Consider the following 72,089-nt stretch of genomic DNA (forward strand, 5'->3'; position numbering starts at 1 on the left):
TACCTTCATGCCTCCTAATCTGCTTCTTGCCTTTCACCCATACCATGCAAACACCTGCCTTTTCTCCCATCTTAATTCTGCTCCCTATCCAGTCCTGCCTGTTCACTTCTGTCTGCTGCCGTCTGTCTGTACTGCCTCTTCACTTTGCTGCCTACCTGCTTAGCACCCTGCCTGCTTACTGCCTATTACTTCCTGTTTTAACCCAATCATCTGCCACCAGCCTCTTCCCCTCCCAGTCTGCTGTCTATTTGTTCTCCCGTTTACTCTGCTGCTTGCTAGTTTAGCACTATGTATTCTTCTTATCTATTCCTCCTTGCACATTCCCCACAAGGTCTGCTGCCTTCTTGCCTACCCAATCTGCTGCCTGTCTCTTCCACTCCCTGCTGTCACCTGTTCTACCAACCAGTTTACTGCAGCCTGCCCCTTCCCGCTCCAAGTCTGCTGCCTCCTGCCACCCCCTTTGACTCTATTAGCTGTCTGTTTCTTTCATGTCTGCTGCCTGCCCATTCCTTCCTGCATGCCACACCAAAACTGCACCCTGCCTGCCCCCCCACCTCCAAGCTTGCTGCCTGCGCATATCATCCTTCCTGTTCCTTTCACAGTCTGTTGCTGTCAAACTACTGCCCCTTTAAGTCTGCTTGCACCTGCCTAATCCCTCCAGTCTGCTGCCACCTGCCTTTTCCACCTCCAGTCCACTGCCACCTGTTTGTCCCCCTCCCAAGTCTACAGCCACATGTCCATTTCCCCAGTCTGCTGCTTGCCTGATCACCACCCAGTCTATTGCATTCCCAGTCTAATTCCGTCTTCCTGTTCCCACCAGTATATTCTCTTCCCATCTGTTGCCACCTGCCGTTACCCTACCAAGTCTGCAGCTGCCTGCTATTTCTGCTGCCAGACTACTGTTGCCAGACTGTTTTCCATACATCACTCTGCTGTCTGCTTGTCCCCCTCATATGCTAACTGCCTATTTCCATGCCAATTTTCTCCCCAACTCTACTACTGCCTCTCCCAACCCCCAGTCAGTTCCCACCTGCCTGACATAATTTATCTGTTTTCGCCCCAAGTCTGCTGCCACCTTTGTATTCCTCCTCCCAGTCTGGTGCCTGCCTATAGTCCCACCCTGTATGCTGCCACCCTCATGGTCAATATCTGCTTGCCTTTTCCCACCCTGATTGTTTTACTTCCCTGTCTATTACAGCTTGCCTCTTCCCCATCTTCACTCTGCTTCCTGCATGTGCTGCCTGCATGTTCTCCCCCTTTAGTCAGCCTGCTCTTCTGTCCTCCCTATTTCCTCTTGTCTGCTGCCACCCTTGAGTCTGCTAGCTGCGTGCCTACTCCCAATCTCCTGCCTTCATGCCCCTTGCAATCTGCTTCCTGCCACTTCCTACTTCACAGTATGCTGCGGCCTGCATGTTCTTCCACCTTTACCCTGCTACCTGCTTGTTTTCTCTAGCCTGCCGCATGTCTTTCATTCCTACATGTACCACCCGCTTCCTTGTCTTTTGCAGTCTGCCTATCCTTCACTTGCCTGTTCCCCCTGTTTGCCGTAACCTTTCGTTTCACTAGGTATACTGCAGCCTCACTAACCCCTCACTATTGCCTAAGTTCTTCCTAATGCCACTTAACTGTTCTTGTACGCAGTCTGCTGCTGCCTTCCCCTTCACACTTCCAGTCTGCTGCTACATGCCTGCCTGCTACATATCTGCTTTCTGCCTATTCCTTCCTGCATGTCCCCCCAGTCTGCTGCCTTCATGATCGGCTAATCTTCTGCCTGCCTTTCCCACCATAGTATGCAACCACCTGCCTTTTCTCTAAGCTTCACTATGCTGCTGCTTGCCTATCTCCTCCCTCTCAATTTATTTCTGCCTGACTATTTCTGGCCTGGTCTGTTCACTGAGTGTTCAGTCAGCTACTGCCTTCTTCTTCCCGTCAACTAACACCTGCCTGTTCTTATACCTATGCTATTACCGCCTGCAACCCCTTCTTAGTCTCCTGACACCTACTTATTCTCCTCCTTCACTCTGCTTACTGTCTATTCCTTCCTCCATGTTCACCCCAGTCTGATGCCTTTTTGACTCCAATCAGCTGCATGCCTCTTCACAATGCCACTCTGCTGTCACCAGTATGTTCCTACCCCTTTATTCTACTGCCTGCCTAGTCCTGCCTTTTTGTCCTGTCTGTTCTGCCTACTTCACTCTGCTGCCTGCATGTACTTCCCCCTTTACTCTGCTGTCTGCTTGTTTCCCCTAGTTTACAGCCTGTCTATTCCTTACTGCATGATGTCCCCGCCTAACCAGCCTGCTTATTCCTCAACTGCCTGTTCCCCAGCTAGGTCTATTGCAGCCTGCCTATTCAACCCTCTCTGTTGCCACCTGTCTGTTCTCCTACTCGGTATGCTACCGCCTTCCTGTTCCTCCCCAAATCTACTGCAGCTTGTCTCTTCCTCCTTCCAGTATGCTGCAACCTGCCTATTACCTCACTCATTTTTTCTGCTGCTGCATGCTTATTCCCTCAAGTATGCTACTACCTGCCAACTGCCCCCAAATCTGCTGCTGCCTGCCTACCGCCCCCCATCTTGGTCTATTGCTACAGCCCTATCCTGATTGTTCTACACAGTCTACTGTCACTTGCCCCCCCCCAGTCTGCTGTCGGATTCTTCTTTACTCTGCTAACTGCTTGCCCGCCTACCTCTGCTGCCTGCCTTTTCCTTCATATATACACCCTCTCCACTCTGCTGCCTGTGCAGTCCCATTTCCCCTTCTACCCTGTTGTGTCTTTCGCCCGAGTCTACTGCCACATGCCTTTCCTCTAGCATGCAACCGCTTGCTTAGTCTCCCAGCTCCACTGTGCTGCACGCGTCTGTTTCTCCTTCTATGTGCTGCCTGTCTATTTCTGTATGTTCCGTATGTTCCCCAGTTTGCTGTCTGTCTGCACCCACAACTTTACTGACTGTCTATTCCCTCTATCTGTTTTCCCTCTTGGTCTGCTGCTCTCTGACCAGTCCCCTTCTTAATTGGCTATTACCCCTCACTTACTCTATTTATGCCCATCTGTTCTGGGCAGGGATGATCTCCAAGTGTTCTTCTACTTCTACTATTATTTCCTGCACCTCACCCCCTTGTTTGCTGCCTTCATGGCCCCTAATTTGCTTCCTGCCTTTCCTCTTTACTATGCAAACACATGCCTTGTCTTTCCATTTTACTCTGTTGCCTGCCTCTTTACCCTCCCAGTCCACTCCCTCCTACCTTTTGTTCCCCATCATTCTGCAGCCTCTATATTTCATTCTTCCTGCCCCAACCCTGTCTGCTGCTACCTGTCTATCCCTCACCTGCCTTTTCTTACTTTTGCTGCTGCCTGATTTTACCCCTAACCAGTCTGCTGCTGCATGCATATTCATTCTCCTAGTCTGCAGCTGCCTGCTTATTCCCCTTCAGACTGCTGACGCATGCCTGTTGCAGCCAAGGTTGCTACCACCTGCCTGTTGCACCTAAGTATGCTTTACCCCAGTCTGATATCGCCTGCCTTTTCCCCTTGCTTCACTATGCTGCGCCCTGCCTATTCCTCACTGCATGTTCTCCTCAGTATGCTGCCTGCCAGCCCCCACAACACTGCTGACTGCCTACTTCCAGTTTCAGTTTCTCCTTTTATTTTGCTGCAAACAATAACAAGATATACAAAGGAAGAAGAATAAGAGCATTACATACAGATGCAGTATGGTACAAATTTTATTATAAACCACAAATAGCTCCCTATGAAACTTAAATAATTCAGATTTTTTTGATTATTTTTCTATTTATTTATTTTCAGTTTTAATTAATTGTTGAACATGATTCAGCACTTGATTTATTCGGATCTGGATTATTAGTTTAATAGTGAGCTATTTGGCACATGTGGTTTATAATAAAATTTGTTTTATCTTACTGCATCTATATGTCACTCTCTTTTTCTTCTCCCCTTGTTTATCTTGATGATGTTTTAAGATTAAGCAGCTCATAAATATAGTATATGCACCATTGATTAACAAAGCTTGGGGTTGCTGTGTTTTGGGCTAGCCTTTTTTTCTAATATCTTTCTCTAAAACACTTTCTTGACCTTGTGGGCTCATTTCATACCAATTTATTCTATGTTCTGCTATACAGCATTATTCCTTTCTGCATATTCCCCCTCGAGTCTGCTGGCTGCCTACATATTCCTGTCTTCATTTTGCCCTCCTAGTCTGTTAATGTCTGACTGTTCTCTTTCCATGTCTGATGCCTGCGTCATCCACAGTCTGCTGCCTACATGTTTTCACCCCTGTTTGCTGCTGCCTGCATGTCCTTCCTCATTCTTATTGGCTGCCTGTTCCCCTGCCCAGTCTGCTGCTTCCTTCATCTTCCCTCTCTCAGTCTGAACCATCAGCCTGTTCCCTCACTTTCTGCTGCTACCGCCTGCCTTTCTCAACCCCCTGTCTGCTGCTTTCTGTGTATCCCCCTTGGTCTAATGTCACCTGCTTATATCCCCAGGTCTGTGGCTGCCTCTTCCCCCTTCCAGTCTGCTGCCTGCTGCCTACAGTTTGCTGCCGCATGCCTGTTCCTCCTAATATGCTATTGGCTGACATCTCTCCTATACAATCTGCTACCATCCGCTTGTTCTCCTCCTTCACTTTGCTTCCAGTCTTCTTCCCCCATCCGAAGCCTGCCCATTCCCTTCTGCATGACACCTCTAGTCTGTAGACTGCCTGCCCATTTTCACCCCAGTCTTTTGATGGATGCCTGTTTCCCCTAGCATGCTACCGCAAGCCTGTTACATTCTACTCTGCTGTCCTCTGCCCAAACCTCCCACGGCTACAGCCTGGATGCTCCATCACCCAGTCTGCTGCCTTTTGCCTGCTCCCCAGCCTGCTGCTGCCTCCACTTCTACATGCCGGCTCTGCTTCATATGCAGCCTGCTTTCCCCCTCTAGTCTGTTGCCACCTGTATATGTCCCTTCAGGTTGTTTTCACCCCCCCACCGCTGTGCTACCATGTGTTTGTTTTCCCAATCTTTCTGTTATACCATCTGCTGCTGCCTGTTCCCCTACCCATTCTGCTGCCTGCATTTCCCCCTCCCAGTCAATCTACTTATTATGCTGCCTGTTCAAACCCCATCACTCTGGAGCTGCCTGTTTCCCCTATGCCTATTGCTCCTTGCCTGTTTCATCCCAAGTTTCTTGCCTGCCTATTCCAGCCTTCCTGTTTACCTACTAGTCATCTGTAGTTTGCCTATTCCACCTCCTAGTTATCTGCCATCTCCCCATTCCTCACTATTCTCTCACCGCCTGCCTTTTCTCCTTCCCAGTCTGCTAATGCCTTTCTGCCTGAGTCTTCAGCAGTCTGTAGCTGCCTGGCTTAACCATCCTTTACTCCCCTTACCTATCTGCTGCATTCTGCCAGTTCCCACCCCATAGTCTACTGACACCTGCCTGTTCCTCTTCTTCCCAGTCTGGTGATGACTGCTTGCCCCCTGACTGTAGCTCCACTGTCTGCTGCCACCCTGCTACAGCTTGCTTGTACTACCAAGTCTGTTCCTGCTTGCCTGTCCCCCTAGCCTACTGCTGTCTGCTTGCTCGCCCCCAACAGTCTGCTGCCACTTGCCTGTCCCCCATTATCTGTTGCCAGCAACCTGCTCCCCACAGTCTATTGCCATCTTCCTGTGACCCCAGTCTGCTGCTGCCTACCTGTTCCTCTCCTGTTTACTGTTGCCTGTCACTGTCGGCTGTCACTTGTCTGTCCCCCCAAAGTCTACTCCCATCTGCTTGTAAGAACTTATCCTTGTACAAAGTTTCCTATCTGACCTGGTTCCCTAAAGTCCTGACAAAAGGTTACCTCTGGACTCACGAAGAGTCGTCCTTCAGCACTCAGGAGAGGAAAAACCCCCTGTGGGGGAAACCTCTGAGGGACCATGGCATGAAGAACTGCCCTCCCTCTGGGCTTTAAGAGGCAAACACATATGTAAGTATGTAAGTTAACATACCTTTAATATTTGAATTACCACCTTGTTTCTGTCCTTCTCAAAGCAGCATGCGAAAGGAGGACACTCATCCCCTTTGTGGAAACATCGATCTCCAAGAACGGGTACAGGAGTAGCCGTAGACACACTCTGGAGACACATCCACGTGAGTCTCTTTTTGGCATAGAGATGGGTATCGGAATTCTTTGGGCAGTTCTAGGAGTAAATAGACTTTTGCAGCAGTTATCAGTATTTGCCACTGTGACATCACAACGTTATCGCTTTATGATATTTAATGATTTATTTTCGGTTACTATTCCTTAACCTATACTTATGATACACAGTCCACATTAGCTTAATACAAATGTATTTCAATATATAAACTGTTTTGTTTCCCACTACCAAATAAAACAGTTTAAGCCTTAACTGGATTTTGCAAACAATACAATACCAGGTGTTACAGGCCTCAGTAGAAGTTAAGGTTAATGACTGTTACAGGTCTCAGTAGAAGTTAAGGTTAAGGATTTAACTACGCAGTACTAGTAGTTTCTGTTACATAAGATTTTTTTAATGTTTTAAGATTAGAATGTTTTGGCTATTCTGTAAAAATGATCAACAGCTCGGCCTTGGTGATTTTCCTCTCCTGATTCTCTCCTGAGTTTTTTATGACCGTTAGTACTCTTTTTGAGGTAGCGATACGCAGGTCTAGTTACAAAATCTTATATATATGTAGACCTTTGTTTATACTCTGGGGCAGACCGAGAGACTGAAGCGAGACTTCATATCGAGACTGACTGGTATGTTTATTTTTATTTTTTATGCATATAAGCTTTAACAGGCATTCTATGTTATACTCTGTTTTAATTTTGGATTTCTGTAATTTTTATTATTTTTAAATAAATAATTACTATTTTGAATTCTCAGTCCTTTCTTATAATTGTGCTCACGATTTCATCTATTGAATGTGAGACCTATCCACATGTATAAAATTGAAATTTGGTAACTTATCACTTAGGGTGGAGAATAACCTCTTTTTAAGACATTACATGGGAGGAAAGGTGTGAACCTATCACAATTGGCGCCCAACGTGGGGCTCGAGAATTCTAATTTTTTTATATTACCCAGATATATTTTATACCGCGGTCCTCTTATACGTAAGGGAAGGTACTTTCAATATCATGGCGAATAATTTTGCTGATATACAGCGATTAAATTCATTGTGCAGATTGCAACAAGGCAGAGATGTGCAAAATGATGAAGTTTTAGCACTTGAAATACAGTATGGTCCCTGGGGATCAGGAGCTAGATACTGTTTAATCCGTGTATTGTTGTTAGGACCAAATGGAGTTGTTTTGCAAACACCTATGTTTGAGTTTGAGGATATTGATTTTAATTCTGCCAGGCATACCATTGTTAATCTGATCTATGATGAAAGTCAGATCATTTTAGGAAGAGCCCCCGTAATCCCAAATAGTCTTCGCAGACATGGACCATACGTCCAGAGTGAGAGGTGGGGTACACCTCGTTCTAAATTATATTCACCAGTGAAGAGGGAGGAATTACCTCCACTGGCGGCTAATCCTCAGCTAGAGAGAGAACAGTTATTAAGAGAACTGAATCTAGTCACTGCCACTTTAGAGCAGATACTAATTAGAGGAGCTTCCAATGTTTCTCAGTTTTCATTACAGACTACAGGAGGAATTCCTATGTCTAACATTAAAGCAACTGTGGGTCAGGTTCCCTCAAATACTAAGGAGATTCCCCTATGGCTTAATGACAGAATACATGCATTAGATGGGGTATTTCCTACACCTACACCTGCACAGAAAGAAGCCTTAATTAATGCTTTGTTACCTCCTGGTTTGTCTGTTACACTCCAGGAAGCTAAAGATTGGAATTCTATAGTGAGTACTTTGTATGAAAAGACTCATGGAAAAGTTACCTTGGCTTCTTTAGCTGACACATTAACACAAGTTCACAGATCCAGTGGCATTGTTGCAGCATATTCTTTGGGATTGAGATTCACTCAAAATAATCATGAGATAGTTTGGGGTTGTTTAAAGTCCCTTATAAGGGGACAAGGACTTATATTAGATTTAGAAAGACAAGTTGAAAGACTTCCTAAAGAGGAACGTTGTGAAAAAGTCCCAGAAATTTTAAAAAATACTTATATTCTTCTAGGTAAGGATTTAACTGGTGAAGGGACAGCCGGTAATAAACAGAAGACAGATGAAAAAAGAAAAAGTGTTCAGTTTCGCACTAGACAGTCTGACTCACGCAGGAATGCAAGGTCACAGCTTCAAGCAGTACACAGAGAAGTGACTGAGAATCAGCGTAGAAGGGAAGCTCCATCTAGACCAGTGACTGAGGAAATAAGGAGACAGGAACCCCAAAATCGATATGGCTTGCGCCCTTTCATTCGTACCCCTGATAGATATGGGCAGCCTCGCCAAGATGCGCGACCAAGAGAGAGATCCCAAATTGCTTCGTCTAACAGAGTAGACAGGGAGGGCAGAGTAGAAGAAAGGGTTACAGCATCTGCAGCTGTACCCGCGGCCACTAAAAAGGTAAATAAGATAAAGAGAACCTCAGATTCTCCTGCACCAGAGTCTGAAGAAAAGACTAATGAGCAGTAAAATGGAGAGTTTAAAATTACAAATACTGTACAAAGATAATTTTTATACTGGACTTCTTGATACACAGGCAGACATTTCATTAGTACAACCAAATATTTTGCAGGAAGAAATGTTACATTATGTTTCTGTACAAACTTTAGAAGGAGAAGGGTCATACCCATCTTTTTATACAAATTTAAAGATAAATGGAAAATGTGTTTCTTTGGAATTGGTTGAACATCCTAATTTAGATACACAGTTTCTTATTGCTTTTAAAGATGTAGCTCATTTTATTCAGATAACTCAGAGTACAGAAACACAAGTACCCGATTTAACAATTAAAGTAGATGTTGGATTTCTTATAGAACAACAAATAGCTCAATCTATTGTAGAGAATAAAGATAAATTGGCTTTATGTTTTTGTGATCATTTTCAGGTATTCCAGCAATGGGAAAATCAAGCAGGATATAGGAGAGAGATTCTCCATCATATTGCTACGGGAACTGTTAATCCAAAACGTCAGTCCCAGTATAAGATTAATCATGCCGCAATACCTAGTATTCAAATAGTGATAGATGATCTTGTTAAACAAGGGATCATTAAAGAACAGTATAGTCAAATGAATACTGCTGTTTATCCTGTACCCAAACCGAATGGTAGTTGGAGATTGGTGTTAGATTACAGGGAAGTAAATAAAGTAACCCCCGTAGTTTCTGCTCAAAACACACATTCTGTTTCAATTTTACAAGGCTTGGTCCGGAAAAGGTTTAAAACAACATTGGATCTTGCTAATGGTTTTTGGAGTCACCCCATTGATACAGATAGTTATTGGATTACAGCTTTTACTTGGCAAGGGAAGCAATATGTGTGGACTCGGCTCCCACAAGGGTTTGTTAACTCCCCAGCTTTGTTTACAGCCGATGTAGTATCATTATTATCTGCATTTTCTAATATTGAGGTGTACGTTGATGATATTTACTTATCGCACGATAGTGAAGAGGAACATATTGCAGTTCTTACACAAGTCCTAGATACCTTGTATAAAGCAGGATACATAGTGTCCTTAAAGAAATCACAGATTGCACGTAACAAGGTTACTTTCCTGGGGTTTGACATTACACATAATGGCAGAGGATTGTCTGATAATTACAAAGAAAAAATTGCTGCAATTAAAAGGCCATGTACGTTAAAACAATTACGCAGCATTATCGGACTTTTTAATTACGCAATGTTGTTTATTCCAAATTTTAATATTCTAATAGCACCATTACATGCTGCTGTTTCACGAGAAATAAGATCACAACAAACTAAAACTCCCTTTCAGTGGAATATGAAGGAGGAAAAAGCTTTACAAGATTTGTTGACAGCTGTAAATAATGCTGATTATTTAACACAAAGAGAGCCTACACAACCGCTATCTGTTTATGTTAGTATTTCTTCTGAGGCAGCATATATACGTATTTACAATTCTACTGAAATTGTTCCGATTGTACTTTTATCATATGTATTTACAATTACAGAAAGAAAATACTTGCCGTTAGAGAAGTTACTTACTGCGGTCACCGTAGCTGTGTTGAAGTCTAGAGACTTAGCTCAAGGTCAGAATATTTATATTTACACTTCTGTTGCTTCACTCGCAACTTTAAAAAAAGAAACAATCCCTGAAAAAAGGGCTTTTAAATGTCGATGGTTAAAATGGTTAACTTTATTCGAAGACCCCCAGCTTTATTTTGTGTATGATGCTACGCTACCCATGTTGGATGATCTTCCAACATTGTATAATAATGTTCAGTGGGAAGCACAAAAGCATCCAACTGATTTCTATACTTATCTATATTATACAGATGGTTCAGCGGTTAACTCCAACAAGGAAGGGGTTAATAGATCTGCGGGGGTAGGCATTGCTAAATACTCCTCGGACATGAGTTTGTTAAAAACTTGGCAGCTCCCGATAGGAGATCATTCGTCACAATATGCTGAGATATATGCATTGGTTTTTGCATTAAAAGAAGCTTTAAGTGATAAGGGTCCTGTTCTTGTTGTTACTGATTCTGCTTATTTAGCACGATCTGCTAATGAAGATCTTCCTATATGGAGATCAAATGGTTTTCTCACGGCTAAAAAGAAGCCGTTAATGCATATTGCGAAATGGAAAGCAATTTCTGCTTATCTCAATCATAAGCCTGATATTGAAATCGTACATGAACCGGCTCACAGGAAGCTAGGTTCGTCTGCTCACACACTGGGTAATCAGCTTGTTGATTCTCTCGCACAAGCTGTTAGTCAAAAATATGCTGTGAACCAAGTTAAAACCAGGTCACAAGCAAAACCAGCCAGTCTCGATGCAGAGTTAAATGCCTGTTTGGATGATTCCAGACCTAATCCACCTGGATATCCAAAAATATATGCATATAAAGTGCAAGATGAACACTGTATTGTCACTATTAAAGAAATTGATTATATCCTTCCACCTAAAGAAGAAAGGGTTCGAATTGCCAATAAAGCACATGCAAGTATTGGTCATCCACATTTGGGACGTGACAATGTTCTTCAAGCACTTAAGAAAAAATATTGGTGGCCTAATATGAGAAAAACGGTGTCATATGTGGTAGGTAATTGTAAACCATGTTTGTTAGTTAACAATCCTAACCATCAAAATCCACCACATATTGTTAAAGAAATTCCTAACAAACCTTTTGATCTAATTTATCTTGATCATATTGGTCCACTGCCACCTTCTCATGGTTACCTATATGTGTTAGTATGTGTTGATGCCTGTACTAGGTTTACTTGGTTGTACCCCGTACGTGCTACGAATTCTAACACCACGCTTAGTTGTCTCAATTTTTTGGTAGGTGCTGGAAAACCAAAGATCTTACACTCGGACGGCGGTCCGGCTTTCACAGCTGTGAAAACCCAAGAGTGGGCTCGTGCCCTAGGTATTAAATGGGAATTCAGCTCCCCTTACCATCCTCAAAGTAGTGGGGTTGTGGAAAGGAAAAATGCCGAAATAAAACGACTCCTAACCAAGTTGTTGTATTCTCGTCCCACACAGTGGTACCCATTGTTACCTCAGGTACAACTAGGTATTAACAATATTCCTGCTTCAAATTCAGGTAAAACGCCTTTTGAATTGATGTATGGTGTTTCAATGAATACTGACTTTGTTGACTCTTCTATTTCTGCACCAGGGAGACTAGAACAATTATCTTTTCTACAGGAGTTGCGAGACGCTTTGTCTCACCCTGCGTACGCACCAGATACCACACATGCATGGACTCCACAGGTTGGCCACTTTGTCCAGGAGAGGGTATCTATTATAAAGCCCTTACGACCACGTTGGAAGCCTCCAGCAGAGATTAAAACTGTTATTAATGAACGGACTTTTATTATAGTTGATAAACAAGGCCGTCAAAGAACTGTGAGTATTGACAATTTAAAACCTGTTCCTTTATCCTGTGATATTCAGCATGGAGGAGAAACCACCTCTAACTTACTCTCAATGGCTGACCATGGCAAATGTGCAGACACAGGAAAACCAGCAGGACACCTTGTTTGAATATCAATCGTGTGCCACGGAAGATGTGCAGACATCAGGTGAGAAAGAGACTTTCATTGATATACCTGATTGCACTAAAATGCCTTCTTTGAAGCAAAAACATGTCTGTGGATTTTACAATAAGACCCCAGTAAGTCTGAGAAAACTGGGTTACTTTTTTCTTGCATTTTTCATCCTGTTGTTGTTGATAACTACAATCTGTGTTGCAATTCTTCGCATTCAGTGGTATTTTATCACACAACGCCCTGGAACCACCCTGACATGGAATCAGACCCAAATTCATCCAGGTATTGGGAATGCTAAACATGTACATAAAAGAGCTTTGATGTCTAATAATGTTCCTGTGAATGTACAGGTTACAGGACTTGAACAAGGTCTGTACTGGAAACCATATCCAACACCTATTGTGGAAAAGAAGAAAGTCCTGGGTATATCCCAAGTGGTACTTATAGACTCTAATATTCTTGCAAAAACGGCTGGAATTGTTTCTGATGAAGGACGTGCTCTGGTAAAGTTATACCTAGATGACCAGATGAAAAAGGTACAAGCTGTTACCCTGCCATATAAGTTGCCTTTACAGGACCACCGGAAACAACAAACATATAGAGAAAAGATGTGTTATGTTTCTCTTGGACATTGTTATTTTGTTGATTTTCAAGGTGTACGAATCTGGCCAACACCGGAAATAAAAGCTGATCAGTGTCCCCGTCCAGGTACTACACAGGACAAGGTAACATATAAAGGTTATCCTATTTTTTATTTGAATACAGGACAAACTACTCAAAAAGGATTTGTCCCCTTCAGAAGGAATGACACACGTATTGATTTTTGGGAAGATGCAGAAGAGGAGGAATATCGATTTCCTGGAGGTGTAAGACCTTATAAAGGTGCTGTTTTTTGTTCTAATTTGCTTTACTCAGAATGGTGGAAACCAGAACTTTATGATGATGATGGCTATGACGCCTTGATGAAGAAATTATATATTGAGGTACAAAATCCGGAAACAGGTGAATTAAAGAGACAGGCGTTACCCCCTGAGTGGCAGGCAAAAGGATGGAAAAAGTTATTTCGCAGTCTGACGGAATGGGATATTTGTACAATGCCAAGATTTCCCTCATTTTTGAATACATCGTATTTTAGTCACTCTTGCAAAGGAAAAGGTAATCCGTGCGGTATTACTTATGAAAGTTTGATAGAACAAGGAATATGTGATCCAAACATTCCTTCACAGGTTTATAGATGCACTTCTTGTTCATTTTTTTACAATTTGACTGATAATATTTTCAAGTGGCAGCCTAAACAAATCGACCAAGGATTTTTACATTACAGCGGACTTCCTGGTTTTTGGTGCGTACAGAAATCTAAATTTGTTAAAGCAAATTATACGGTTTACTCCCTGTTTCAGAAATGTTTGACAGACAGCACCATATATGATGTGGAAACTGTGATAAAAGGTATACAGGATAAAATGAACGTATATATTGGTACTGACGACAAACCATGTGAGTATATACAGTGTAAAACAAAAAATATCGCTGATATGCCATATGCTGAAGCAGTGTGGGGAACAAATAACACATTTGAAAATATACATTATCAAAACAACATTACACAAGAAAGTGATGAATGTGAAAATGTTTTGTTAACGAGACGACGGTTGCTAAATAATGCAGAAGTTTCAATAACAACTGGTCATTTGCTAAGTGATGCTGTTTCTATTATTAGCTACGTCTCCGATGCTAATGATGAAGAGTTAAAAAAGAAAGTTTTGTTGTTAAAAGATCATTTAATAATTTTTATATCTGCTGCGATGTCAGATTTTACTGTTTTAGCAGAAGAATTAAGAGCTTTAATGGTACTTAATAAGTTAACAGCTATGAGATTAACCCTTCAAGGGGAACAAATTGATACCACATTATTAAATGTGACATGGATTCAAAAACAATTAGGTTTGAGTGAAAGACAAACTGAAGTTTTAACTCATGTATCGAAACTCAGGGTTTATGATATTAACGAACTTAAGCATAGACAAATGAGAAATCCTGATGATAGTCAGTGGGAATTGTTTTTGTACTATGAATTGATTATCCCTGGTGATGTTTATACTACTAACTGGGAACTTGATAATTTTGGACATTTGATTGAAACTGCTGATGATTTAGCTTTAATCCAAATTAAACAGCCATATGATTACATTTCCTATAAATGTGGAGAATATTTTTATCTTAAAGTTGAGAAATGTACAGAGATAGGATATCTTGTATGTGGTGAAATTTATAGTGTTTTGCCTTGTGGAGTTGATGGTAAGGGATCTGATTGTGAAATTACTGTGCATCCGGTAATTGCTCCCTATACTCGAATTGAGTCATTATCTAATGGTTCTTATCTGGTTTTAAGCAGTACAAGTGAATGTAATATTCCTTCTATGCAACCATCAATTATTACAGTAAATACCTCTATTGAGTGTTTTAATATAATCTTCACCCCGCCATTGCAGACCCAGACAGTTTTACAAATACTGCGATTTGATGTTCCACATTTTGTTTTGCAGCTGCCATATATGACTGCATTTTTGGCTCATTTGAAATCTATGAAAATAATCATAGGTACCACCCATGATGCTATAGATGTATTAACGCAAAAGATACATTCTGAGTTATTACGTATAGATATTCATGAAGGAGATTTTCCTCAATGGATGCAGAACCTTGGTAAAGCTTTAAAATCATTATGGCCTGGAATGGGAAAAGCTATTTCTTCTGTAGGAGAAGGATTAGGAAAATTGGGAAATGGTATTTTTGGTAGCATTGGTAACATATTGAGTATTTTTGGGTACTTAAAACCACTGTTACTGCTAATATTTGGATTATTTCTATTTGGTGTTATATGGCGATTATTTTCTCTTTTGCCTAAAGGTAAACAAGTTCGAAGAAGATGAATGCTGCAGCTTTTGACAGGCTCATAAGAAACATTTTTAATACACCTGTTTTAACTTCCAGGATACTAGTGGATTTGTGGACACACTTCCTGTTGGGTGTGGAAGTTAGAAAGAATCAAGATGTAGTAACGTATGACCTGTCTTACCGTTGCGAGATATGTAACACCAAAATAAGTGACGTTAATAATCCTTATGTGTTTGATGATCTTGTAGGATTAGTCGTACTTCCCATGATATCACAGAGATATTGGGACATTCTTTGGAATCATTATAGCCATTGCAATGATACATCCTCACAACAAACGGAATTGCAAAGCCTCCCACAGAGTCCCACGGAGACGGAATCTCAAGGTTCAGGAGACAGCACAGTACTCATATCTCCAGCTGTCTCCAGCGGTGAACAAGATACAGACTCCAGTGAATATGAAAGATTTTCTATATCACCTCCCATTACAATCAGTGAGTCCGTTGTTGATTCTGACACCGAAGGGAACTTTACTTTCGAGGAATCTCAAGACCAATTACATTTTTTGGCAGCTCATGGGTTCGAGGAATTTTTCTAATCCATCGTTCTTTGAATGTGTCAATAAAGACAAACAAATTTTCCAATTGATATTACAAACTAAACAAGAAGGACTTCTCAATATTGTAAGCCATGGAACTTTTGGTTGCACAGTCTTGCTTGCTTGCAATGGACCTCCTCATGAGACTTGTTTTGGTGGGATATGGAGAAATACTTTGTTGCATCTGTATACAGAGTCTTATGCATTTCAGTTGGGTGATTTTTATCAATTGCAGAGTTCTCATGAAAATATAACTTGTGATCATGTATGGTGTTCACATTGTAAATGTTTTGTTTTTCACGAAATCGCAGAAACACCTTTCTTTTTCTTTTTCACCAATAGATTTAGAATGTGGTGATTCTAATCTTGTTGATTAATTTAAGTTAATGTTATTAGCTGGACCGAGTAATCACGATTCTTCTGCCCAGCTAATGGAGAGGGACTGTTACAGGCCTCAGTAGAAGTTAAGGTTAATGACTGTTACAGGTCTCAGTAGAAGTTAAGGTTAAGGATTTAACTACGCAGTACTAGTAGTTTCTGTTACATAAGATTTTTTTAATGTTTTAAGATTAGAATGTTTTGGCTATTCTGTAAAAATGATCAACAGCTCGGCCTTGGTGATTTTCCTCTCCTGATTCTCTCCTGAGTTTTTTATGACCGTTAGTACTCTTTTTGAGGTAGCGATACGCAGGTCTAGTTACAAAATCTTATATATATGTAGACCTTTGTTTATACTCTGGGGCAGACCGAGAGACTGAAGCGAGACTTCATATCGAGACTGACTGGTATGTTTATTTTTATTTTTTATGCATATAAGCTTTAACAGGCATTCTATGTTATACTCTGTTTTAATTTTGGATTTCTGTAATTTTTATTATTTTTAAATAAATAATTACTATTTTGAATTCTCAGTCCTTTCTTATAATTGTGCTCACGATTTCATCTATTGAATGTGAGACCTATCCACATGTATAAAATTGAAATTTGGTAACTTATCACTTAGGGTGGAGAATAACCTCTTTTTAAGACATTACATGGGAGGAAAGGTGTGAACCTATCACACAGGTCTAACCATTCTCAAGATGTATTCTATATTATAAGTCTTCTATTTGACCATTTAATTTGTTCTAAATCAATTTGAATTACCACCTTGTTTCTGTCCTTCTCAAAGCGCCATGCGAAAGGAGGGCACTCATCCCTTTTGTGGAAACATCGATCTCCAAGAACAGGTACAGGAGTAGCTGTAGACACACTCTGGAGACACATCCAAGTGAGACTCTTTTTGGCCTAGAGATGGGTATCAGAATTCTTTGGGCAGTTCTAGGAGTAAATAGACTTTTGCAGCAGTTATCAGTACCACTACCAAATAAAACTGTTTAAGCTTTAACTGGATTTTGCAAACAATACAATACCAGGTCTAACCATTCTCATGATGCATTCTATATTATAAGTCTTCTATTTGGCCATTTCATTTGTTCTAAATCAATGCAAAAACATAATGTAAATTAAGACCTGAGTAAAATTTTGTATTTGAGTAGAATAGTACACGTCATGTAATTAGTTTACTAAAAAAGATGATAAAAAGATGGTCATAATATAGATAATTAAAAATAGACTGATTCCAACTATAACTTGGATTAATGGGTCTAGTAAAGGCATTTATCCCAAAATACATTTTGCATAAAATTATGCTTTTATGCAGGAATGGAACACAATATGTTGGGCCCCAGAACAATTATTTGAGTGTTTGCTAAAGGATAAATTCTGGTTAACAACAAAATTGGTTGGGTACTCATCAATCCTGCCGTGAAAGCACCGATCTCCAAGAAAGGTAAAGGGAGTAGCTGCACTCAGTTTCTTCTATATGGAAAAATGATGAAGCTCAAAGTTAGATTTTTGGTATTCAAGCTCCAGGACTGCAGGGACATCCAAAATTAAGTGAATCTCAGTGACAACCTCAGATGTTTCTGAGAGTAAACGGAATGTTGCAGCAGTTATCAGTGTTTGCCACAGTGACATCACAACATTATCACCTTCATGATGTTTAGTGTCCTGTTTTCAGTCACTATTCCTTAACCTATTTCAATATCATTCACTGTCTAAAGTGGCATAATACAAACATATCTCTAACTACCTAATAAAACAGTTTATGCCTTAAATGGATTTAGCAAACAGTACAATGCAACCACCCACCTTCACACCCACCCAGTACAATGTAACCACATTCATGATGCATTCTATATTATGAGTCTTCTTTTAACTATTATCATATGTTCTAAATCAATCCAAAACCATAATGTAAATTAAGATCTGAGCTAGATTTTATATTTTCGGAGGATAGTACACATGTCATGTAATTAGTTTACTGGTTGGTAGAAAGATGGTCATAAAAAAGCATTTAAAAATAAACTAATTCAAATAAGCCGGTTACTGGGTATAGTAAGGGCACTTACCCCAGAATGACCAGACGTTTGCATAAAGTGCAGCTCTTTTCCTGGAATGTAACACAATATTTGAATTACCACCTTGTTTCTGTCCTTCTCAAAGCAGCATGCGAAAGGAGGGCACTCATCCCCTTTGTGGAAACATCGATCTCCAAGAACACCCGGGTACAGGAGTAGCTGTAGACACACTCTGGAGACACATCCAAGTGAGACTCTTTTTGGCCTAGAGATGGGTTCAGAATTCTTTGGGCAGTGCTAGGAGTAAATAGACTTTTGCAGCAGTTATCAGTATTTGCCACTGTGACATCACAACATTATCGCTTTATGATATTTAATGATTTATTTTCTGTTACTATTCCTTAACCTATACTTACGATACACAATCTACATTATGAACTGTTTTGTTTCCCATTCCAAAATAAAACTGTTTAAGCCTTAACTGGATTTTGCAAACAATACAATACCAGGTCTAACCATTCTCATGATGCATTCTATATTATAAGTCTTCTATTTGGCCATTTCATTTGTTCTAAATCAATGCAAAAACCATAATGTAAATTAAGACCTGAGTAAATTTTTTTTACTTGAATAGAATAGTACACGTCATGTAATTAGTTTACTAAAAAAGATGATAAAAAGATGGTCATAATATAGATAATTAAAAATAGACTGATTCCAACTATAACTTGGATTAATGGGTCTAGTAAAGGCATTTATCCCAAAATACATTTTGCATAAAATTATGCTTTTATGCAGGAATGGAACACAATATGTTGGGCCCCAGAACAATTATTTGAGTGTTTGCTAAGGGATAATATTTAAGGATACATTCTGGTTAACAACAAAATTGGTTGGGTACTCATCAATCCTGCCGTGAAAGCACCGATCTCCAAGAAAGGTAAAGGGAGTAGCTGCACTCAGTTTCTTCCATATGGAAAAATGATGAAGCTCAAAGTTAGATTTTTGGTATTCAAGCTCCAGGACTGCAGGCACATCCAAATAAAACTCTTTTTGCCTTGAAGATGGGGTATGAAGTGAATCTCAGTGGCAGCCTCAAATGTTTCTGAGAGTTAATGGAACGTTGCAGCAGTTATCAGTGTTTGCCACAGTGACATCACAGCATTATCACCTTCATGATGTTTATTGTCCTGTTTTCACTCACTATTCCTTAACCTATTTCAATATCATTCACAGTTGAAATTGGCATAATACAAACATATTTCTGTATGAACTGTTTTTCTTTTACACTACCTAATAAAACAGCTTATGCCTTGAATGGATTTAGCAAACAGTACAATGCAACCACCTAGTACAATATAACCACCTTCACGATGCATTCTTCTTTTAACTATTATCATCTAAATCAATCCAAAAACCATAATGTAAATTAAGATCTGAGCTAGATTTTATATTTGAGTAGAATAGTACACATGTCATGTAATTAGTTTACTGGTTGGGAGAAAGATGGTCATAATATAGGCAATTAAAAATAAACTGATTCAAACAATAAGCCGGTTACTAGTAAGTAAGGGCACTTACCCCAGAATGCCCAGACGTTTGCATAAAGTGCAGCTTTTATCCAGGAATGCAACACATTATGTTGGCCCCAAAACAATTATTTGAAAAGGTAACAGCTTTGTGGAACATGATGGCGCTTTAATCCACCCACCCTCTGTATAACTCAGTGGTTAGTCAGTAAGACCTCACTTTAAACGGTCACTGTAATACGTTGTGCCTACTAAAGAAAAAAAAACGTTTAAAACGTGACACAGCACTTGTTTTTATACTCATAGAAAAATGGGTTTTATTTTCTATGGGATTTCTGCTTTAAAATGAAGTGGCATCGTATATAATGCCTTTGGTAATGTAACAGTAGGTGGAAAAAATACCAAAATTGACGCACCCCCCCCCCCTGTAGTAGCGACGCCTACCCCCCCCCCCCCCAAGTTTATTCCTTGCACCCCCAGCTGCAGTGCCAAATAACACCGTACAATCTAAAAACTATGGGCTCATTGGTCAGTTGCCCAAGGACCCCGCGTTCATTGTTGCCAGGAAACTGATTCACCACGTGACGTAGCCCCTAAAACAGTAGCGTTTCGACAGGGGAGGTGGCGAGCGGAGAGACCGCCTCCCCTAGGCCGGTCTTCAGGTCCGCGCCGAAGCCTCTGCGATTTCCCCAAGGCCCCAACCATCACTGCTCAGCGGCCGCCCGATGAGCAGGGCTGGTTAGGAGATCACAATACCCCCGCAACCGGCCGCAAATTAGGAAGCTCAAAGGTCGGCCACTTTATACCTCGGCTTCCGTACTCCCTAATCACTACGCGCCGCAATTGATGCCGAGAACCGGGATATGACGTCTTATACCGGACCTTTGCATCAATAGCCGGCGCGTAATGATTAGTGAGTATAACAGCTCCCACAACCGGATGAAGGATGAGAAAGGTAAGAGAAATGGGTGTAAGGTGGAGTGTATGTGTACGGGCTGGTGTGTGTAAGAGCAGTGTAGGTATTTGTGTGTAAGCTGGTGAGTGTATGTGGATATGTGTGTTTATGGCAGGTATTTGTAAATGCAGCATTTAGGCAGTGTATGTGTGTGTTTATGGCAGGTGTCTGTAGTATGTGTAATGCGCTTATTGGGCTAGGTGAGCTAGTTGACCGCAAGTCGGGTTTCACTTCCTCAAGCAGTGTTTCCTCATAAACATGGCAAAATCCTGGTAAAGTTGACCTTTACACTTAAAGCTTTCCCGATATCCTTGAAATATCCTTGAAAAATTTCCATTATATTTTTGTATCCTTGCAAAAATTGTCACATCTTACCTTCCATCGCCACCTCTTTGTACAGCAGGTTCAGGCCAAGGAGGTTCCACAGAGTTAAATATATTGTATTTGCTCGATTATAAGACAAGCCTCGTCTTATAATTGAATAGAGGTCTGACTATGAGACTAATATCCAGATCCCCAGCAGCGCTGCAGGAGACCTGGATCCTCCTGGCTGCCAGAGTGGCATATAGGGCTATAAGGCATTTCTGAAGGCAGAGTGGCATATAGGGGGTGTGAGGTATTTTTGGAGGCAGAGTGGCATATAGGGGGTTAAAAGGCATTCCTGTAAGCAGAGTGGCATAAAGGAGGGTATAAGGCATATCAAGGAGGCAGAGTGGCAAACCTGGGGGCAGGTGTGCATAACTGGGGGGGGCAGGTTATCTTATCATATCTTTTCTTAAATATGAAAAAATAGTTTACATGAGTTAATATTTCCTAGTAAAACTTTTTTCCTATAGGGTCGTCTTATATTCAGGCTTTTTCTTTTTTTTCCTAAATTGATATTCAGATTTTGTCTGATCGTCTTATAATCGAGCAAATGCGGTAAATATATGTGGTTGCCATAACTACCCTTCCTGATGGATTTAGCGGCAGCGTACAGTTTATGTTAGTGTTGGTGACTACATTTTGAACCTCTTTTCTCTGCCTTACTACATCTAAGCTATTTGGCAGCTGAGTCAGTGGCTTTTGTTTGAAGTGGAGTTTTCTAAAGAAGGTGCTGCATGTCTCTCCCTTCTCAAGATTCTCCATTTTGGCACAAAAGGTGATTTGACCGGTTTTCTCCTCAAAGCGCTTATTCAGATCCTTAAGGATCCAATAGTCCAATAGTGACTGTAACTTGCACTGCAGCCTTCTAAGGTCCTTCTTACTGACTCTGCAACCAAAAGAAGTTGTGAAGCTTTACCTTGTTGTACTTTCACCATGAGCTACAGTTGAGTAGCAGCCGTTTCAGCTCAATTACATACAACATGCACTAGACTTTTGTGTTCAGATTCAGATGGACTTCTTTTCTAACACATTTTGCATAGTTCTTGCATCCGTACAAATCTCTGAAAATGAGGAGGGACCCCAAACAAACAAACTAAATGAACAAGAAACCTCAGAATATTGTTCAGCGAAAAGTGGGAAGGAACTGTGTATAGGAGGGTACAACAAGTTATCCTGGGGCAGTCTTATTGGTTATGGCTATAATTATTTCCAGAAGCTTTTCTTGTTTACTTTATCATTCTGGCTAATCTGCATTTGCAAGGCAAAGGCATAACCATAGTCATATATGTTTGCTGACACAATTTTAACTTGTGAGTAGCAACCAGAAACAGGTTAGGGTTAGATCACCAAAGTTTCTTGCAATATAGACAGTGTAGAGACTAAACTCAGTGTCAGCCTTGCTGTAGAGCATTTTTTGGGGGAAATTCAGTCCCATATCATGTGCTTGGGTATGTCTTTCTGCCATGGCCTGCCCATTGCTCCTTTACTGCTGTTGTTTCTGTTCTATCATTTCCATATTTTGAGGGATCAATTTGAATAAGTGGTGTCATTTCTGTTGAAATTCAATGCTGTAGCATGCTGCTGGACCTGCCTATCCATTGGTATAATGCTGGTGATTCTACAATAAGAAATCTAGTCTGGCTCTTCCTAATCCATAGGATGCTGCTTGAAGTAAATCTTGTTGAAATGTGAGGCCAGAAGGTGACAGGGACCTCAGCCATTGAAAATATTGCACCAATTTTGTTTTGACATTTTGTCCAAAGTCAGGAAACAGAATTCTTGTCCAAGAACTAATGCGCTACAAATGAAAGAAATAATTTCAGTTCTTCCACAATATCATAAACACTAAAACAGTACAGTGTTTAACTTGTAGGAACTAGGCTTAGGATGAATCCTATGCCCAAGGTTAGCCTCGAGTCACAGGGCTCCATGATTAGAGAAATAGCAGGGTCCATACAGTATTGCCTATGCTTCACTGTTGAGGAAGTGAACACAAAGTGTGTCCTCTGCTGCATTGAGCCATCAGGGCAGCTCCATGACCAATTGATGGAACCAGCCCTGGTTGAGCCCATAGGATCCCTCAGGGATGCCTCCATGATCATCTCCTTAAACGGCCAGTTAAAGGCCTCTCTAATCGTTGGTGATCTGGTGGTTATCAGCTAGGTCAACTGCATCCAACATGTGGCCCATGGGCCAAATGTAAGTACTGGAGCAATGCCTAGGTGGGTGCATGGGGTGAGTCTCCCTACCTTCTCTGATGGCCTTTCTCCCTTTCCTGTCTCATTTCCTGTAGCTCCTTCTTCTCTTGCCTTGTTTCTTATTTCTTTGTCAGCTCCTCCGTGGCTTCTTTCTTTGTCACCTCCACCGAGAACCAGGCCTCATAGAGCACTTCTACAAAAGGGAGGAGCACAACGTCTCCCCTGATTGGAGGAACGGGGAGAGACTGTACCTGTGGCTCTGCCCATTTGCGAAAGTACTCCGAGAGAGCAGCATAATGAAGAAAGATTTGCTGAGAAAGAGAAGCATTTCTGCACCTCTCTCTCCACGAATCTATCTACATTTTTCTGAGGTTTATGAAATTGGAGTCATTGGATGTACCACCATCTGTGTCTGACTTGCTATGTAATCCTAGGAGTCATGCTTGCTATAGAATAGGAGCCATGCTGTACGACCGTCTGGGTCTGGCTCACTATATAACAATAGGAGTCATGTTGTATATTTTATCTCAATGCAAAATGAGTGCAGCCCATGGACACATACATTTCTGGTGAAGTGGCCCACTGCAGTCCTTAGGGCCTGGATAAGTTTCCTTTTTAAGCGAGGAATACATGGAGATAACCCGAGAATGCTCCCCTGGCCAAGAACCATCTACGATCACAGCACTTTGAAGAAGCCAGATCTTGGTGCAACATGTCAGTGCGCATCCGTGAAACCTTGCAACGTCACCCGGAAGTGAAGTATTGGGAATTGACTCAACTGTAGGGGAAGACTGACCCGGCTTGATCCATAAAACGCAGCAGTGAGGTGTGTGTTTTTTAGACTTCTAATACAAGTGGATACTTGTTTTGATTGTATTTTCATTACATAATATTTTACTGGAACTTCTCTCTTCTCCTTGTTGGTGCATTTGGGAAACCTGCACAAAGCAACACAGTTGGGAACCTATGTGCAAATGGAGATAAGTCATCACAGCATTCGGGTTGCTCCTCAAACATAGGAGCAGTGGGTTGCTCCTATACCAGGCAAGCATTTAATTAGTCAATTGCCACATATAATAATATTATTAATCTAATTAATATATATGTATTCTTGAGATCTGCACCATGGGATATGTTTTGTTTACATGTACTAACGCTGATTAAGCGTCAAACAAAGGATCAAGAAAGTTTAAGAACTCAAGAATCCAATATTTTAATATTGAGGTATTCCCATTAATATTTGCTTAATTCACTTACTTGTCGTGTGCAATACTAGACCTTGGTCACTACTGTACGCATATGATCATAAATGGACTGCAGACTAGCACCTAGGCCAAATTGCAAATTAAATTACCTCCTTGGATTAGGTTACAGCTGTGATGTCAAAATTCAATGGGCCACTCTTCCGCAATTTACGCTGGTACACAATGCCTTCACTTTAAATACCGTATTTGCTCGATTATAAGACAAGGTTTTTTTCAGAGCAAATGCTCTGAAAAATACCCCTCGTCTTCTAATCGGGGTCGTCTTCTAATCAGACCTCAAATAGAGGTCTGATTAGGAGACTAAGATCCAGATCCCCCGCACCGCTGCAGGGGACCTGGATCCTCCTGTCTCACGCCCCCCATCATACACACACTTACCGGTGCTTCCTGCTGTGTTGCCGGGGCAGCGGGTTGACGTCTACGCGATCCGCGTAGACAACGTCCGCTGCAGCCGGAAGGAGGTGTGGCTAGCAGCGGGGGTTGTCTGCGTCCGTCGCGTAAACCTTCCCCGACTGTCAGAGATCAGAGCTCCCCGCACCGGTGCGGGGAACTCTGATCTCTGACAGCCGGGGAAAGTATACGCGACGGACGCAAACAAACCCCCCGCTGCCAACTCCACCTCATTCCGGCTGCAGCGGAAGCCGACGTCAACCCGCTGCCCCGGCTGGAAGCACCGGTAAGAGAGGGGTGAGAGAGAGAGAGAGTGTGTGTGTGTGTGTGTGTGTTAGTTAAATGGGGGTATAGGGTGTGTGTGTGTGTTAAATGGGGGCATAGGGCATTTCTGGAGTGGCGTTAAGGGGACATTTAATAGAGCACTCTGCCTCCTGAAATGCCTTATACCTCCCTATATGCCACTCTGCCCCATAATATGCATTTTAACCCCCTAAATGCCAGAATGGGATATAGGGGTATAAGGCATTTCTGGAGGCAGAGTGGCACATAGGGGGTCGAAAGGCATACCATGGGGCACAGTGGCATATAGAGGGTTAAAAGGCATATCATGGGCCACAGTGCCATATTGGAGTGGCAAGCCTGGGGGCAGATGTGCGTAACTGGGGGACAGGTTGGAAAATACAAGAAATAAAAACAAAAAAAATATTTTTCTCAATCATAGCTTTTATTAAAAAAAATAGTTTACATGAATTAACATTTACTGGTAAAACTTTTTTCCTTTGGGGTCGTCTTATATTCAGGCTTTTTCTTTTTTTCCTAAGTTAATATTCAGATTTTGGGGGGTCGTCTTATAATCGAGCAAATACGGTACATAAAACAATTATTAAAAAAGAAAAAACATATAATGCAGTATTTTTCCAGGTTCCAGGGTACAAACTGAAACTCACTTTTCCACATATTTTGTGGGCAATACAAAAATGTATAACTAGTAGGTAGAAACTTAAGAACAGGACAGATTACTTACTAGGCCACTTCTGCTTGGTCTGCCACCTACGGATGATGCCACCGAGCTTACAGAACTGATGGAAGAGCTGCTAGGGCTATGTGTCAGTGCCGACACACCCATTGCCATCCTCTTGCTTTTCTTGGCCTTGGCAGGACTTGTTGATGGGAACCCAATACGGATCACCTTGTGAATAGGAGCAAAAAGGCCAAATTTTGGTGGACATTGAAAGTACCTGGAAAATGTAAAAGTAAAGTCATCATTGCTATACATTCACTTGCAGAGTGAGAATAGGTTTACCAAGCAAGAGCTGGGAAAACATTATAGCTACCATTGCATTCACCATTACAGTTACTTCATTTTAAAGGGGAAGTTTTGGATGGCTTTGCCTCTCAACCACCACCACTTTGGCAATTCTATGATATGGTGTAGTTTGGGCTAGAAAAAACAACATACCAATGGCTAATATGCAGCTGCCTTGAAAACAGCCACAATAGCTACCGAAGTTCCATACAATGCTAGCTAATAGTAGTCAATACTCTTTGGCTTTATTAAGATGCTTTTTACATTTGAGCATACTGCCAAGCAGAGCCGCTCCACACGTAGAAGGCTCATAAGGTCTGTGGATATAGAATCCTAGATTCTGGAAGGATGGTTCCCTCAGGAGATGACTGATAACTTGTAAGGAACTCTACAAATTAGGCATGCGGCATCTCAAGCTGAGCTGAGACTGTAACAACCTGACAGTATTGCATTTTCAATTAACTCTGCAATACTCTCACCATATTATCCACTATAAAATATTGTCTAGACCAGTGATAATGAACCTATGACACACGTGTCAGTGCTGACACGCGTAGCCATTTGGGGTGACACGCGCAGGATTTCATGCGATTCATCCTCGGCTCCTGCACGGCCGCCGAGGATGAAAGAATCTGTGCTGGAGGAACGGGGGGGGGGCGCCACGTGCAGTAGCGTACCTAGCGGGGGACGGTCCGCACCGGGTGCCGCTTATCAGGGGGGTGCCAACTTGCCGGCACCCGGCACCCCTCCAGAGACGGACAGTAATGAGGAGCAGGCTCGCAAGGGAGCGGTATCGGAGGTCTTTAACAGACCTCCGGCTCCCTTGAGTGATTTTAAGCCGGTTCAAGGATCTCCCTTGAACCCGGCTTAAAATCACTCAAGGGAGCCGGAGGTCTGTTAAAGACCTCCGATACCGCTCCCTTGCGATCCGCGCGGCAACAGCTGTTGTGCGCCGGGGTTTGTTGTCAGATCCCGGCGCACAACACTGAAGCCGCGCCCACCGCTGTCCGTGCCCTCTGAACCCCGTGCCCTCGGAAGAAGACAGAAGAACTGAAGAAGAAGAGGAGCGAAGAGCAGGAAAAGGAGCTGTAAGGAGAAAAGAGGAAAGGTAGGAAAGCATACAGTGAGAGTGGATTGGTGTATGTGTGTGGATTGGTGTATGTGTGTGGATTGGTGTATGTGTGTGGATTGGTGTATGTGTGTGGATTGGTGTATGTGTGTGGATTGGTGTATGTGTGTGGATTGGTATGTGTGTGGATTGGTATGTGTGTGGATTGGTATGTGTGTGGATTGGGGTATCTGTGTGGATTGGTGTGTGTGTGGATTGGTGTATGTGTGTGGATTGGTGTATGTGTGTGGATTGGTGTATGTGTGTGGATTGGTATGTGGGGATTGGTATGTGTGTGGATTAGTATATGTGTGTGGATTGGTATATATGTGTGGATTGGTATGCGTGTGGATTGGTATATACGTGTGGATTGGTATATACGTGTGGATTGGTAAGTGTGTGAGAGTGATGGGTGTTATGCTGTACCATTTCCAATGTATTTTTCATTATATAATTATGCTCTAAAGTACATCATAACTCCCATCACTCTATACTGTTCCATACAGTGGCAGAGCTGGGAGATAGTTTAACCCCTTCGTGACAATTGCCGGTCCGGGCACGTCACTGAAAATCGTGACGATTATGACAATTGACGTGCCAGGACCGGCACGTCTTTAAACGGGTGAAAAAATCGATCCGTGATCGATTTTTTCACTCAAACGGTGTTGCTCTAATGCCTCGACATCGAGGCATTGAGCAACACCAAAAAAAACATTCCCGCCCCCCCCCCGATCGCTCCTAGGAGCAAAAAAAAAACATGTTTGAAAGACTGCACGTCTTTCAAACATGGCGGCACCCGCCGCCGAAAAACGGGTTTAGGAAGCGATCGCGAGTCGCTTCCTTTGCTTAGCTGGTGTTGCTAAGATGCCTCAGTATCGAGGCATCTTTGCAACACCTGTTTAGCAAAGGAAGCGACTCGCGATCGCTTCCTAAATGCTCAACTTACCTTCCCGGTGCCGGTGTCTTCGAAACACACGCGGTGTTTCAAGATGGCGGCGCCCATCAAGCCGGGGGGCGGAGCCTGATGACATCATCGGGGGGGGTGTTGCTGGATGTCATGGACATAAGAGTGATCATGATTTGATAAATCAAAGGCAATGTTTTCTAAATCAGTATTGGATCTGCCCCCCTCCTTCACTTGCTTCTAGTGAGGGAGAGAGACAGATCGGTGTGTTCTGGTATTTCAGGTATTCCCTAATAAAAATATATATATATTGATCCAAAGGCTCTTATAAGAGCCACCCATATAATATTAACCCCTTCATTGCCATTGATCACTGCATAAACAGTGATCTTGCATAGTGGCAATTGTTTTTGGGGTTTTTTTTTTTTTTACATTTTTTTTAACTTTTTTTTTAGGTTTTTTTAGGTTTTTTTTTTTTTTTATTATAGCCATTAACCCTTTCCTTCCCCACTATTTTTGCTGCAATTCTTACCATGCAGCGGTATACGGCTGAGGAGGCGTATGCCTTTTTGGCCACAGATTCTGAGGCCACTGATACAGCGTCAGATTTTGACGTTGGTCAGTTCACAGATACATCTAGTGATGTATCTGTGGCTGTTAGGACGCCTGCCACACGTAGTCGTGGCAGTGCACCAGAGGCATGGGTAGCGCCTAATAGGTACAAGCCAGCTATCCCTCCTTTTTCTGGAATTCCTGGCATCAATATTGATGTTACAGGATTCACTCCACTGCAATTTGTGCAGGTTTTTTTGGGAGACGATGTCTTGGGAGACATTGTCACACAAACAAACATTTATGCCCAGCAGCACCGTGCTGCTAGCCCTAATTCTTTTTGGGCAAAACAGCCATGGACTCCCATTGACGTGCCAGAATTTCTTAAATTCTGGGCACTCACAATGTTAATGGGCATTATAAAAAAGCCCTCCATCCGCTCCTACTGGAGCACCAGCCCCATCTTTAGTACCCCCATTTTTGCCCAAACTATAACTAGGCAAAGGTATGAAATGATTCTTCGTTTCATGCATTTTAGCGACAACAGCCTGTGCCCCCCTAAGGAGGACCCCCAGTTTGATAGGCTGTACAAAATCCGCCCCCTGATTACCCATCTCGCTGCCAGGTTTCCAGAGGTTTATACACCTGGAAAGAATATCTGCGTGGATGAATCCCTAATGAAATATAAAGGAAGGTTGGGATTCAAGCAGTATATTCCTTCCAAGCGCTCCAGGTATGGAGTGAAGGTGTATAAGCTCTGCGAGAGCGAGACAGGATATACTCATGCCTTCCGGGTATACGAGGGTAAGGATAGCTACCTTGACCCTCCAGGTTGCCCAGATCATCTGGGCACCAGTGCCAAGATTGTTTGGGACCTAATATTCCCCCTTATGAACAAAGGCTACCACTTGTATGTAGATAACTTCTATACAAGCGTCCCTTTGTTCAAGCTGCTGTATTGTTTCGATACGGTAGCTTGCGGTTCTATAAAAAAGAACCGCTTGGGTTTCCCACAACGCCTGGTACGAACCCGGCTAGGAAAGGGGGAGACCTCAGCTCTACGCCAAGAGGAGCTTTTGGCATTGAAGTTCAAGGACAGAAAAGAGGTGTGCATGCTGAGCACCATCCACGATGAAAGAACCGTGGAGGTTTCTGTCCGTGGCAGAGCTGGGGTCACTAGAAAGCCAGTGTGCATCAGGGCCTATAACAAGCACATGGGTGGAGTTGATCTGTCAGATCAACTCCTACAGCCCTACCTCATTATGAGGAAGACAAAGGCCTGGTACAAGAAGGTTGCAATTTATCTAATGCAAATTGCAACCTATAACGCTTTTTTGCTGCACAAAAAAGCAGACACTGGGCTGAAGCTGTCTTTTTTGCAGTTTCAGCTCGAAGTAATTTCAGGTATCTTGTACCGTGATGCACCTGGTCCCCAAGTAGTGATGGGAACCAACAGAATTGGGGCTACCCATTTTTTTTTTAAAATCCCCCCTACAGCAAAGAAGCAGAATCCCCAAAAGAGATGCAGGGTATGCTACAGCAGGGGGCAAAGAAAGGACACCACATTTTACTGTCCAGATTGCCCTGGAAAACCTGCACTCTGTGTCGGTGACTGCTTCAAGCTGTATCACACAGTTTCCCATTTTTAATTTTTTTTTTTGTTCCTGCTCCATTTTTGTATTTTTTTTTTATTTTTTGTTACATTTACTGTTTTTTAGCTTTTATTTGCTCCACCATTTTTAAGCGTTTTTATTTGCACTGTCAAGTGAACCCTGTGTCCATTCCGTGGCATGAGGGACCACTTAAGGTGCTAGATCAAATCCCTTCTTGGAGATAGGCCAGGCTTTCTTGTAACCTGTCCCTACTGATAGTTGGGTACAAGCATTTTTCTTTACCCAGATGTAAAATTCCTACTGAACTTGAATTGCTCATGTTCCAAATGTGGCCCTTTTGCCCCCAAACAATCTGACAAACCCATGCATGTGGGGTATCAATGTACTCAGGAGATGTTGCTGGACACATATCGGGGTGTTGTGTGACAGCAACATATACCAGGAGCTGTAATTTCACACCTGAAGTACAAAGTATGTGGAAAAAAAACACCAAAAACAATTACTATCCCAAACTTTGACAAGGGTTGGTGGTAGGATTAGTGCATGGAAAGGGTTAAACTATCAGCATCTAAAATACCCTGGGGTGTCTAGTTTTCAAAAATATATGGTTTGGTGGGGTAAATTTAATTTGCTGGCTTCAAAGATGCCCCAAATACCACATAGAGACAGAATTACCAGATTCAGAGAAAAATGGTTTTGAATTAGCAAAACGCTACTTGTACTTATTGCCCCATAACGTGTAGAAGAAAGCAAAAAAACATAAAAACATTGGGTATTTCTAAACTCGGGACAAATAGTAGAATCTATTTAGCAGGTTTTTTCAGTAGTTTTTTATGATGAATAAAAGATTTTTCAAATAAAAGTGAGAAAATGTGGTTTTTTTTCAATTTTTCGTCATATTTTATTATTTTTATTATAGGAAATTACATCATATGAAAAAAATTTTGGTGTCTGAAGAAAGCCCTTCTTGTCCTGAAAAAAACAATATATAACTTGTGTGGGTTTAGTAAATGGGTTAAGAGAAAATTACAGCTAAACACAAACACCGCAGAAACGATAAAACAGCCATTGTCACAAAGGGTACAAAAAGTAAAATCAGCCTTTGTCACGAAGGGGTTAAACTATAAATTGCGCAAAATTATGTTTTTTTGTCGAAGTGACACACCACGCGAGTTATGCTCGATTTTTTGCCGATTTTTGACACACCACGCCAAAAAGGTTGCCCATCACTGGTCTAGACAGTAAGCACGCTACAAAACTATTCCATCAAATTATACACAACTGCTGTCATGGAGGCATACTATAACCAAAACTAACCAAGTCCCAGAGTCCTATATGAAATAGCAATGTCTATTTGAAGGCTATAACTCCCATCATCTTTAAAGTTAAATATATAGTAAGCATAAGTGTACTCCATGTTTACACTTCATTCCCTTTGGATATTTGCCAACAACTGATGACATCTTCAGTCAAGTAAAAAAGATCAAACATCATAAATGCTTTAATTCTTATATAATAGTGAGTTGTGTGTTCTCTGGTATCCTCCTTTGAGCTTTTAGTTGAATTTTCATTATATATTAACAAAACTAGTGATGACTCAGAATAGAGGATGACTACTCATAATAGAGCATGTGATCTGCCAGTGGGAAGTATTTTAAATACATTTAGTACCTTAGTCCCTTATATATACGGTATGTTTATGGAAAATAAAGTTCCAGTGAGTACAGGCTGTATATCAAAGACTGCCAAAAGACATAAACAAGCTGTTTTAGGATACCCACCCATTACAACATATGCAGTGTTTCTCCACGAAGGAATCTTTTCCACTTAAAGCAAATAGTATTATTCTGTCACCATGTAATGTCCATCTGCATGGAAAATGTCACGCCACTGAATACAAAATTACCCATGAACTTCTTTGTGTTGGGCTTCTCTGATGTTAAAACACGCATCTCGACCATCAGCTTAATATTTTTTTCTCAAAGTACCGTATTTGCTCGATTATAAGACGACCCTGATTATAAGACGACCCCCCAAAATCTGAATATTAACTTAGGAAAAAAAGAAAAAGCCTGAATATAAGACGACCCTAAAGGAAAAAAGTTTTACCAGGAAATGTTAATTCATGTAAACTATTTTTTTTAATAAAAGCTATGATTGAGAAAAATATTTTTTTTTTGTTTTTATTTCTTGTATTTTCCAACCTGTCCCCCAGTTACGCACATCTGCCCCCAGGCTTGCCACACCAATATGGCACTGTGGCCCATGATATGCCTTTTAACCCTCTATATGCCACTGTGCCCCATGGTATGCCTTTTGACCCCCTATGTGCCACCCTGCCTCCAGAAATGCCTTATACCCCTATATCCCATTCTGGCATTTAGGGGGTTAAAATGCATATTATGGGGCAGAGTGGCATATAGGGAGGTATAAGGCATTCCAGGAGGCAGAGTGGCATTAAGGGAGTTAAAAGGCATTATATAGAGCACTCTGCCTCCAGAAATGCCTTATACCCCTATATGCCACTCTGGCATTTAGGGGATTAAAAGGCATATTATGGGGCAGAGTGGCATATAGGGAGGTATAAGGCATTTCAGGAGGCAGAGTGCACTATTAAATGCCCCCTTAACGCCACTCTGCCTCCTGAAATGCCTTATACCTCCCTATATGCCACTCTGCCCCATAATATGCCTTTTAACCCCCTAAGTGCCAGAGTGGCATATAGGGGTGTAAAGCATTCCAGAAATGCCCTACACACACACACACACACACACACACACACACACACACACACACACACACACACACACACACACACACACACACACACACACACACACACACTTACCGGTGCTTCCAATTTCCTGCTGTATTGCCGGGCCAGCGGGTTGACGTCTCATTCCGCGGCAGCCGGAAGGAGGTGGAGTTGGCAGCGGGGGTTTGTATGCGTCCGTCGCAAATACCTTCCCCGGCTGTCAGAGATCAGGAACTCTTGAACTCTGATCTCTGACAGTCGGGGAAGGTATTTGCGACGGACGCATACAAACCCCCGCTGCCAACTTCACCTCCGGAAGCACCGGTAAGTGTGTGTGTGTGGGGGGGCGACGACAGGAGGATCCAGGTCCCCTGCAGCGGTGCGGGGGATCTGGATCTTAGTCTCCTAATCAGACCTCTATTTGAGGTCTGATTAGAAGACGACCCCGATTATAAGACGAGGGGTATTTTTCAGAGCATTTGCTCTGAAAAAAACCTCGTCTTATAATCGAGCAAATACGGTACATCTCGTCTGTATTGGCTGTTTCCCAAATGCAATGAGAAGCCTGTCCAAAAGGTTTTGGAGTGTGTCTGTGGGAATTTGTGTCCATTTAATCAAAAGAGCATTTAGCATTGATGTTGGACAAGAAGTCCTGGCTCACAATCGGTGTTCAAATTCACCCCAAAGATGTTCAATGGGGTTAATTGACTAAGTTTGTGAATCCATGAAAGGGACACAGTGATGCTGGAACAAGAAAAGGCCATCCCCAAACTGGCGCCACAAAGTTGAAAGCATACAATTGTCTTAAATGTCTTTGTATGGTATAGCATGAACATTACCCTTAACTGGGTCTAGGAAATTCATTTTGCGCTACTCTATTCTGCTACACTACAGGTCATTATCAGACTAAGTGCAATCATGTCTGGCAGCGCAACCTCCTACAATAACCTCTTCTTCTTCTTCATCAGGGCAATTTCTCTTTTACGTGTAACCAAAAAACACTTCTAACTACAATTTCAGCCTGAAAAGGCAGCTTTATCAATATAGTTCCATAATAACTCAGAATGGGGAAGAAAGGGGATTTAACTGACTTTGAACGTGGCATGGTTGTTGGTGCCAGACGGGCTGGTCTGGGTATTTCAGAAACTCCTGATCTACTGGGATTTACAAGCACAACCATCTCTAGTGTTCACAGAGAATGGTCCAGAAAAGAGAAAATATCCAGTGAGCAGCAGTTGTGTGGACGAGAATGCCTTGTTGATGTCAGAGGTCAGAGGAGAATGGGCAGACAGGTTCGAGATGACAGAAAGGCAACAGTAACTCAAATAACCACTCGTTACAACCAAGGTATGCAGAATACCATCTCTGAATGCACAACACGTCGAACCTTGAAGCAGATGAGCCACAGCAGCAGAAGACCACACCAGGTGTCATTCCTGTCGGCTAAGAACAGGAAACTGAGGCTACAATTCACACAGGCTCACCAAAATTGGACAATGGAAGAGTGGAAGAACGTTGCCTGGTCTGATGAGTCTCGATTCCAGCTGCGACATTCAGATGGCAGGGTCAAATTTTTGATGTAAAAAACATGAAAGCTTTGGCCCAACCCACTCAATTAAAGTCTCTTTTGATATACAGCCTGGTATTTACTTCGGTTGTTGCACTTAACCGCTTAAGGAAGAAGACAGCCTGACCTATTTTTTTTTTAATTCAAAGGATGTTTATTTACTTTTCCTCTGTATTGTTCCCTGGTATATTCATTCCTTATTACTTAGATATGTTCCTGGCTTGGATTTGTACTTCTTCTTAATTAAGCCAACGCATTTATGCAAGTAGATTTTTAAAATCTAGACCCATTTTGCAGTGTATGCTTGCTTAACAATTATAAATGCATTAATAGAAATTATATTATGTTTAGTTTTTGACCAGACAACATACCTGTGCAAACAAGTGTACGTGTGATATGTGAAAAACCTGGTGAGAATGATTTACTATGTTCCCGGCATACCTGGTTCCTGCCACTGCACCGTCGTTCTTGCCCAAAGGCTCATCTAACTCAACTCCACACCATTCACCCTTTGCAAAATCCGTCTCTCCCACGTAGCGAACCACTCCGGTCTTTGTACCACCAACCTGCAAGCCATGATTAAGGGAAATTAACAGCTTTAATGCCATTGAATATTAAATAAAATTGGCATTATAATAATGAGAGAGTTGGATAAATCAGACACAAAACACATATAGAAAGTAGCTAATTCAAGTCAAACGTGTTCTTAAAATTGAAACTAAGATGTTCATTAAAATATCTTGTACGCAGCCATTTAGTTTAATATTAATAACACACAGTAAACTTTAGCAAAAGCAGTGTGTAGTAGTATGTAGAGAATCATGTTGGTTTTATTTGTCATTTTATTGTACACGACAAAAGGAAATATACTGAAACTTTTTAGAATACAACAAAGTCAATTCTTGTGTATAAAACACACATTACAGTCAGTCACAAAAAAACCTTAAAAAAGGTATCAAATTGTGAATTTAAACTTCCAACCAGGTGCCTTTCTGTGTCAAATGTGATTTACTAAACAATGATGTATGATGCAAAGCGCTAAACAATTTGTTTTTTCATTTACACATACAGTGCATGTTCCAAACACTTTCAAATAATTATTTCCAAATAATCACGTGGATTATTGACTCAGACCTTGTAATGAGTTACATATTCATGCTTACCCCTTACCAACTTTCATCAGTCTTGTGGACCTGTACATCCACCTTGCCAGTTACATTGTCAATGTATAGCTTAACTATATATCTTTTCCACTAAAGCCAAAGAGGGACACTTTCGATTTAGCGGGTATGGTCTGAAGCATGGCTGTTGGCTTGGGTCCAAAAGAGGGACATTTGGGATATGTATATATGAAGGAAACACTGAAGGAGCTTAAACAATACATTTCCGTTCCTTTTGCTAATTATAGTAAGAAGGTTGGAGAAAAATTGTAATTACCTACTCAGAATTTTAGATAAACTTTAAGATTTTGGTTGACTCTTAGGTAGAACTACAAATACTTTAGCAGGCTGGAGACAAAGGCATTATAATTGCTGTCTGTACTATTATCACACCAACACAAAAGCACAGTAACGTCTTGCAGAGATTATGCGCACAGATTGACAGTCTCGGCTTTGTACAGTTTCAAAGTTAAGAAGTGACAGAATCTGCTAACAGTTTAATTCTCAATACCTTTTTGATGTGGCTAATGAGACCATAGTGTTAGGATGATTTGCTCTCAGCTAAGAGTAAGAGGATACCGCATTAAAATTAAATAAATGTGGATGCCTTGCCGCACATTGTTCAGCTGGATCGTTTAAAAAAGGACTGTCCTTACAGCTAAGAGGAAACAAAGACAATGTGCTTGCAACACATGCTGAAACTGCTAATTCATTGTATTTCTATCATTAAAATGAGTGCATAAAGGTAATAATGTTTAATCCGTTCAGTGTAAGTCTAGATCATTTCCCATTTTCTCATGATATTATTGACATGGCTTCAGAGTATGGCTTCTGGTGCCAGTGTGTCCCCAAGTCTTATTTTATATATTGACATAAATGCCACGTTCAGGGCCAGACTGGGGATGACCTAGCGGCCTTGGCACTTTAGGGCACACGTTTTTCTACTAAGACCGAGAGCAGCCCCACGTATCCATCCATTGACCACACACCACAGGACCAGGTATGCTGCTGGGGCAGTACCATAGTTAAGAATCCAGTCCTACCAGCCACAGGCCCAGGTACAGCAACATTTCCACATTCACTTATTATTTCCCACTCCTAATGTATTATCACACAAATAGAGCTATAATTTGTTAAAGAATACAGCAGACTGAAAAGACCCCCTCCCTCCAAAGGACTAGTTATAAGCTGTTCAATGTTTGAAAAAAATACCCCCTTACATTCAAAATGACCAAAGAAAGACACTTGCTTTAGGGGTATGGATAGAGGGAAAAGGAGCAAATCTTTACTAATGCTATTTATGTGACTGTGACCTACTGACTAATATAAACACTGGATTTGATTTATAATTTAGTTTGTGAACACATTTCTTTACACGTTGTAACTTTAAGGGTTGTAGAACAATGTGATACACTCATATCCATCAAATATTCTGAGCTCCTAGGAAAGAGAGACATCAAGGATAGGATGAGAGACAAAGGGATTTGTGAGCCAAATAGTAACTGTGAACCTAAAAAAGAACACTAAGAATTTGGCCTATATTAGCTATAGGCTAATAACGGCAAACCAGCACATATTACGCTTTAAATGTGCTTTATGAATGATTACTGGTACTATTATTACCAGAAAAGTCAAATCTGGTCATCCAAAGAGCAGATAGAAAGGTATCATGATATTTTGTATGCGTTTTATTCAAGTAAAACAATCCCAATCTGAGGCATATCATTTATTGTTTGCATTTTGTACCACATAGGCACAATTTGAGATAACCATTATATTTTTTAATGTAAAATAAATATAATGGTAGTTAAAGTGAGGGGCAATGGTGCTACAGTAGATACACCAATATCTCGGTTCAAAAGATAAGTGAAACAAAAGACTCTTAAGGCTTACCCAGGCCCATTTAAAGAGACCTGACCGAACACCCTATATCCATAGAGGTTTTAAGAAATATCTTGTATATATGTTACCTAGATGCTAACTTATGAATACCCATGACCGGTCTTTGGCCTCTTGCCTTTGTGGGTGCCTGTGAGTACCTAAAATCTTCTGTCTTTAAAATATTGTTCTCACTTTGGATTATGTGCACATAAACTTTCAAACTCTGTAACAATCCCTAAATCATCATAAGGACCACCTTGCAAAGGTCAATGGACCAAAATTTAAGAATGACTACAGTACAACATTATTAGAATATCAGTAGCAGAATCGACTCTTCAAGCCTATGCTTTTGAATAAAATACAGGTTAAATGTACATTACTCCAGGAGTCTGAGGTCAATGTGTCATTGTTTAAATCATATGCAAAATATCTCATTTCAATAAAAGCCTCCCAGATACTTATTCATAATATTCCTCAATGAAATCATATTGACACTATGGAACATATATTCATTCCACTAAATGACATATTTCTGGAAATCTTGACTCACCAAAACACGATCTCCAATCCGTAAATCTTTGTCACCTTTTTTAACTGACCCACTGTCTGAAAGATTTGATCCCTATTCATTTCCTGTTTTTATAGTGTTGTTTAGCACACTTTCTCGGAGTGGAACGATGCGTGTAGTTAGAGGTGGGGTGGCAGTTCCAGAATGCAGGGACAAGTTTTGTGTAGTCAATGATTCCACAGAATGAGAATCACTTCCTGCACCATCTGCCACAGGCTGGCGAGTCAACTTGGATGGACGAGTAAAAATCCCCTGTAATGGTTGACATTCAAAATAGCGAACTCCACCAACCGATCCATCATTCTTTCCTACTGGGTCATCCAGAACAACTCCTGCCCACTGTCCTGGGGCAAATTGGGTTTCTCCCAAGTATTGTACCACTCCAGACTTTACTCCATTGACCCATACACGTTCACCAACCACAAAGTCTCCCAAGAACTCATCTCCAACCTCAGTGATCTTTGAACTTGATTTTTCTGCACCAACTGAAGAGGTAGATCCCTGTTTATGCAATGGAGAACCTGTGTGCAACAAGCAAGGCAATATTAACAAACAAACAAACATTTATAGGCATGCTTATCAATCCTGTAGCCTTTATGTGGAAGTTACAATTATCCTGTGATAATTGGGGTTTAAGTTAAACTATGGTGCCAGACAGGTTTTTTAGAAATCAGAAGGATACATTGATTAAGATTAAGGAAATAGTTTAATGTCTCATATATCTCCATTCACAGCTTTTTACTATCTAATGCATGTTTTACCTATAAATAAACAAATAAAAATAATTTGTCTTGTAAAAACACTGCAGCAAACTGCCCATAACTCCATCAGTTTTTACCACCACCTTTGGCTGTGCACTGGTAAGTAAGAGATGTGTTTGGTCAAATGCATCTTATGCAAGCCACAGAGGTAGAGTTCAGAAAAAGAGAGCAAATGTATAGGGGCAGCTCTAATGAATCACTCCATGTATTTGCAAGGGGTAAGAAAAACACATTAATTTAAAGTGGACACTCAGTTGTCATATGTATTAAATTGCATATGATATTTGCCATGTCCTTGTAAAGGGACACTCCAGCCATCATATGCACTTTAGACTTTTGTGGTGTTCTTCTTGCCCTCTAGCTCCACTATATAACCAAATGTATGTGGACTGTTGGATACACAAGTGACCCTACAGGGCCCATATGTCATTGCCAGTGTTTGATTACTCCTTTATGACTTTAGGAGTTAGTGTTGTGTCCTGTAAAACATGAACACACTACCACAAGGATTTAATAGGACATCCTGAGCTTTTGCATTCTATGACAGCCTAGCTCCTTCCCAGAATAAGTGTTTAGGTGGTGTGAATGCTGGCGCCTGCATTAGACACTCTGCACACTCTGCACAGACCCTGCTGGGGTCTCTGGTAACCCACTGACAGCTGATCACACATACTGTTATCAGGAATGCAGAACCGAGTTTCTGCATCACTGTGTTCTAGAGTGAGATTTTAGTGAGTTGGGGACAAACGGAGTCTCTCAGCCTTTTAGATAAAATCAAGCGAATACCTGTGAGAATGGGAACATGTGGTCCTCTCGCCTTATGGCTGAGGGGGCGATGATTTGATATATAGAATGCACGTGTGATGGAAAACCGGGTTGCCAGGTTGCGCTTTTTCTTCCAGGGTCCCAGTAGAACTTTGTTGCTACTCACTGCTGTAGCAAAGTGATATAGTTTTTTTAGGGAGTAGTTTATCCTACATAAATCCAGTTGATGCTTGGCATTATGCTATGGGGAAGGGTGACCAGTGAAACCAGTGAGTGCCCACTCAGTCCATGTTATTCTAAAGGGGTCAGTATAGGCTTGATTGTGTTTATTAAAAAAAACAATACATAGAGCTAAAACACTTTATTGTAGCTCAAGGGCAAACATCAACAGCCATACCAAGTATATGTGTCAGGCCTCATCCAGGCTGCAGTGCTGTATGTCTTTAGTTTCCCTAGTCCTTGCTACAGTTCTCTCTTTGCCGTAATCCATTCCTGGATTTTCCTATGCTCTGTCCTGTACTTCTGATTCCTTGATTCCAGTCTTGCTCTTTGCTTTAGCTCTGTTCCCTTTATAAGGTGTACCCCACCCACGTGTTCTGTTTGTCTCAGTCATCAGTCTAAAGGTTTAGATTCAATGTTTGGTTTCAGTTTATTAGTGATTCAGTAAGCAGGGTTTAGCGTTAGGACCCACCCTCATTGGAGTACGTTGGCGTAGTGGTGGGCTAAGCATACTATGGCCATAAGATGTGACAGATTTTCCAATAGTTGTCATACAGTCCTAGGCTAGTTCCTGTATTTATGTGTGTCAGTCTGTTATGTAACGTGTATCCCCTGTAGAGGGGTGTCCTGTCCTGTATCCCCAGTAGAGGGGTGTCCTGTTCATGTCAGATCTTGAGTATTCCTTGTCTTGTTCCCTGTGGTACCCTGTATTATGTATATCTTGTCTGGTTATGTTTCTTGCTTGGTCTCGCTGTCCCTTGCTTCTTTCTCTGTTCCCCTTGCTTGCTATGTTTCTCCTGTACTCTGCTTAGCTTTCCATACTCCCAGCCTGCAGGTGCCTGCAGGATATCTCCAAATTCTGGTTAACATCAGATGCTATATCAGGACGCTGGTATGTGGCTGTAAAACCCTAGATGCCCACTCGGGCATCAGGCCCTGTCCTACTCCGCTACTGCGCAATAACTCCTGCACTCCATCTTTGGGCACTCTGGGTCATTACACTCGTCTGTATGGACCCAGTTTGTGACAATATGCAGACATAACATGTGTAGTGTCAGTAATACTAAAAACTGTACACCATGAAAGTACTCTACTGTGTTGCAGCACGGCACCAACAATCATTTATACATTCATGTGAAATAATATTAGAAAGAAGCAATAGCTGTCATGACAAAACATGTAAACAGTCACAGGGGCACAAAAATGTTGGTATTATGGTAGGAATGGTACCTGTGGAAAAGGAAGTAGGGATAGGAAAAGAAATATCACAAATATCCAAAGGATTGAGGGGATCAGATGAAATGTGGTGTGGGGGTTAGTCCTCCTCTCCATAGGCGTCGCTACAGGGGGGGAGGCAGTGGGGCAATTGCCCCCCCTAGATTATTCATTTCCCCCCTTTTGCCCCCCCACCAAATTTGAGTAGAGAAGAATAATGACACAATATGCAAGAGAAGAAAGTTGTTGCCCCAGCTATATTCACATAGTGAAAAAAAAAAGAAATGGCATTAGCTATGATAACGTTGATGGATTTTACAGCATGCTGGTCTTTCACTGATTTCCAGTCAAGCAGTGACAGGCATGGCTTTACCATATTATACAATGTATCTGGGGAGGAAAACTTTCGGTAATTGTCTAACAATATCTTTTTCATCCAGGAAACAAATAATGCACTGGGTGCAAATTAGTGAAAAGGTGTACCTAGTCAATGTGTGTGTGACATATTGTAATCCTACAAGAAAAGCACAAAATATTGCAAATACCTAGAGGTTAAAGAGCCATTTCAGACTTCTTTTTGGATCTTGATACATTTTCCCTTATTGTGACAGAACCCCTACATTGGAAAACCCAAAAAGAGAAAATATAGCAGTTCTTCACTGTAAAACATACTGTGACAGAATGACCTGTCATACAGGGGCCCAAGGTACTCAGAGATGGCTCCAGCCTGGCTGCCAAACAGGCAGGAACTCCATTGTGTAAACTAATCCTATTAACAGGATTGCTGCCAGGACGAGATTCAGTAGCTAAAGGGGATTAAAGGTTGGGTTGTCTACATGTACCTGTTTATCATTGTTAATTTATGTTAATTAAGTTCTGTGGCTATATGAGTCCATGTTTTACAACAATAAACTGTTCATTCCTGCTGTATTCAATTTAAGGTAGTTGTGTCTAGGGCTGCAACTAACGATTATATTAATAATCGATTAGTTGGGCGATTTATTTTTTCGATTAATTGGATAAAAAAATGCAATTTTTTTAAAATTTTAAATAATGTAATAAAAAACGTACAATTTACACTTTCATCTCTTTATCGCAATGGCCTCTCTCTATTCACCTTCTTATTTTACTGACATAATAATAAAAGCTACAAGAACCCAAACACAGTGTTTCTCAAACTAAGTTTTAATACAAAGTTATTAGTAAATATTAATTCATATGTGTTACTCACCTGTCCCCGGTTCCCACGCTGCCGCAACAGCCGCCGAGCAGGATAGGGAGACCCTCCTCCACCGCACGGCCACCTCCACAGCAGCCGCCACGAAGGAGAGGGAGACCCCCCTCCACCACACGGCCACCTCCGCAGCAGCCGCCACGAAGGAGAGGGAGAACCCCCCCACCACACGGCCACCTCCGCAGCAGCCGCCACGAAGGAGAGGGAGAACCCCCCCACCGCACGGCCACCTCCGCAGCAGCCGCCACAAAGGAGAAGGAGACCCCCCTCCACCGTACGGCCACCTCCGCAGCAGCAGCTGCCAGGAAGGAGAGGGAGACCCCCCTCCACCGCACGGTCACTTCTGCTGCCATCCTCTGAAGTGCCGCGCAGGAGAGGCAGACCTCCTCGTACACGGCGTCCTGCTTCTGGCGAACTCCCTAACTGCAGGGCTTTATGAAGGGAGACAACGCCACACTCAAAATGGTCGCGATTCACGGACACCGGAAGTGATGTCATGATGGGATGATGGGAGATTAGGACTTCCTCCGCGGTTCCCCATTTAAACCTCTCAGACCAGCTACACCTTGCCTTCTGATGGTCGTCTATGCCTTGTGCTAGTGCCCAGATAGCGTTTACCTTCCTGATTCCTGTGTTCGGCAACACGGACTGTTTGCTAAATTAGAGAAGTGCGTCTTCGAGACTCGTAAAGTGATGTTTTTGGGATACATTATCACGCCTGAGGGGTTCGACATGATGGACCCATCAAAGGTACAAGCAATCAAGGACTGGCCGCAGCCTGTGAGCCTCAAGGCTCTTCAACGTTTTCTTGGATTTGCCAACTATTATCGGCTTTTTCTTCGAAATTACTCCAAGATTGTTGCACCCTTAACAGACTTGACAAAGAAAGGTGCCAAAGTCGCAGAGTGGTCGCCTGAGGCGGTGTCAGCGTTTGCCCTTCTCAAGGATAGATTCACGTCGGCCCCGGTGCTACGGCATCCCAACCCCCACCTACCGTTCGTCCTGGAGGTGGATGCTTCTGAATCTGGGGTTGGAGCTGTACTCTCTCAACGAGCATCGTACAGTGGACCGGTGCACCCATGTGGGTGTCAGCCTGGCTCTGGAGGAGTGGCGTCACCTGCTGGAGGGAGCTTCTGTACTTGATTTTGACCGATCATAAGAACCTCCAGTACATGGAATCTGCTAAATGCCTCAATCTGCGTCAGGCCAGATGGGCTTTGTTCCTATCCCGATTTCCATTCGTGCTGACAAACCGTCCGGGTTCAAAGAACACCAAGGCAGATGCATTATCTCGCATGCACACACAACCGGAGGAGGAGAGTAGGGAACCTGAACCTATTATTCCTTCTGCCAAAGTCATCGATGCCATTCGATTATGTGGCTACACTCCCCTCCTGGATCGCATTTCCCGTTCTCAAGGACAAGCTCTGGCTTCCTTACCTCCAGGGAGACTATTTGTGTCTCCTAGTTTGCGTACTCCTGTACTACGTACGCTCCATGGCACCAGAACCTCGGGACATTCTGGAGTGGCGCGCACTAAGGATCTGATTTCTCTGACTTTTTGGTGGCCCCACTGCACCAAATCATGCACCAAATGCGCTGCCAACAAGTCCTGCCGCACACGTCCTGCTGGGCTTCTGCGGCCGCTTCCCTGTCCCTCGGTTCCTTGGACTCATGTGGCCATGGACTTTATCGTCGAGCTGCCTCCTTCTAAGGGTCATACCGTGATCCTTGTGGTGGTTGACCGCTTTTCTAAGATGGCTCACTTTATTCCGCTCAAGAAGCTTCCTAACGGTTCTACCTTGGCAGATGTTTTTATTCGGGACATTGTTCGACTCCCGCAGTCTCTCCCAGGGACATTACCAGTTTCACCTGTTCCAGATCTGGAGGAGAGACTCGCTTCCATCCGTGCCACCTGGGCTTCTGTTCACTCCGCTCTGGAACGTGCTGCTCAGCTCCAGCAAAGTCAGGCCAATAGGAAGCGGCCTCCCAATCCCTCGTATCAGCCTGGCGATAGGGTTTGGTTGTCTACACGGTTCCTGAGACTCCGGGTTCCTTCTATGAAACTGGCTCCGCGATTTATTGGACCCTTTCCGGTTCTGCGTCGGATTAATCCGGTGGCGTACGAACTCTCGCTACCCAGAACACTTCGTATTCCTCGGGTATTTCACACCTCCTTGCTGAAACCTCTGGTCTGCAATCAGTTTACCCGAGGCGAACACTCTACAGCTGAGACTTCCAGGAGGGGTTTGGAGGGACGTACCCCCCAGGTCATTCTCGATTCCCGGCGGCAACAAGGCAGTCTGCAATACCTTGTACAGTGGAGAGGTCTCGGTCCCGAGGAGCGTTCCTGGGTACCAGCGGCACGGCTTTCGGTACCACGATTGATACGTGCGTTCCACGCAAGACATCCTTCTCGTCCTAGTGGTCGCCCTGAGGGCGTCCTTTTGAGGGGGGGTACTGTTACTCACCTGTCCCCGGTTCCCACGCTGCCGCAACAGACGCCGCGCAGGAGAGGGAGACCCCCCTCCACTGCACGGCCACCTCCACAGCAGCCGCCACGAAGGAGAGGGAGACCCCCCTCCACCGCACGGCCACCTCCGCAGCAGCCGCCAGGAAGGAGAGGGAGACCCCCCTCCACCGCACGGTCACTTCCGCTGTCATCCTCTGAAGTGGTGTCCTGCTTCCGCCCTCTAGTGGCGAACTCCCTAACTGCAGGGCTTTATGAAGGGAGGCTACGCCACACTCAAAATGGTTGAGATTCCCGGACACCGGAAGTGATCTCATGATGGGTTGATGGGAGATTCGGACTTCCTCCGCGGTTCCCCATTTAAACCTCTCAGACCAGCTACACCTTGCCTTCTGATGGTCATCTATGCCTTGTGCTAGTGCCCAGATAGCGTTTACCTTCCTGATTCCTGTGTTTGACCTCGGCTTGCCTGACTACGTTGTTTTACTGTATCCTGACCTCGGCTCGTTTATTGTTTATCCCCATCTCCTGAATCCTGACCTCGGCTCCGTTTATCGATTATCCTGCTCTCCGGAATCCAGACCTCGGCTCGTATGAACTGTTCTGTCCTGGAGTCCAACCTGACCACGGTGCCTCCTATTACTTGTACGTGACAATATGTTAACTATTTTTCATATTTAATAAAAACTATGACAAAAAAAGCCTTATTTATATTTTCTTTTATTTACCAAACTGCCCTCAGTTATGCACAACTGACCCCCAGCTTGCCACTCTGCCCCCATATATGCCTTATACCTCCTATGTGCCAGATTCCACTGTGCCCCCTGATATGCCACTGTGCCCCCGATATGCCTTATACTCGTTATATGCCAGTGATATGCAAATGAGCGCCCAATATGCCTTTTACCCCCAGATACGTCTTATGCCCCCCTGATGTGCCTAATATTGATATGCCTTATATGTCTTATAACTTCCAATATGCCACTTGCCCCCATTTATGCCTTATACCTCCCTATATGCCACTGTGCACCCTGATATGCCACTCCGACCCCCATAAATGCCCTGCACCACCCTGAAATTCATTATACTCCCTGATTCACCACTCTGCCTCCCCCAGATATGCCACTCTGAAATTTATTATACCCCCCCATACACCACTCTACCTCCCCCTATACACCACTCTAACTCCCCCAGATATGCCATTCTGCCTCCCTGAAATTCATTACACACCCATACACCACTCTGCTATCGTGAAATTCATAATACCACCCATACACCACTCTGCCTCCTCCCCCCTCCCATACACCACTCTGCCTCCTCCCCCTCCCATACACCACTCTGCCTCCTCCCCCCCTCTCATTCATCACTCTGCCTCCTCCCCCTCCCATACACCACTCTGCCTCCTCTCCCTCCCATATACCACTCTGCCTCCTCCCCCCTCCCATACACCACTCTGCCTTCTCCCCCTCTCATACTCCACTCTGCCTCCTCCCCCTCCCATAACCACTTTGTCTCCTCCCCTTCCCATACACCACTCTGGCTCCTCACCCTCCCATACACCACTTTGCCTCTTCCCCTCTCCTATACACCACTCTGCCTCCTCCCCCTCCCATACACCACTTTACCTCCTCCCCCCTCCCATACACCACTCTGCCTCCTCCCCCTCCCATACGCCACTCTGCCTCCTCCCCCTCCCATACGCCACTCTGCCCCCTCCCATACACCACTCTGCCTCCTGTCAGCAACGGAGGTTCACAAGACACCAGGGAGCCGGGTAGAGAGGCAGAGTGGTGTATGGGAGGGGGAGGAGCCAGAGTGGTGTATGGAAGCTTGGCTCCCATACACCCCTCTGACTCCTCCCCCCTCTTATACACCACTCTGCCTCTCTCCCGACTCCCTGGTGTTTTGTGAACCTCCGTTGCTGACAGGCACTTTCACTACAGCCTCATAGAAGCCTCAGAGTAAGTGAAGGGCATTAACGGAGGCTGTCTGTGCGCATTGCGCAGACACCCACCAGCTCACAGAGAGGATGATCCTCTGCAGGAGACCTCAATTCTCTGTCAGCTGGTGGGAGTCTGCGTGATGTGCACAGACAGCCTCCGTTACTCACCTTCACTTACGCTGAGGCTTCTATGAAGCTGCAGTGAAAGTGCCTGTCTGCAACGGAGGTTCACAAAACACCAGGGAGTCGGGAGAGAGGCAGAGTGGTGTATGGGAGGGGGAAGGAGTCAGAGGGGTGTATGGAAGTGGAGGGGAGAGACGGAAGTTGTCTGTGCGTATCGCACGGACATCCACCGGCCGACAGTGAGGGGAATCCAGGTCTGGATTCTAGTGTTATAATCCGATCTCTGTTTAAGGTCGGATTATATTAGGAGAGGAGTTTTTCAGAGCATTTGCTCTTTTTATAATCGATAAAAATCGATTTGACTAATCGATAATGAAAATCGTTGTCAAGTTGTTTCAGCCCTAGTTGTGTCTACTTATTGGGTACATGTACATAGCAGGGTTCCAAGGTGTGCATGCTGACTGGTACTGGAAGTGATTTCGGGGACAACAGGAGGATACATGTGGGTGATCTTTGGGAGTTACTACAGCTCTCTTGGTGAACCCGTTACATTGGCGGCAGCGGCTTGAACCTCCTTGCAAACGTCCCAGCGGAGTACCATCGGGTATACCAGCAGCAAGCTAAAGATGGTTCCAGCACAACAGGACGTGTTGGTGCGCAGCAGAGTCATGAGTTACATAAATGCCTGGATGGAGGCTCTCAGAGTGGACCAGGGTGTCCGAGGAATAGTCCTTCCATCCTCCAAGGAATGGTACGTGCTTCAACTAGATTGGCGAATGCAGTACCTGGGAGAACAGCCCCAAGAGGACTTAGTGGCTGGGTTGGAGAAGTTGCTTCCACTTGAAATGACTGTGGATACCGGGCCCTGTATTGGCAGGCCGTGCAGTGGTGTCCAGAGCTGAAGGATGACTACATGCCAGAGGGCGATGACTTTGGTGGCCCAGGATTGAAAATGGAAACCTACAGGAGGACCGAGAATTTGGGAGCCCATCGAAATATCGGTACGAGGAGATCCGGGAGTTCAGGGAAGGGATTCTCGCAGATGTGCCCTGTTACCTGTCCGACTTGTGGGCTGATTTCGATTATTTGGTTTACCAGGAATGGAACCTGGAGCAGGCCTACCAAGAACTCTTTGACCGTGCTCAGCAGTGTGCCCCAGTGGATCCTGTGAGTATTGTGCCCCTACCAGAAGCACAAACAGCCGAGCAGAGCGCAATTGGCCCCTGCCCACTCCCTTCTCTCACCCCAGACACTTTGCCCTATTCCCCGCAATATGGCCCGGAAACTGACCGAAACCTCCCCTGCATGTCCCAGCCAGATCCCCCAGCTGAACTGCTGGCATCGAGGCAGAGCACTGCTGGCCTCTGCCCACCCCTTCCACTTGTTCCCAAGCCTGACCGCAGCAACCAAGGAGGATCTGGTCAGGCAGCCACAGAGTTGGTGGTGCCCCTGGATTTTACAAATGCAGCTGAAGTGCCGCTGGCCTCTGCCCGCTCCTCTCTGTGACCCCTGCTCCATTGGCTTTACCCCCGCAATGTTGCCCAGAGGCAGTGTTTTCTATGGATCCTGTATCCCCAGCAGAAGTGTTGGCAATGGGGGAGAGGCAGATCGACATCTCTCATCAGCAGATGGAGTATACAGGAGGGGATGCATGTGGCTTCCCTCCCCTCGCAGTGGATCATGCAAACATTTGTACCATGCAGGTGGATTGGACTACGGTTGCCACCTGCAGTCCCTAGAGGTGCCGGGCAGTCAGCCCAGAACCCCATATGGAAGGGACCCCAGCCTCTCTGTTTCCTCCCCAGCGGCTGAGAGAACTCCAGGGAGAAGGCACATTTGTCCCTTCTTCCCAGCGGCAGTTACGTTGTTTGGGAGAAGCAGAGTGCGGCTGGGTGAGTAATGCTCTTTTGTTAAATTGTTTTGGGGAGTACCAATTTGTGGCTGGCAGTGGTGGTTACAGACTGACTTCGGAGTCAAACCGTGTGGGGTCTTATCAGACGTCAGTCTCCCCCAGAAAAAAGGAGATATGTGATGGAGTGTGTGACGGAATGGTCCATCACTGGGGCCCCTGGAGAGGACTGAAAGCAGGCCTGCTACCCACAGATTATGGACCCTGCCTCCCTGCCATGGCGAGTGGGACTGTTGTCCTCGTCTGGGACCCAGACTCCCCAGTCATTGAGTGCACCCCGGTACGGGTTAGTGGGACAGGTGCCTTTTGCCAACCCCATGCATCCACAACTCTAGGAGCGACGGAGCTGTGCTCCCCGACTGAACTGGTTGCAGACCCGGTTGGGATCTGGCCCCAGTTCAGTCTTCTTTTTAAAAGGGAAGATGTGTGACAGAATGACCTGTCATACAGGGTCCCAAGGTACTCAGAGATGGCTCCAGCCTGGCTGCCAAAGAGGCAGGAACCCCATTGCATAAACTAATCCCATCAATAGGATTGCTGATTGGGGATTAAAGGTTGGGTTGAATACATGTATCTGTTAATTTATGTTAATGAAGTTCTGTGGCTATATGAGTCTATGTTTTACTACAATAAACTGTTCATTCCTGCTGTACTTAGTTCAAGGTAGTTGTCTCTACTTATTGGGTACACATAGCAGGGTTCCAAGGTGCGCATGCTGACTGGTGCTGGAAGTGATTCCGGGGACAACAGGAGGATACATGTGGGTGATCTCTGGGAGTTACTACAGCTCTCTTGGTGAACCCGTTACAGTTGGGTTGTCTACATGTACCTGTTTATCAATGTTAATTTATGTTAATGAAGTTCTGTGGCTATATAAATCCATGTTTTACAACAATAAACTGTTCATTCCTGCTGTACTCAATTCAAGGTAGTTGTGTCTACTTATTGGGTACACATAGCAGGGTTCCAAGGTGTGCATGCTGTTTGGTGCTGGAAGTGATTTCGGGGACAACAAGAGGATACATGTGGGTGATCTCTGGGAGTTACTACAGCTCTCTTGGTGAACCCGTTACACATACCTATTCAAAGGGTCACAGATGCAGGACTGCCACAGACAAGCCCCTCTAGAAGGAACCAAAGACTATATATACAGCATATGTAAAAAAAGAAAAATAGAATACCCTACCTTGAGGAGTGGATACCTTTTTCCCAGGATAGCTTGTTATTTTGTTCAGCGTGTTCTGGGATACAGTTCCCTTCTTTTCCTCCATTTTATTTAAAGGAAACATATGTACATATGGAGGGGAAGAGGTATACGCCAGCATCATTTACGTCAGGACTGAGGCAAGTTTAAGGACCTTTGATCTCTGGAGTAATTACACAGGAATCTGTAATCTGTATCACCTACATTTAGCAAGCTCCCTTTCCTCTGCGTTCAGCCTCTTGCAGTCTTCTTCCTTCTGTTCTATTTTCTCATTTTTTTTTACTTTTGTTCTATTCTTTGTTTTGCCCTATGTCTTCTTTGTACCACATTTACTGTATTTTCCTCACCTTTTCTGCTATCTCATTTCTCCTTTTTTCACATATATTTACATACACAGTATCTACTGCATCCTCTACTTGTTTGTGGAGGACCCTCCTGTATGTTTCTTGTGGTCTGTAGCCCCCTCACTGTGCTGTGCTCCCTCATTGTGCTGCGTGCCCATTAATGACATTACTTCGTCAGACAGATAAGATGTATGGGCCCATCGGAACCCAGAGGGCTGGAGTAAATAATGCAGGACCCCTCAGAACGCCGGGGCCCTGGAGCCATCTTCACTCCATGTCCTCAGAGCAGAACAGGGTGACAGATTACACCAGGATGTTAAAACACTGATCAGATCAGGTTTAAATGAGCCTTAAATGGGCATGATTTGTGACCCAAGAGTTAAGGGCAAGTTAGCATAGATAATATAGAAAGTGTTGGCAGGTAAGAACCCCTCCAGTTGGTCCCTAAAAAACAATTTTAAAACTTGGAGGGGCTTGCTTATCTGTAGGGTATGTGGGATGCAGCACAAAAGGGAAATGACGCAGAGAAATGCAGAGGCTGGACGTGGAAAGTGCAAGCAGCAGCATTAGTACCACTGATACCCAAACCCTTGCAGCATCAGTGCTAGATCCACTGGAGCAGCAGCGATATGGGCAAAGGCCCTTCATTCTTTGGTAAGTACCACCTGTGACGGTTCCTAAAGTCACCCTACCCCTCCGCTATTGTTGCCCTGATTTCCAAAGTCCCCTCCGTTAATGTTATCCAGTGACATGAAACTCTTTAATGTGTTATTAATAGAAACGTATATTAATACCTTATTTTGTAAAAGTTTGCACAAGACACACTAAGGTCTGAGAGATAATCTAATAAAGATAATGTGTGTATCTCCCAGATTTGGTGGTGCTGGTGTCCTTTTGTATTGTTAATCCCTTTACTGCCTCTGTTGTCTCTGGGAGGCAGATTATGGGGGCGGTTTGTATCCCAGTATCTTGTTTTATGTTAATGTGTGTTTTGCTGGATATATCCGTCCGCCTGTGTCTAAAATAAATCAGTTATTCCTTTTGTTGTACCTAAAGACTTGTCTTGCCTGGTTATTTGGGTACTGATTAGCGATATGCCTTTACTTTGCTTGGGGATATTGCCTACGGATTGCGGGGAATTATTGTCCTGAAGGGAGAAGTCGCTCTTGGCGAGAGGGACAATCTGAGGTCCCTGGTCGGTCCGTCACACCACCTAACCATCCCAAAGCCAGACCAGCGCCCTAAAGTGGTGACCCTTTAATAAATTGGTATCAGAAAGCTGACTAGCCAAGCTCAGCTGCTGCTCATCTATCACCTTCCTTGTTCTGGAGGTAGGATTAATTATTTTACATTCTGAATCCTGGGGAAATTCTGTCCAGTACCAATGGCCTGCCTTTCTTTTGGAGAAATTCAGCATTCTGCTGGATGTATGTGTCACTATCTCTCCCTCGGTGTCGGGTGCTCGCGGGCAGAGGACCGTTCGCGAGCAGCCGTTACCGGGGGGTGACGGATGTCTCCCTTGATGCGGACGGTCAGGTCCCCAATCACCGGCATCTAGGTTTCAAGGCGGTGTCTGGGGACATGATGCCCGACGGAGGATTGATCCCCAGTATTCTGTACTTACCCGCTCCCGGTCCAGCGGCGTTCCTCCTGTCTGTATCAATGGGGGCGCGTCTGGACGGGTCCGGAGGCGGAGTTCTGGGCGACTGCTCAGAACTGCGTTGATGAGGTCCAGGGGGCGAAGCTTGTAAGGGCGCCAGATTTAAAAACCCAGGAAATGCTTTAGTCTGTACCCTGTTGTGGTCTATGTATTCAGAGTTATTGCTACTGCTCGTTACTTTAGTTTTTGACCTCTGCCTGCCTGACGATTCTTTGCCTAGCGCTTCTGTACCTTCTCCTGCTTATCCTGGTTACCAGTTTTTTGCCTTGTCTGATTACCCGCTCTGTTACCAACTTGGCTCGTCTGATTACCCGCTCTGTTACCGACCCGGCTATCCTGAGTACGTTACCTGAGTTAACCCCGGCTCTGTTACATTTGTCTTCTGGTTCCTGCTGTCGGGGCTCCTACACCTTGCACTCCAACTCGGCCCTTAATTTATCCACCTGCATCTGGCCTCCTCACTGTTGGAATCATCCCAGTCTCCACTCCCTGTCACTAAGGGTCTCCCTTGGTGTGGGCTTCGGAGCAGAAGAACTTCTGTGGTGAGTGCCTTGGTGTTCGTGGTCGTGACAGTGTGTATCTATTGGAGCAGTAATGCTGTTGGTGGTCCTACAATGCAAAATCTACTCTGGATTTCTTTTTAAACCTTGAGATGCTGCTCTTGTAAGTTAAAGATCAGTGCAGGGACCTCCCACCTTGAAACTCCCCCTGAATTTTGTTGAAAAAACTCTCAGAATTTTATCCAAATTAAAGGGTTGGGAAATTAAATTTGTTGCTCAAAAGCAATGGGGCAAAATAAAAATGAAAAGGTAATCTGAATTTAATCTGAATTCTGCTTGCCATGCACATGTCTACTAGACAGAATGATGGTGTCACTCCTCCGGCTCCCGTTGCCGCCGGGAGGAGGACCGGCCGCGGTTCACGACCGGTCCTCCACCCGCGGCACATGTGTTACTAGGGGGAGGAGGGTTGGCCGCGGGTCTCAGGAAACCATCTCCCCGGGCAGCGGACAACCCTCCACCCGAGATACACAACGATCTGGGGAATCGGTCTGTTCCCCAGATCGTCATCCTAGGAAGGGTCTGCCTCTCTGGCACGCTGCGTGCTGCTGGGGAATTGATGGACGGCCGGGGGGGCGTGGTTTTTGTTATTGTCTGGGGGGGGCTTGTGAACTGGCACCGGATTTAAAAAGCCGGTTGTGCTTCTCACAGGCACCCTGTTGTGGTCCTTACTGTTATGGTATTGCTGCTCTTGCTGTTCCTTATAGTTTTTGACCCTTGCTTGCCTGAGACTCCTGTTTACCGACCCTTGCTTGCCTGTAACTCCTGTTTACCGACCCGGCTCGTCTGACTACCCGCTTAGTTTACCTGACCCCTGGCTCGTCTGATTACCTGTACTGTGTACCTGACCCCTGGCTCGTCTGACTACCTGCTTTGTGTTAAGACTCGGCCATCCTGTTCTACTCACCTGCTGCTTTCTGCGCCTTGGACTATTGCAGTTTCCCTATCTCCCAGTTAGAGCCTATCTTCAGCTGGCGGGAGGTATCTCACTGTTGGGATCATCTAAGTGCTGGACTACTCTTGCCGAGAGCTCCTCTCTCAGCAGCAGTAGCTTGGGCAGAAGAAATTCTGCGGTGAGGACCTCCCCAAGAGACCAGCGTAATAGCGACAGATGGGAATCATTAAATACTACAACTTGGACTTGATAACTCGGTGCCAAAAATACATTTCCTTCTTACTCTTTTCTGTCTGACTGGGGAGACATGCCTATCACAGCATATTACTTTGGTTGTGTGGACAGCAGAATACTGAGCTGCATTCCATGGAAGTGGTCCCAAACTCCATCCTCATCCTTATGTCTTTCCATCTTTTATACCTTGGATTTTTCTCTTCATATTCAGTAACTACGCTTTCTGAATACCAGTTTTTTCAATAAAATCATCAAAGATTTACCCTCTTTTCAAACATACTCACATTATCACACACAGATACATACACACATTTATTCTCCATCCATAAATAGACATTCTTCTCTAATAGAGTTAATCGGCCCACACAATTCATAGCCACTCTACCACTATATGGACCACAAAAATGGCACAATTTCCCACTTGCAGGCATCCTACATTTTCAGACATTGTTTCAGACAGCATATTAAGCAAAATGAAAACATAAGACAATATATATGTATATGATTACTTTATTATATTACAAAATATCAGTAAAGTTATTATACACCAAACCTGTTCCTTCCTTAAGTCTGCTGCATGTCCAGCCCCCTTCTAGTCACCTCCTTATACTCTTGTGCCTATTTCTTCCTACATGTCCCTCACCGATCTGCTGCCTACCTATTCCTACTCTCCATTTCCTATCATAGCCTCTTGCCATTTGTTCCCTCTCCCAGTCTGCTGATCCACGACTGCTCCCCTTATCTATCCCCACAACCTTGGACTATGGCGGCGTCCCTATTCCCTAGTCTGTTGATCCCTGCCAGTTCTCCCCCTTCACTCTGCTGTGACCTACTTTTTCCTACCTGCATATTTCCCCCCAGTCTGCTACTTGCCTCCCCCCATGCAGTTTGCTGCCTTTCTATTTTCACCTTCCTTTACCTCTCCTACTCTGTTAGTGTCGGATTGTTCCTTCTCTCAGTCTGTTGCATCCTGTCCATTCCCCCAACTCTGTTGCTGCCTGTTCCCATTAGTTCTGATGGTGCCTGCTTATTGCCCCCTTCGGTCTATTCCCGTCTATCTTTCCCCACTCAGTGTTTTGATGCCTGAATGTGTCGACCTGACTGTCCTCCCTCCCAGTCTGTTGCCTTCCTGATCACCACTGTTCTGTCTACCCGTTCCTTCCTGCAAGTTTCTCCTCTAGTCAGCTGCATTCTACCTGCCCTCACTCTGCTGCTGCCGGCCTGTTGCCCCTTGTCTGCTGCCATCTCTCTACCTCACTCTGCTACCGCCTACCCTCACTTGCAGTTGCCTGACCAATCTTCAACTCTACCAGTCTGCTCCCACCTTCCTGTTCCTCCCCCAGCCCCAGTCTGCTGTCGATTGGCTGTTTAACCCTAGTCTGTCTCGTCATCTGTCTGATGCCACCTAACTGTTCTTATGCCCAGTTAACGGCTGGCTCCCACTTCTGCTTCCTAGTCAATTACCTGCCTATCCCCCTCTTCACCTTGGACTATTGCAGTTTCCCTATCTCCCAGTCTGTTGCCCCCACCTGCTGCCGTCTAACTGATCACCTACCCAGTCTACTGCTGCCTTCTTGTTCTCCCCTTCACTCTGCTGCCTCCTGCCAGTCCATCCTGTCTACTGCATGCCTATCTGCATTTCCCCCCTAGTCTGCTGCTTGCTTGCCTTTCCAAGTTTGCTGTCTGACAATTCCTACCTTCTGTTTTCCCACCTAGTATGCTACCTCCTGCCTATTTCCCCAGTTGGTTACAGCTTGCTGCTGCCTGGATGTACACCCTTAATCTCCTACTGCTACCCTGCCTGCACCCAGTTTGTTCTTGCCTTATTATTATTATTACTGTTCTCCCTGCCTGATCCCATCTGGTCTGCTGACGCCTGCTTATTGCCCCCTTCGGTCTATTCCCGTCTATCTTTCCCCACTCAGTGTTTTGATACCTGAATGTGTCGGCCTGACTGTCCTCCCTCCCAGTCTGTTGCCTTCCTGATCACCACTGTTCTGTCTACCCGTTCCTTCCTGCAAGTTTCTCCTCTAGTCAGCTACATTCTACCTGCCCTCACTCTACTGCTGCCGGCCTGTTGCCCCTTGTCTGCTGCCATCTCTCTACCTCACTCTGCTACCGCCTGTCTGGTGACTCATAGCATACTACTGCCAAGTTCCCCCAGCATGTTACTGCCTGCCTGCTCCCCCAGTCTGCTCCTACCTGCCACCACTTCCTATCTTTGTCTGATGCTGCCTGCCTGATTTCCCTCACTTGCAGTTGCCTGACCAATCTTCAACTCTTCCAGTCTGCTCCCACCTTCCTGTTCCTCCCCAGCCACAGTCTGCTGTTGATTGGCTGTTTAACCCTAGTCTGTCTCGTCATCCGTCTGATGCCACCTAACTGTTCTTATGCCCAGTTAACGGCTGGCTCCCACTTCTGCTTCCTAGTCAGCTGCCTGCCTATCCCCCTCTTCACCTTGGACTATTGCAGTTTCCCTATCTCCCAGTCTGTTGCCCCCTGCCTGTTTCCCCACCTGCTGCCGTCTAACTGATCACCGACCCAGTCTGCTGCTGCCTTCTTGTTCTCCCCTTCACTATGCTGCCTCCTGTCAGGCCACCCTGTCTACTGCATGCCTATCTGCATTTCCCTCCCTAGTCTGCTGCTTGCTTCCCTTTCCAAGTTTGCTGTCTGACAATTCCTACCTTCCGTTTTCCCACCTAGTATGCTGCCTCCTGCCTATTTCCCCAGTTGGTTACCGCTTGCTGCTGCCTGGATGTACACCCTTAATCTCCTACTGCTACCCTGCCTGCACCCAGTTTGTTCTTGCCTTATTATTATTACTGTTCTCCCTGCCTGATCCCATCCGGTCTGCTGACGCCTGGTTATTGTCCCCTATCTATTTTGCTTATTGACCCCCTACTTTTGACAGCGACCAGTTCTCCAACCCAGCATGCTGCCGCCTGCCTCTTCCCCTCTCCCAGTATACTGCCTGCTTATTCTTTCCTGCCACCTGCCTTTTCCACTACCCAGTCTAAAGCTACCTGCCTGTTCCCCTCCGCAGTCTACTGCAATCTGTCTGTTCCCCGAGTCTGCTCCTTGCCTGACTTTGCTGCTGTCTGTCTGCTCCCCCCTTTCTACTGCTACCACCTTCCTCTTTTCCCAGTCTGCTGCTGCCTACCAAGTTGTCTGCCGGTCTCCTAGTCTGTTGCTGTCTGACTATGACTCCTGCCGCATATTTTCCCCCCTGGTATGCTACAGCTTGCTTATTCTCCTTGCTTCACTATAATGCTATATGTTTCTCCTCCTGTCTGCTGCCTGCCTATTACTTTCTGCATGCCCCCATCAGCCTGTAGCCTTACTGCAACCCATAACCTTGTTGTCTGCATATTCTTGCCTTCTGTTTCTCATCTTAGTCAGCTGTCACTTTCCTATCACCAGCTCCCACCAATAATCTATTTCTGCTGGCCTATTCCTGCCTCGGTCTGCTCCTTTATTGTTCTCCTACCCAGTCCGCTACAGCCTGCCTCTTTCAACTCTGTCTGTTGTCTGGCTGTTTAGCCCCTGTCTGCTTCTTGACTATTGCTTCCTGCATGTTTACCCTATGGCTGCTGCTGCCTGTCCATTCTCCCCCCTCCACTCTGCTTCATGCCTGCTTAGTACTATGTCTTCTTCCTGTGTATTCTTCCCTGCACACGCCCCCAAAGTCTGATACATTCTTGCCCACCCTTTTGCTGCCTGCCTCTTCCCTCTGCTGTTGCATCTTCCCCCTCCAGTCCCAGTCTTGCCTGATGTCCCCCTTTCACTCTGCTAGCTGTCTGTTTCCCTCCTTTTTGCATGCCCCACCAAAACTGCATCCTGCATGTCCCCACTTAAGCTTGCTGCCTGCACATTCCTGCACATCTGCCTTCCTGTTGCTATCAAACTGATGCCCCTTCACGTCTGCTTGCACCTGCCTAATCCCCCTCAGTCTGCTGCCACCTTCTTGTTCCCCTGCCAAGTCTTCAGCCCCTGTCCATTCTCCCAGTCTGCTGCTTGCCTGATCACCACCCAGTCTATTCTTGCCTCCCTGTCCCTTCCCAGTCTAACGTCTCCTTCCTTTTCCCTCCAGTATGTTTCCTTCCCACCTGTTGGCAACTGACAGTTCCCCTTCCAAGTCTTCTGTTGCCTGCATGTTCTCCTCTCTTTACTCTGCTATCTACTTGCCCCCTTCATCTGCTATCTGCCTATTCCCATGCCAATTAGCTGTCTGCCTGTGCCCCAAAGTCTGCTGCCACTTGTCTATCTTGTATCTTCCCTCTTGGTCTAGTGCTAACTGATATTCCTGCTTAGTCTGTTGCCGCCAGCCTGTTCACCTACCCACCCCACCACCCCCTACCTCCTCTCTCTCACAGGTTCCCGCCGCCTGCATTTTCTTCCGCCTTCACTCTGCTGCCTGCTTGTTTCTCTCCAGTCTGCAGCCTGCATTTTCCATGCTGCATGTCCCTCCCAAGTGTGTTGCCATCTGCCTATCCATTGCTTGCCTGCCCCCCCATTCCTCATTCCCCCCCATTCCTCCATTCTGTGGCATAGGTCTATTGCAGCTTGCCTATCACCCCAATTCTGTTGCCACCTGTCTGATGCCACCTTTCTGTTTTTGTACCCTTTCCTCTTCCCACTCCCAATCTGGTGCCACCTGCGCCTACACCCCACTATCTATTTCCACTCTCCTTCCTCCCCCTGTCTTTTCCGATTGCTTTCCTACCCAGTCTACCACAGCTTGCCTCTTCTCACTTTCAGTCTGCTGTCTGGCTGTTTCTTCCTGCATGTTACCCATCAATCTGCTGCCTTCTTTGCCTCAATCTGCTATCTGCGCCTTCATACTCCCAGTCTGCTGTCTGTCTATTCTGTCCTGCCTATTCCCTCCTGTTTCCTGACGACTGTCGGCTCTCCCCTTTTCAGTCTGCCTGCATGTACCCCCGTCTGTAACAGTCTGCGCTTCCCCCCATTTACTGAGATCTTCTTGTTTCCTATGTCTACTGTAGCCTTATTTTCCCCCATTCTTTTGTCACCTGTCTATTTTCCTACTCAATCTGCTATTGCCTTTCTGTTCCTCCCCAAGTCTACTTTGGCCAGCCTCTTCCATCCCCAGTCTGTTCCCACACTGTTCTCGTACCCAGTGGGCTGCTGGTTTCCTCTTCCCACTTACAGTCTGTTGTTACAGGCCTGCCTGTTTACTCCCTTGTCTGCTTTCAGCCTATTCCTTCCTGAATGTCCCCCTAGTCTGCCTTCATGACATGATAATCTTCTGCCTACCTTTTCACCCTTAGTATGAAGCCACTTGACAATTCTCCATGCTTCGCTATGTTGCCACCAGCCTGATTCTTTTTCTATCTGCTGCCTGCCTATTTCTACATGCATATTCACCCCAAGTCTGCTGTGAGACCCAAAATTTTGATGACTGCCTATTCCCACCTTCAGTATCCACTTTCAGTCTGCTGCTCTCTGCCTATTGCCTTTCCACGTCTGCTGTCGCCTCCCTATCACCCCCTTCTCAGTTTTTTCCTGCCTGACTATTTTTGCCCTTCTACTACTGCCTGCTTCTTCCCTTCAACTACCGTCTGCCTGTTCTTCTAACTAGTCAATTATCGCCTGGCTCTTCCCCTTCTCAGTCTGCTGGCATCTGTCTGTTCTCCCCCTTCACTCTGCAGCCTGGTTCCTGCCTGCTCCATCCTCCATGTTCACCCCAGTCTGATACACCCCCCCAATCCGCTGCCTGTCTCTTCACAATCCTACTCTGCTTTCACCTGTCTTTTCTCCCCCCTTCACTCTGCTGCCCACCTGCTTCTTCCCAGTCCAATTTCTCTGCTGTCTGTTTGTTTCCCCTAGTTTGCAGCCTGTCTATTCCTCCCTGCATGATGTCCCTGCCTAACCAGCCTGCTTATTCCTCACCTACCTCTTCCCCACCTAGGTTTACATCAGTCTGCCTATTCCCATTCTGTCTTTTCTCCTACTGCAGCTTGTATCTTCCTCCTCCCACTTTGCTGGAACCTCCCATTTCCTCTGCAATTTCTGATGCCGCATGCCTATTCCGCTCAAGTATGCTACCTGCCTGTTCCACCCAAATCTGATGCTGCTTGCTTACCCCTTCTTGGTCTATTGCTACCTGCCAATTCCCTCAGTCTGTTACCGCCAGACTGTTCTCCAACCCAGTCTACTGCCACCTCCTTCTTCCCCCTCCCAGTCTGCTGCCTGCTTCTTCTTCACTCTGCTAACTGCTTGTTGGTCCTGTGTTTGCTGCCTGCTTATTCTGTCTTGCACCCTCCCCCAGTTTGCTGCCTGTCTATTTCCAACTTACGTTTCCCCCACTAGTCTAATGCTATCTGTTGCTAACTGCCGTTCCCCCTAGCATGCAACCTCTGCCTGTTCTCCTAACTCACTATGCTGCGCCTATCTGTTTCTCTTCTTGTGTTCTGCCTGCCTGTGTTCTCTAGTTGTTCTCCTAACTAGTCAACTATTGCCTGTCTCTTACTCTGCTTGTCTGTTCTCCCCCATTTAGTATGCTGCCTGCCTAGCCTCTTGTTTGCTTCCTACCTAATATTTCCTGCACCTCCCCTTGCAGTCTGCTGCCTTTATGCCCTCTAACCTGCTTCCTGCCTTTCACTCATACTAAGCAAACACCTGCCTATTCTCCCAGCTTCTGCTGCCTGCCTATCCTGTCCTACTTGTTCCCTCCTCTCTGCTGCCGCCTGTCTGTACTGCCCCTTCATTTTGCTGCTTGCCTGTATAGCACCGTCTGCGTATTGCCTATTCCTTCCTGCAATTTCCCACTCAATCTGCTGACTGCCTCTTCTCACTCCCAATCCGCTGCCCCTGCTGTTCTTCGTCTTTTACTCTACTGCCTACTGATTCTATCCTGCCCGATACCACTGTCTGCTGTTGCCTGAGTATTCTGCTACCAAGTCCACTGCCTCCTGCCTATTCTCCCCCCTTCACTGTGCAGCGTGTCTATTTCTCCCTGCCAGACCCCCAAGTCTACTGCCTGCTCATCTGCATGTTCCCTAAGGCCACCGGCATGTTCCCCTCAGTCTGCTGACTGCCTACCCCCCACAACATTGCTCACTGCCTGCTTCTGCATTCAGTTTCTCCTTTTAGTTTGCTGCTCTTTTATCCCTCCCAGTCTGCTGCTGCCTACCTATCACCCTCTCCCTTACTCTATTTACTCCTGCTTCTTCCTATCCATTCAACTACCGCTGGCCTCTTCCCCCTCTTCCTCTGATGCCTATCCGTTCTCCCTCTTTACTCTACTGCCTGTTGCTTAGCATCCTGCTTGTTTTTCACTATGTCTTCTTGTCTATTCCTCTCTGCATGTTCTCCCAAGGTCTGCTGCCTTCTCGCACACCAAACCTGCTGCCTGTCTCTTCGCCTGTTCTACCAACCAGTTTACTGCAGCCTGCCTCTTCCCACTCCCAGTCTGCTGTCCCCCTGTCACTTTGCTAGCTATCAGTTTCACTACTGCCTCCTACCTGCCCATTACTTTCTGCATGCCACTACCAAAACAGCAACATGCTTGCTCCCCCTCCAAGCTTGCAGCATGCACATATATGCATGCCTGTTCCTTTCAGTCTGTTGCTGTCAAACTGCTCCCCCTTCAAGTCTGCTGCAACTTGCCTTTTCCGCAACCAAACTGTCACCAACTTGTACCCCTCCGAAGTCTACGGCCATCTGTCCATTCCCCAATCTTGCCTGTTCACCAACCAGTCTATTCTTGCCTGCACTGAATGCTTCTGCTTCTGCCTCCAGTTTCTGCTTTCAGTTTGCTGCTATCTTACCTCTGTCTGCCTCCTACTTCTTATTTCCTAGACCTCCCCAGTCTAATTCCATCTTCCTGTTCCCACCAGTATGTTCCCTTCCCATCTGTTACCACCTGTCAGTTCCCCTACCAAGTCTGCAGTTCCTTGCTTTTTCTGCTCACAGTCTGCTGTTGCCTGCCTGTTTTCCTCATCACAATGCTATCTGCTTGTTCCCCCTCATCTGCTACCTGCCTATTCCCATACCAGTTTGCTGCCTGCTTGTGACCCTACTGTGGGTCTACCTCTGGTCTAGAGCTACTTGACATTCCCTGCCTGTTCTCTTTCCCAGTCCACTACCACGTGCCTCCTCCCCATCTCAGTTTTCCACCTTGGCTGCTTGTTTCTCCCCATTATGCAACCTGTCTTTTCCCTTCTGCCTGTTCCCCCCACAGCCTATTCTGTCCTCCCTGTTCCCCGTCGCCTGACTGCTCTTCCACCCAGTCCACTGACACCTGCTTCTCCCCCTCTACTGCCAGTCTACTGCTTCCTGTCTGTTAGCTCTCCTTCACTCTGCTGCCCGTTTGCTTCCCCCAGTTTGTAGCCTGTCTTTCTTCTTCTGCATGTCCCCTCCTAGTCTGTTGCCGTCTGCCTATCCCTTACTTGCCTGTTGCTTGATGCATCCTATCTGTTCCAAGCCTAGGTCTATTGCAGTTTGCCTATCCCCCATTCTGTTACCACCTGCCTGTTCTCCCACCCAGTCTGCTACTGTCTTCCAGTTTCTCCTCAAGTCTACTGGTGCCTCTCTGACCCTCCAGTCTGTTTCCACCTGCCTGACCTATCTGTTCTCATACCCAGACTGCTGCTGTCTTCCTCTTCCCACTCCCAGTCTGCTGCTATCTTCCTATTCCTCCTCCTAGTTTGCTGCCGCTTGCATATACCTCACCAAGTCTGCCCCCCCCAGTCTGTTGCCACTTCCTCTGGTCTATTTCCGCTTGCCTTTTCCCGCCTTGGTGTGTTCCCTGATTGTTTTTCTACCTAGTCTACTACAGCTTGCCTGTTCCCACTTTCAGTCTGCTGCTGCCTGTCTGTTCTCCCAGATTCATTCTGCTACCTGGCTTCCCTCCCTGTCTGCTTCTTGCATATTCCTTCCTGCATTTCTATCACCCCCAATCTCCTTCCCCCAGTCTGTTGGCTGCGTCTTTATACTTTATATTGTATCTTTGACTCCCCCCCCCCCTTCAATCTGCTGCCTGCCTGTTTAGCTCTGGTTACTTCTTGCCTATAGCTTCCTTCATGTCCACCCCCAATCTACTGCCTTAACACCCCTTTCAATTTGCTTCTTGCCTCTTCCAGCACACAGTATGCTGTGGCCTGCATGTTCTTCCACCTTTACTGCCTGCTTGTTTCTCCCAGTCTGAACCATGTATTTTCCTTCCTGAGTATACCACTCTGGAAGTCTGTTGCAGTCTGTGTATCCCTTATTTGTCTGTTCCCCCATTTGCTTCAACCTTGCTGTTCTCTAGGTCTACTGCAGCCACACTATCCCCTCATTCTGTTGTCACCTGCTTATTCTCCTGCCCGGTCTGCTATTGCCTTTTTGTTCCTCCCCAAGTCTACTGCGGCCAGCCTTTTCTATCCCCAGTCTGTTCCCAACTGCCTGGTGCCACCTCACTGTTCTCATACCCAGTGGCCCTTTTAACCCTTTATATGCAACCACTTGCCTATTCTCCAAGCTTTGCTATGTTGACACCAGCCTGGTTCTTTTCCTGTCTGCTGTCTGCCTTTTTCTACATGCATATTCACCCAAAGTCTGCTGTCTGCTCCCACAACGTTGATGACTGCCTATTCCCACCTTTATTTTCCTCTCCAAGTCTGCTGTCTCTGGCCTATCAGCCTCTTCTCAATCTTTTCCTGCCTGACTATTTTTGCCCTGGTCTGTTCATTGAGTGTCAACTACTACCTGCCTCTTCCCTTCAACTACCGCATGCCTGTTCCTCTAACTAGTCCATTACCGCCTGCTTCTTTCCCCTCTCAGTCTGCTGACAGATGCCTAGTCTCCCCTTTCCTGTCCATTCTCTCCTCCATGTTCACCCTTGTCTGCTATCTTTTTGTCCCCTAATCTGCTGTCTGCCTCTTTACAATCCCACTCTGTTGTCACCTGTATGATCTTTCCACTTTACTCTTCCGCCCGCTTAGTCCTCTCTATTCCTCCTGTCTTTTCTCCCCCCGGCCTGTCTGCTTCTTCCCAGTCCCATTATGCTGTCTGCATGTTCTTCTCCCTTTATTCCGTTTCTTTCTTTTAGTTTACAGCCTGTATACTCCTACCTGCATGATGTCCCCACCTAACCAGCCTGCTTATCCCACCCCTGCCTGTTCCCCCGTTCCTACCACCTACCTGTTCCCAGCCTAGGTCTATTGCAGCCTGCCTTTTACACCCATCGTGTTGCACCTTTCTGTCCGTTCTACTTGGTATGCTACCACCTTCCTGTTCATCCCAAACCTACTGCAGCTTGCCTCTCCCTCCTCCCACTCTGCTGCAAACTCCCTATTCCTCTGCCAATTTCTGCTGCTGCATGCCTATTCCACTCAAGTATGTTACCTGCCTGATATCCCCAAATCTGCTGCTGCTCGCCTACCCCTCTTGGTCTACCTCTGTCAATCTCCCAGTCTTTTACCGCCTGACTGTTGTCCTACCCAGTCTACTGCCACCTGCTTCTTCCCCCTCCCAGTCTGCTGCCTGCTTCTTTCCACTCTGGTAACTGCTTGTTGGTCCTTTGTTTGCTGCCTGCTTATTTTATCTTGCACCCTTCCCCAGTTTGCTGCCTGCCTAATTCCAAGTTACGTTTCCCCCACTAGTCTGTTGCTATCTGTCACCCCCAGTCTGCTGCCACATGCCCTTCCCACTAGCATGCAATCCCTGCCTGTTCTCCCAACTCCACTATGCTGCGCCTAACTGTTTCTCTTACTGTGTTCTGCCTGCCTGTGTTCTCTAGTCGATCTCCTAACTAGTCAACAATTGCCTGCCTCTTACTCTGCTGCTGCTTGTCTGTTCTCCTCCATTCACTCTGCTGCTTGCCTTGTCCCTTGTTTGCTAATATTTTCTGTACTTCCCCTTGCACTTTGAGGCCTTCATGCCCTCTAATCTGCTTCCTACCTTTCACTCATGCTAACCAAACACCTGCCTATTCTCCCAGCTTCACTCTGCTGCCTGCCTAGCCTGTCCTACTTGTTCCTTCCTGTCTGCTGCCTGTCTGTATGGCCCATTCCCTCTGCTGCTTGCATGTTTAGCACCATGTCTGTGTATTGCCTATTCCTCCCTCCATTTTCCCTACTCAATCTGCTGACTGCCTCTTCCCACTCCCAGTCTGCTTCCACCTGCTGTTCTTCGTCTGCTGTCTGCTGATTCTATCCGGCCCGATACCACTGTCTGCTGTCACCTGAGTGTTCTCCTGCCAAGTCCATTGCCTCCTGCCTGTCCCCCCCCCTTCACTGTGCAGCCTGACTCTTTCTTCCTGCCAGACCCACAAGTCTGCTGCCTGCTTATCTCTCACCTGCATGTTCCATAAAGCCATCAGCATGTTCCCCCTCAGTCTGCTTCCTGCCTATCACAACATTGCTGCTGCCTACCTCTCACCCCCTCCCTTACTCTATTTACCCCTGCTTATTCCTATCCAGGGCTGTTCTCTGGGTGTTTTCCTATCCAGTCAACTACCGCTGACTTCTTTCACCTTTTTACTCTGTTGATCTGTTCTACCGCTTTAATCTACTACCTGTTGCTTAGCCTCCTGCTTGTTTATCACTGTCTTCTTCTTGTCTGCTCCTTCCTGCATGTTCCCTAGGTCTGCTGCCTTCTTGGAAACCAAATCTGCTGCCTGTCTCTTCCCTTCTGCTGTCGCCTGTTCTACCAGACAGTTTACTGTAGCCTGCCTCTTCCTACTCCCAGTCTGCTGCCTCCTACTTGCTGTCCCCCTTTCACTTTGCTAGCTGTCAATTTCACTACAGTCTGCTGCCTGCCCATTCCTTCCTGCATGCCCTAGTAAAACGGCAACCTGCCTGCTACCTCTCCAAGCTTGCCTTTTTCACCACCATTCCTCTGCCACTTGCTTGTCCCCCTCTCAAGTCGGCCATCTCTCCATTCCCCCAGTCTGCTGTTCACTACCCAGTCTATTCTTACCTGCCCCCAAAACATGCATGCTTCTGCCTTCAGTTTCTCAATTTGCTGCCTGCTTGTGACCCTACGTCTGCTATGTCTACCGCTGGTCTAGAGCTACCTGACATTCCCTGCCTGTTCTCTTTCCCAGTCCACTACCATTTGCCTCCTCCACATCTCAGTCTGCTGCCGCTTGCATGTTCTTCCACCTTGGCTGCTTATTTCTCACCATTCTGAAACCAGTCTTTTCCTTTCTGCCTGTTCCCCCCACAGCCTGTTCGGTCCTCCCTGTTTCCTGTTGCCTGACTTCTCCTTCACCCAGTCCACTGACACCTGCTTTGTCCCCCTCCCAGTCTACTGCCTCCTGCCTATTCTCTCCCCTTCACTCTGCTGCCTGTTGCTTCCCCCAGCCTGTCTTCTTCTTTCTGCATCGCCTCTCCAAGTCTGTTGCTGTCTGCCTATTCCTTACTTGCCTGTTACTCCCGTTTGTTGCATCCTATCTCTACCAAGCCTAGCTTGCCACCTGCCTGTTGTCCCACCCAGTCTGCTACTATCTTCCAGTTTCTCGTCAAGTCTACTGTTGCCTCTCTCATCGATTCACTCTACCACCTGGTTACCCTCTACCTGTCTGCTTCCTGCATATTCCTTCCTGCATGTCAGTCGCCCCCAAATATCCTACCCCCAGTCTGCTGTCTGCATCTTTATACTTTATACTGTGTCTTTGGTTCTCCCTCCTTCAATCTGTTGACTGCCTGTTTAGCTCCCTTATGCGTCTAACTTTCTTTTACTGCACATTCTTCAACAGTCTGTTTCCTTCAATCCTTGCCAGTCTGCTGCCTGCCTACCCCCACAACATTGTTGCGTGCTTACTTACACTAGTTTCCCCTTTTAGTCCGCCATTTTCTGCCTATTACCCCTCTCTGTCTATGCCTGCCTGCCTATCACCCTCTCTTTTACTATATCTCTGCCTTTGGGTGTTCTCCTACCCAGTCAACTACCACCTTCCTCTTCCTGTATTACTCTGCTACCTCATATCCCACGTTTCCCACTTTACTCTGCTTTCTGCCTACTTAGTCTCCTGTCTGCATTCTACCTATTTTCCCCTACTATGCAAATACATGGCTTTTCCCTCAGCTTCACTCTGTTGCTTGGTGCCCTGCCTTATTATTATGCAGCATCTCTATTACATCCTCCCTATTCCCCCAATTCTTCTGCCACCTGTCTATTCCTCGCCTGCCTGTTTCCCCTTTTCCTGGCACATACTTGTTCCCCTACCGAGTCTACTGCTACCTGCGTATTTATCCTCCCAGTCTGCTGCCACATGCTTGTCTACCGACTGACCGACTGTCTGTTGCCACTAATTCTGCTGCTGCTTGTCAACCTCCCTTCTTGGTCTAGTGCTACCTGACTAGGTAACTAGTCTGTTAACTCCTGCCTGTCCCCATGCTTCACGATGCTGCTGCCGCCTGCCTGTTTCTCCTCCTGAATGCGGCCTGCCTGTTCCTTCTTAGATGTTCCACTAGTCTGCTGCCTGCCACCCACAACATTGCTCTCTGTCTGCTTCTACCCTCAGTTTCTTCTTTAACTTTGCTGCTCTCTTACACCTCCCATTCTGCTACCGCCTGCCTATCATCCTCTCCCTGTCTCTATATCCGCTACTCGTTTCCACTAGGGCTGTTCTCTGGTTGTTCTATCCAGTCAACTATCACCTTAGTTCCTCCCTGCTGTTAATTGTCTGTTTCCCCCCTTCACTCGGCTGTTTGTTTCCTACCTATTATTTCCTGCACCTACTCCCCCACAGTCTGCTTAATGCCCCCTAATCTGCTTAGTGCCTTTAACTCATACTATGCAAACACCTGCCTATTCTCTCAGCTTCACTCATCAGCCTGTCTATCATGTACTGCTTGTTCCCTCGTTTCTGCTGCCAGCAGTCTGTTCTGCCCCTTTACATTACTGCTGCCTGCCTGTTGAGCACCCTGTCTGCTTACTTCCTATTTCTTCCTGCATTTCCCCACTCAATCCGCTGCCTGCTTCTTCCCACTCCCAATCTGCTGCAGTCTGCATGTTCTTGGTCCTTTACTCTGCTGCCTGCTGATTCTGCCCTGCCTGGTCCCACCGTCTGTTGTCGCCTGACTATTTTCCTACCCAGTCCATTGCCTCCTGTCTCTTCCCCCTTCACTCTGCAGCCTGTCTATTCCTTCCTGCCATAACCCCAGGTCTGCTGCCTGGTCATCACTCACATGCCCGTTTCCTCTTTTGCTGCCACCTGCCTCTCCCACTCTGTTGCCTGTTTCCCCCTCTTTACTCTGCTGCCTGATTGTTTAGCCCCGTCTGCTTCATGACTATCACTTCCTGCAAGTTCCCTTCAAGTCTGCTGTTGCCTGTCAGTTCTCCCCCTTTACTCCCCTGCCTGCTGCTTAGCCTCGTGTCTGCATGCTACCTATTATTTCCTGCACCCCGCTACCTTTATGCTTACAATTTGCTTCCTTACTTTGCCCCTACTAAGCAAACACATAGCTTTTCTCTCAGCTTTATTCTTCTGGCTGTCTCTTGTCCTCTCAGTTCACTGCCACCTGTCTGTTCCCCCCTTCATTCTCTAGCCTCTTTGGTCCATCCTCCCTGACCTCCCCATGTCTGCTGCCACCTGCCTATCCCTCGCCTTCCTGTTCCCCTTTTTCTTGCCACCTGCTTGTTTTCCTACCACCTGCCTGTTGCCCCAATGTCTGCTGCCATTTGTCTACCTCCCTTCTTGGTCTAGTGCTACCTGATGATACCCCAGGCTGTCACCCCCTGCCTGTCTCCCTGCTTTACTATGCTGCCACCTGCCTGTTTCTCCTCTGTATGGGCCTGTCTAATTCTTCCTAGGTATTCCCCTAGTCTGCTGCCTGCTACCACAACATTTCTGACAGCCTGCTTCTGCCCTCAGTTTCTCCTTTTAGTTTGCTGCTCTCACACAGCTCCAAGTCTGCTGCCATCTCCCTATGACTCTCTCCTTTACTCTACTTCCACCAGCTCATTTCCGCCTAGGGCTGTTCTCTGGTTGTTCTCCTAACCAGCCAATCTCCTGCCTTTCCCCCCTTCACTCTGCCGCATGCCTGCTAAGCTCCTTTTTTGCTTCCTACCTATTATTTCCTGCAACTCTCCCCCACAGTCTGCTACCTTCATGCCTCCTAATCTGCTTCTTGCCTTTCACCCATACCATGCAAACACCTGCCTTTTCTCCCATCTTAATTCTGCTCCCTAACTATCCAGTCCTGCCTGTTCACTTCTGTCTGCTGCCGTCTTTCTGTACTGCCTCTTCACTTTGCTGCCTGCCTGCTTAGCACCCTGCCTGCTTACTGCCTATTACTTCCTGTTTTAACCCAATCATCTGCCACCAGCCTCTTCCCCTCCCAGTCTGCTGTCTATTTGTTCTCCCATTTACTCTGTTGCCTGCTAGTTTAGCACTATGTATTATTCTTGTCTATTCCTCCTTGCACATTCCCCACAAGGTCTGCTGCCTTCTTGCCTACCCAATCTGCTGCCTGTCTCTTCCACTCCCTGCTGTCACCTGTTCTACCAACCAGTTTACTGCAGCCTGCCCCTTCCCGCTCCAAGTCTGCTGCCTCCTGCCACCCCTTTCACGCTATTAGCTGTCTGTTTCTTTCATGTCTGCTGCCTGCCCATTCCTTCCTGCATGCCACACCAAAACTGCACACTGCCTGCCCCCCACCTCCAAGCTTGCTGCCTGCACATATCAGCCTTCCTGTTCCTTTCACAGTCTGTTGCTGTCAAACTACTGCCCCTTTAAGTCTGCTTGCACCTGCCTAATCCCTCCAGTCTGCTGCCACCTGTCTGTTCTTGTACCCAGTCTGCTGCTGCCCTCTTCTTCCCACTCCAAGTCTGCTGCCACCTTCCTATTCCTCCTCCCAGTTTGCTGCCGCCTGCCTTTACACCACCAAGTCTGCCCCACCCAGTATGCTGCCACCTCCTCTGGTCTATTTCTGCTTGCCATTTCCCGCCTCGGTCAATTCCCTGATTGTTTTCCTACTCAGTCTACTACAGCTTGCCTTTTCCCACTTTCAGTCTCTTGCTGTCTGTCTGTTCTCCCCGATTCACTATGTTACTTGGTTACCCCCTACCCGTCTGCTTCTTGTATATTCCTTCCTGCATGTCAGTCGCCCCCGAATCTCCTACCCCTAGTCTGCTGTCTGCGTCTTTATACTTTATACTGTGCCTTTGGCTCTCCCTCCTTCAATCTGTTGACTGCCTGTTTAGCCCCCTTATGCTTCCTAACTTTCTTTTACTGCACATTCTTCAACAGTCTTTTTCCTTCAATCCTTGCCAGCCTGCTGCCTGCCTACCCCCACAACATTGCTGACTGCTTACTTCCACTAGTTTCCCCTTTTAGTCTGCCACTCTCTGCCTATGCCTGCCTATCACCCTCTCCTTTACTATATCTCTGCCTGCTTCTCCCAGGACTGTTCTTTGGGTGTTCCCCTACCCAGTCAACTACCACCTTCCTCTTCCTGTCTTACTCTGCTACCTCATATCTGTTTCCCCTTTACTCTGCTCTCTGCCTACTTAGTCTCCTGTCTGCATTCTACCTATTACTTTCTGCACCTCCCCTGCTTCCTGCCTTTCCCCCTACTATGCAAATACATGGCTTTTCCCTCAGCTTCACTCTGCTGCCTGGTGCCCTGCCTTATTATTATGCAGCATCTCTATTACATCCTCCTTATTCCCCCAATTCTGCTGCCACCTGTCTATTCCTCGCCTGCCTGTTTCCCCTTTTCCTGGCACATACTTGTTCCCCTACCGAGTCTGCTGCTACCTGCGTATTTATCCTCCCAGTCTGCTGCCACATGCTTGTCTACCGACTGTCTGTTGCCACTAATTCTGCTGCTGCTGCTTGTCAACCTCCCTTTCTTGGTCTAGTGCTACCTGACAATCCCACTAGTCTGTTAACTCCTGCCTGTCTCCGTGCATCCATGCTTCACGATGCTGCTGCCGCCTGCCTGCTTCTCTTCATGTATGCGGCCTGCCTGTTTCTTCCTAGATGTTCCACTAGTCTGCTGCCAGCCACCCACAACATTGCTGACTGTGTGGTTCTACCCTCAGTTTCATCTTTAAGTTTGCTGCTCTCTTACACCTCCCATTCTGCTACCGCCTGCCTATCATCCTCTCCCTGTCTCTATATCCGCTACTCATTTCCCCTAGGGCTGTTCTCTGGTTGTTCTATCCAGTCAACTATCACCTTACTTCCTCCCGCTCTTACTCTGCTGTTAATTGTCTGTTTCCGCCCCTTCACTCGGCTGTTTGCATCCTACCTATTATTTCCTGCACCTACTCCCCCACAGTCTGCTTAATGCCCCCTAATCTGCTTAGTGCCTTTACCTTATACTATGCAAACACCTGCCTATTCTCTCAGATTCACTCAGCAGCCTGTTCCTGGTCCTTTACCCTGCTGCCTGCTGATTCTGCCCTGCCTGGTCCCACTGTCTGTTGTCGCCTGACTATTCTCCTACCCAGTCCATTGCCTCTTGCCTCTTCCCCCTTCACTCTGCAGCCTGTCTATTCCTTCCTGCCATCCCCCAGGTCTGCTGTCTGCTCATCACTCACATGCCTGTCTGCTTCCTGACTATCACTTCCTGCAAGTTCCCTTCAAGTCTGCTGTTGCCTGTCAGTTCTCCCCCTTTACTCTCCTGGATGCTGCTTAGCCCCCTGTCTGCATCCTACCTATTATTTCCTCCTGCACCTCCCCGTGCACTCCGCTACCTTTATGCTTACAATTTGCTTCCTTACTTTGCCCCTACTAAGCAAACACATAGCTTTTCTCTCAGCGTTATTCTTCTGCCTGCCTCTTGTCCTCTCAGTTCACTGCCACCTGTCTGTTCCCCCCTTCATTCGCTTGCCTCTTTGTTCCATCCTCCCTGACCCCCCATGTCTGCTGCCACCTGTTCCCTTTTTTCCTGCTACCTGCTTGTTTTCCTACCCAGTCTGCTGCTGCTGCTTCCGTATTTCTCTTCCCAGTTTGCTGCTGTCTGCCTATTCCCCTTCAGTCTGCTGTCACTTGCATATTGCAGCCAAGTATGCTACCACCTGCCTGTTGCCCCAAAGTCTGCTGCCTTTTGTTTACCTCCCTTCTTGGTCTAGTGCTACCTGATGATACCCCAGGCTGTCACCGCCTGCCTGTCTCCCCACTTTACTATGCTGCCACCTGCCTGTTTCTCCTCTGTATGCGGCCCGCCTAATTCTTCCCAGATGTTCCCCTAGTCTGCTGCCTGCTACCACAACATTTCTGACGGCCTGCTTCTGCCCTCAGTTTCTCCTTTTAGTTTGCTGCTCTCATACACCTCCCAGTCTGCTGCCATCTGCCTATGACTCTCTCCCTTACTCTATTTCCACCTGCTCATTTCCACCTAGGGCTGTTCTCTGGTTGTTCTCCTAGTCAATCTCCTGCCTTTACCCCCTTCACTCTGCCGCATGCCTGCTAAGCCCCTTTTTTGCT

General features: G+C 45.5%; 1 non-coding gene and 1 pseudogene across 1 annotated transcript; one reads left to right on the forward strand and one right to left on the reverse strand.

Annotated features, from left to right (window-relative positions):
- Window positions 1-25,749: 25,749 nt before the first annotated feature.
- LOC128473728 (CAP-Gly domain-containing linker protein 2-like) lies at window positions 25,750-42,855 on the reverse strand (annotated as a pseudogene).
- Window positions 30,373-30,502, forward strand: LOC128476070 (small nucleolar RNA SNORA35). The gene has a single exon (XR_008347096.1). It is a non-coding gene; the product is annotated as a small nucleolar RNA SNORA35 (small nucleolar RNA).
- Window positions 42,856-72,089: the final 29,234 nt, after the last annotated feature.

Source organism: Spea bombifrons, chromosome 2 (assembly GCF_027358695.1).
Source record: "Spea bombifrons isolate aSpeBom1 chromosome 2, aSpeBom1.2.pri, whole genome shotgun sequence".
NCBI lineage: Eukaryota > Metazoa > Chordata > Amphibia > Anura > Pelobatidae > Spea > Spea bombifrons.